Below are 72,089 nucleotides of genomic sequence, written 5' to 3' on the forward strand. Positions count from 1 at the left end.
AGAGAATGATCAGAATGTGATCATGCTTAAATGTAGCAGATTTAAAGTGAGCTGATTCGACACATTTTAGTGAAGAAACATCATTTTAGTGGTATTGTATGCGTAAGAAACGAAGAAAAAAGAATTGCTAGAGGTAAATTGTTTTACTTTATCAAATGGTGGGTTCTGGAACCATTTCTCAAAGCCTTTTTTCAATGACAAATGACAATATCACTGACAAATCTGCTGATAACCAATCAGAAGCTTATAACAAAACTGTCATTTGTCACTGATGACTAGTTTTGTGAAACGGGATCCCTGGTCTTAATTTATGAAAGTCTTTTTGACTCGTTACATCCATGGTGAAAGTTATAGTTATGATGGCAATGTTAAGAAATAATGATGATGAAATTATGGATGATGAAGAAGCGAAAAAATAAATCCAAAGCTGTACCGGAACAGACGATCACTAACGAAAGGGCTTCAAATTGATTTGCTAAGAACAAAGCTGATAGTCGGGGTAAATCATCCATCTAAATATTATCTTGGTCGTATTTGTGGGATCCCAGTATACATGTACATGGTAACGCACCTCTCATTTATCTCTATGTACATTGCTGAACACATAACCTGTTGCATCTGTTCATAACCAGGACATCGACCCTGTCTTCAATACAGAATAGAGGTTAATATCCCCCTCTGGCACCAAACATACAATTTGTACATATTATGTTGTTGCTTATTTCTGTTTGTTTTTCTCAAGGGTGGATTAATTTCCTGTCACTCAGTCCAAATTCATTGTCAAACAAATATTTTCATATTTGCCAGCTACCAGTGACTTGCTTCAAATTTGTTTGGTAAAAATTTCTTTTAGAAAATGGAGAAACAGTAATGCAATGTTACAATTGATGATGGTAATGACTGTTCAAGTCGTATAATCCACAAAATGACAGTAAGGCCATGTTCATCTTTTGGTTAATTTCTAAGAAAGAGAATAATGAAACAATTCACATGTACAGTTAACAACTAAATTACCGGTAGTCGTCTGTATTTACTGGGTGTAAGCCAAAAATGTGTTAACACAATTAAATTAGTCATACCCCTTGTAAATTTGATGTTTTATCCTGTTTTCTGGTAACTTGAAAATGATAGGTGGACTTTAGCCTTTGTTGAATACCTGTAGATGTAAGCTTTGATATGTCACATTCTCAAGAAACATTAATCAGGATGAATCAATTTTTTCACATACTTTGTAAAACTATAAAACTTGTTAATTCTATGATTAATTTAGTTGTTAAATGTATGTTCCACTTTTTGAATGATTTTACAGTAAGGTAGCTGAGAAATTCATTTATTTGTTTTTGTTTTTTAAGGGTGGGGGGGGGGGGGGGTCAATTGGAATAATGTGTCTGTAACATGAATAGATGTGAATTTGAATATGCACAACTACTTTCCATTTTAATATCTGTTGTCATTTTTTATGTTTCACATAATCAGTTTTGTGTTCTTGAGATACTGTTGAAAACGCTTTGTTCGCCATAACCCAAATCTTCACATACCTGAGACCTGTTTTTAATGTTTGTATCAAACAATACTATCAACACTGATGTGTTATTACTATTGTTTGATATTAAGTGGAATATAGAATCCCCAACCCAAATTGATAATTAGAATGACAAATTTCTTGCCTTTCCACTACTGATTTTCCACATCAATACACAGCTTGCTCCAAAGTTTAATTTGTTTGAATACGAGAATGTTGATATATTGGGATCTTCAGTATATATCATTAGAGGGATAATATGCATTGTGGTTCTAAAAGGATCCAAATGGAAATTGGAATTTAAAAAAAAGAATTATTGAGAATATTCAAGACGTTAAACGTCCTTCAGGTTTGATGGTTGCAGGTTATGAATGTCGCAGACTTTCTTATTTTGTTTTTTGTTTCAATGTTTTGTTGATATGAATGACTTTCTTCACTTGGAGTGTAACGCCTATATAATAACCCTGATGTATGATAAGATTGTGCAAGAAATTGAAATACTACGAGATGTGAGCTTTATGAATATTTTATGTGAAATTCTGAATAGTGTAAAACTTTGGTGAATTGTCGAGGATGGCTTTTTCACGGCAAGACACTTCGCAAATTTCAAGCGTTAAGTGTTGTCCATGGTGATTTAACTGTTTCGCAGCAAGATATTTTCGCAAATCCAAACCACAAACAAAAATAAATTCTTAACATGTGGTGGATTTAAATTATAGTGTTGATCATCCCCAATTTATATTCATTTTGTCAAAGGGCTAAGAAGTTGCTTGGCAATGGAGAAAATGGAGATAGGACTATTGCACCCCTAGTATAGGGAATGTTCAAGGAAAGTTGAATGACATCAGTCTTGGAGGAGTCACTTTGCTCCCATAAATGTTTTTTCTTTTCTTTTCTAAAGTCAATTGATGCACTCGATTTGTTTCCAATTTTCCGCTAAATTCCCCTGCCTCACAAATCTATTTCCAATTATGTGTTCAAATTGATATAGTTGTGTCTGTAGGCCAGTAAACAGTGTCATAGATTAGCTCCTATATTGTTCCTATATTAGTATCATCAATCTTTTGTCATGTTGCTTATTGTTGCAATGTTGGTAAAACCTTGGACAAGATAAACAAACTATGGCTGATTACAACAAGAAAGAATTAGACCAGCATCTTAAAGTCTCATCAATTTTTTGACTTGTTGCTTGTTGTAATTTTGGACAAACCTTTGACAATATCAACAAACTGGCTGATTTTTAAAGAACTGTACCAGTCTCTTATAACAATCTTGTTCTCTTAACCATTAATTGAGGGGGATATGTAATGATTATGTGTTCTCTATCTTTGTACAATACTGATATTAATGTTCATATTTGGGTTTCAATGATTAAAAAAAGAAAAGGAAGAAAAGTATAACGGTATTCAATGGATTTCTTGAAAGTTACGTGTGGTAGAAATGGCTAATAAAAGAGTTTTGCTCGGTGACTTAAAAGGCTCTGAAAAGGAAATCGATAGAACTGTGCAGCAAGTTATGGATCATGGGAAATATTTTACGAATAGGACAGGGCTTTTTTAACGATTGCTATGACGATGTTAAAAGGAGAGTGCTTTATGTGTACATTAGAAGTCTAGAAAAGAAATCTCCACATTTTTTCGTCTCATTCGTCAGGTCTCACAGTAATATGTACAGATGTAAAAAAAAAATGAATTGAATTGTATCGGCAACTGATACTGTGCAAGAAGATATATGTAAACAACCCTAGGGCATCATGGATGAATTATGTTTATATTGTTTTTGTTATTACTTTTTTTTTCCTGTATATTGTGCTCAATTTTGAGTTCATGCACATTGATCGGTACATCATAATTTTCATGGGGAAAATGTTGTTGTTGTTTTCTTTTCTTTTGTGATCGTCTTAATTGTGAATTTGCGTTTCTATCAGCACTAGAAATCTATTTTGATTTTTAATTCTTATATTTTCTCTTTCTCTTCATCTCTACAATCACATCTATGCATCCTAGAGGTTATAGATTGTGGTAATTTATGGATTGTATAAAAGAAATTCTTTTTACATATGTTTCGCGTTGTATATGTTCATTTATTTCTTTTTTGCAAGAAGTAAATGCCAGTAGATAATAAATTAAAAGAGAAAAGAAAACGTTGATTATTAATAATGTGTTTAAAAAAAGTTGAGACAATAAAATTGATACCTATGGCCAATTTTAGACTATGTGAGTGTATGTGTATTGATTTGGGAATAAAAAAATGTATTTATGAGGAAAACTTGCAATAGGTTGGGGGCAGAGAGAGAGAGAGAGAGAGAGACATACAGAGAGAGAGAAAGGGGAGTAAAGAGGGTTAGGGAGAAGATCGGAAGAGATGAGAATTTTTTTAAGATAAGGAGAGAAAGAAGAGAGTGTTTATTAATTAATTGTGCATACTGGCATATCAGATGAAGAAAATAGATCAATGGAGAAAAAAAATATTAGCGGAGAATTAGAGGGTGAGGGAGTAAATTCCCCATATTTACATGATTTTCTTTGCCTTTATTTTAGTATGCATACACTGTGTATGGCAATAAACAACAATTTCGTATCCCAGTGTTAAACCACGCCCACATCGTCTTTTCTTTGGCATTTGCGAGCTCGAGGAGATCCACTTTAGATTTTCAGGTGAGCGTTAGAACATGAAAGTATTACCTAATATGTTTTATGATAATGTTAATTTGAGGACGCTTGTGTGGTGTTTATCTACGCTTCATTACTTGTTTAAATTGTATAGAATTAGCTTACAGTGTACGTCAGTTAAAGTGCATTTTTTAATGATCGGTCCCACTCGTATATTTTTGTGTACTGCTCCTGGTATTGGTAATGCTAAATGAATTGCATTCCTGCAGATCTTTTGAGAGGGAACGTATTCACATACTAGCATCGGTCTTAATTGGCTGACCGGGAGAAATACATACATATTGTCATATTCCTTTTGATGTGCTTTTGGTTATCTTGTTAGAGAGGGGGCAAGAATATTTATTGACCAATCGATGATGATGTCTTTATTACTTTAAATATTATTCATTGATAAATGAAAAGTTCCACAAAGCCAAAGGTCAAAGCAGCAAATAGAAATCTTCTTCAGATGACATTAACAGCAATTAAAGATTATTTTTTTTCAGATAATCAACGTTTATTTTATTCAAAATGTTAATTTATTTGGTTTATTTCATCAGACTTTAGTAGTGTTTTATTTATTCCTTCGGCTTTTCGCTCTCTATTTTTCAGCAAAACTACAATCTTCACAATATGTCATCTGCATCTAGTATGAATTCCTTGACCGTTGCCACGGCAGCAATCTTTGGTAGTCTCGGGCTGCTATGGCTCTACAAGAAGCTGAGATCACAACAAAGGAGGGCGGGGCTTAAAGATAAAGTGGTACTCATCACGGGGGCAAGTTCCGGAGTAGGAGAGGGTGAGACACTTTTGATTAGCAATAGGGACTTTTAGATTTGCACAACGACAACATGGATTGCTACGATCGACGTCCTTTTGATGCACTGCCTTGAATGGACGTCCCTAAGTCCCTAACGACTAATGTACAACTCAAACTTGTCATTTTTCAAAGCTGAAGAGCGTAAGATTTTTTTTCTTCGGGGGGAGGGGGGTCCATGATATTTCATATTTTTCTAAGATAGCCGCCACACATAAAAATACTATTCAATGAGATACACATAATTTTTTCTCAAAATAGGAGGAGAGGAAGGGGGAAGGGGGAAGGGGGGGGGGGGGGGGTTCTGTCAAATAAAAATGTTATTGTATAATAAGACCTTTGATTAGTGGGGCACATATTGATTAATGATAGTGAATTGGTGATTCAGTATTTGTATTTAAAACAAATTGTACTGTACAACGTTATTGGAAATGGCCTTTGTACCCCAAGTTTTACAAGTATTAGCGGGGATTGGTCTAGGGTAGACCATATATGAGGAGAGGCAAATAAAGATTTAGAATCTCATTTTCAATTTGGAAACCCAAAATTTGTAGCAGACTAGCAGAGTAATAGGTGAAGAGTCCCTGAATCAGGAAAATAACAAATGTAGGTAAATGAAACCTGCCTCCATTGATCTAGGTTTTATTTTGAACTAGTAATGCAAGAGTCAATTCGTGACAAAGTCCCACATAGGTTTGATCTTGTGTTTTTTAACGTTATCGTTCTTTATCTTACTCTTGCTCTTCAGCATGTGCTAGAGCTTTCTACTGTCTTGGCTGTAAGGTGATTTTGTGTGCAAGGAGGGCTCCTGAACTCGAGAGGGTCAAGAAAGAATTGATGGCCCTGAAATTGGTAAGAAGGTTACCTAAAACAACTTATTTCTGATTACCAGATTTACTGGCACATACTTGTCCATAATCCTACATTTTGTCTGGCCATACTTTGCTCCAGTATTTTCTTGAGAGTTAATTCCTTATAAGGTTGTTCTTGGGCTGAGATACTGATGAGGGTAAGGTAAATTGTTGGTTCAAGGCCCTGTTTCATGAAACTTGTTATCACAGTAACTGTTATAAGCTACTGAAACTGTGGCATTTGATCAGCTGAGAGTAAATTTGTCATAAAAATTTAGCATATGTTATTGATGACAGTTGAATGAAATGGGGCACGGGTTGAAGGTGGTGATTTGACTAGTATTTGAAATTGAGTTATGAGGTAGTTTGGCCATAGTGTGAGTCGTGCAATCCAAATGTTCTCTGAAGATCCATGGCTTAAGATAATAAAAGAAGACAACAGCACTTCAATTTTTATGCCTCCGTTACGAAGTAGCCGGAGGCATTATGTTTTCGGGTTGTCCGTCCGTCCGTCTGTACGTACGTCTGTACGTACGTCTGTACGTACGTCTGTACGTACGTACGTACGTCCCGTTCTCGTGATCGCGTTATCTGAAGAACCGATTGATGGATTCCTGCCAAACTTTGGTCATGTATGTATCTTGCAGAGCCGATGAACTGATTAGATTTTGGGGTTACGATGTCAAAGGTCAAAGGTCACAGGGCTCATTATGTATGCAAAAACAGCTCGTGATCGCGTTATCTGAAGAACCGATTGATGGATTCCTGCCAAACTTTGGTCATGTATGTATCTTGCAGAGTCAAAGAACTGATTAGATTTTGGGGTCATGAGGTTAAAGGTCAAAGGTCACAGGGCTCATTATGTATGCAAAAACAGCTCGTGATCGCGTTATCTCAAGAACCGAGTAATGGATTGCTGCCAAACTTAGGTCATGTATGTTACTTGCAGAACCGATGAAGTGATTAGATTTTGGGGTCACGAGGTCAAAGGTCAAAGGCTACAGCGCACATTATGTATGCAAAAACAGCTCGTGATTGCGTTATCTCAAGAACCGATTGATGGATTGCTGCTAAACTTAGGTCATGTATGTTACTTGCAGAGCAGATGAACTGATTAGATTTTGGGGTCATGAGGTCAAAGGTCAAAGGCTACAGCGCACATTATGTATGCAAAAACAGCTCGTGATCGCGTTCTCAAGAACCGATTGATGGATTCCTGCCAAAATTAGGTCATGTATGTTACTTGCAGAGCCAATGAACTGAGTAGATTTTTGGTTCATAAGATCAAAGGTCAAAGGTCATGGGCTCATTATGTATGCAAAAATAGCTTGTGAACACATTCTCATTAGAACTGACAGATGGATTACTATTTAACTCAGGACATCTTGCAGAGCCAATGAACTGAGTAGATTTTAGGGTCATGAGGTCAAAGATCAAAGGGTCATATATGTATATGAGAAATTGCTTGTAATCACGATATTCTGAGAACCTGTTAATGGATTACAATTGAACTTGAATTCGAAAAATGTCTTCTGTTTTGGTTTGTAAAATTGCTCTATGACGGAGGCATCATTTTCGACTGCGCGCAGTCGAATTCCATCTAGTTTTCTTCTGTTTGTCTCATTTTACTGGTTGCACTTCATGCACAGACAGTATACACAGATGGGAATGATATAATTACATCATTATGTGATAACTTTCAGGGGCACTTCAAATCAGTTATTTACTTTTTATTGTTCACATTTTTAACAATAGCATACTAATCATTTCCATCATGATCTTTTTACCAGCTGTAAGCAATATTGTGACAAATGCGATGCCAGATGAAGTTTGCACATGATTGGTTTCAATCTAGAGCATGAATGGATGAATTTACGTATGAAATCATCACTGAGTTCACACAGTTCGTCTATTTGTGATCACAATTTAGGCTCCAGGGATACCAGCACACACACCCCATGTCATACCCTTAGACCTAGAAAGACTAGACGAGTTACCGGACAAAGCCAAAGAAGCTCTCGCGCTCCACGGTCACGTGGATATCCTTATCAACAACGGAGGCATGAGCGGTAGAGGGAGCGTCGCTGAGACCGTTCTCTCCGTCCATCAGAAGATCATGAATGTCAACCATTTTGGCTCGCTTGTCCTCACATCAGGTAAGCTGGTTGGTGTGGTTTGGACCTGGGGGGTGTTTCTCAAAACTTGTCATGAGCGACAAACAACAGTTTTTGTTAAAAGCTACTGAAATCCTTGCTTCTGATTGGTTATCAACAGAGTTGTCACTGATTTTTGTCATTGGTTATTGAAAGAAGGCTTTGTGAAACGGGTCCCAGGACGGACAAGTTTGGGTCCTTTGGGCATGGGAAGAAAAGATTATACATGAATGATAAATCATTAGCACACTTACAGGGCTGAACAAGAAGTGTTACTTTGAGATGTTAGGATCAAAAAAACTTTACAAGACAAAATTATGCAGTGACCATTTATTACCCTGGTTGGTACCCATGTTGATGAGGAGATTTTACTGTTGGTGTTATTTACCTATGTCTCCCATGATTAGTACATGTATTAGAACCAAGGATGCCATGTCCATATGGGAACAAGACAACAATAATTCTTAGAATACTTTCCCATATATCATTCCTTGAGAAATACAATTTGGTATTATCAGTATAGATATATACCATACTACTATTGTCCAAGTGTTGTTGAATTGGAAGTGATTAATATACCATGCCTTCAGTGATAACTTTTGTATTTGATTTCTTTCACTCTAGCCATTTTACCAAATATGATATCAAGAAGAAGTGGACACATACTTGCAGTCAGCAGTATCCAAGGCAGGATAGCTATTCCATTCAGGAGTGCCTGTGAGTATGCAATAAATATTCCATCCATTTGCTCTTTAATTTTATTGCAAAGGTATCACTAAGAGAAACGTTGGTTTTGAGTGGGAGAGGTTGTTTTAGGGCAAGTCCAATATAATCAACAATTTACATTATCAACTTCAAGTATGCATTGTGGAGTTCTAAAGCATATTTTGACATCAGATGTGTCATCTCATATCACATCATCATCGTCGTTATTGTCACCAGTATTAACACCGTCATCATTATCATCATTTTCATCATCATCATCATCGGTGCGCCCGATAGATTGTGGAATGCTTTTGCACAGTTTAGGTCCAAAGAATTAGAAGGCTCTGTCACTTCAAGTTGTGCAACTGAGAGTTTCTGTCATAAGAGCTGTGTCTGCTGATCTCAGGCTTATCCTTATTGTTGTTATCAACATTATATCATTTTGTTTCCAGATTCTTCACCATCATCACCATCATCAACAAATCACCATCAACATCATTATTATCACCCCCACCACAACTATCATTATCATCTAAATCATCATTATCCTAAATACTGTTGTAATCAACATTTTATAATTAATTACATCCAGATTCTGCTTCCAAGCATGCCATGCAGGCCTTCTTTGACTCTCTCAGGGCGGAGGTTGCAGAGCACAACATCCACGTCACCGTTCTCAGCCCTAGCTATATCAAGACCAACATCTCCTTGAGTGCACTCGATGGGGATGGATCTGTACATGCAAGTGAGTAATCCTGGACCCTGTTTCATAAAACTTGATATCAATAACAAGTTACAAGCTACTGTTATAAGCTACTGAAATCCTTGCTTCTGATTGGTTATCAGCAGATTTGTCACTGATTTTATTCATTTGTCATTGGAAAAAAGGCTTTGTGAAACGGGCCCCTGGACCCTGTTTCATGAACTTTGATATCAATAACAAGTCACAAGCTACTGTTATAAGCTACTGAAATCATGGCATCTGATTGGCTGAGAGCAAATTTGTCATAGAAATTTAGCAGTTGTTATAAATAACAAGTTTTGTGAAACGGACCCCAGGTTCCTTCTTGGAACCTGGGAAATTTCATGAATGAAATGGACCACTGACTTTAGTATACAAATGAGGCATACAAATGCTACAGTTGCAGGTATATGTTGTGTAGCTTATAAAGGGGAAAGCAACTCCAACATCAAATGAGTTGTAATGAAGGGAGCAAAATGAAAGGAACAGATAGGGAAAACGTGAAGAAAATTAGTTACCATGTTTTATTAACATGATTTATCAAACACATATTGGCACCTCTGAATTCTCTTGAGAGCAGATTTCTATACCTTCTGAACAAAATGTACATTGTCTTGAGAGATATTGTAGTTGGGAAAATGTGTGTGTGTGGGGGGGGGGGGGGGGGGGGTAGGGTTACTTTCTGAGAATAGTTGTCCTGGAGGTATTGTCCTAGGAACAATTTACCCAAGATGATAGTTGTCTGGGGGTAGTTCTTCTGAGGTTACATCTAGTTCTCCTCGGGGGATAGCGAGGTGTGAAGTTGCTCGGAGGTGATAATCCAGAGATATTTTTATAGAACTTATAGAACCCTCTTCTTCATTTGTTAGGATGATTAAAAGCCCATTGTCTTTATTAGGGTTTAAATGATTCAATGATTCAATATATAAATTATATTTTTCTTGAAATTAATAATGCATGGATATTTTTTGTAGAAATCATAGAATCCTTTTCTTAATTTGTTTGGATGCGTAAAAAAACACATTGTTAAATATTAGGGTTTAAATGATTCTATACATAAATTGTTTTTTTGATGAATATCTTCTTCTTCATTTTGCCCTTGCAGAAATGGATTCCACCACTGCCGGTGGCATGTCCACAGTCTATGTGGCCGACAAGGTAGTTGATGCGGTTGCTAAGCGACAAAGTGATGTAGTTTTAGGGCCCTTTACCCACGGTGCTGCGATCTACATCAGAGCTCTGGTCCCCAATCTCTACTTCTGGATCATGGCAGGGAGAGCAAGGAAAGGAACAAAAACGGAAGATTGATGGAGGATACAGAAAGGGACGTTATTTTTTAGATTTAAAATTGAAATTGTCCTTAATCGCCCTTGTTACGTTGTTAGTGAACAAAAATGTATGGGAAGCAAGATTTTATGGAGAGTTATTTTCCTCTAGTTACATGGTAATCGTGATTAACTATTTCATATATTATAGAGTTGTTTATAACACTGACAGAATGAAATTCCAACTGATAACAGATGCTTGTTTGCCTATTTTCCAAAACTAAATGTGTATCTGTCTTGAAATTTCAAGGTGTTTCTCTGTAATAGAAATTCTAGGAGACTTTGGTAAAAAAGTGGACTTCTTTCACAACCATGTCAAAATGTTCAATGGTATGCTCCATAGTGGACAAGCCAAGCACTAACAAAAGCAAGGTGGGGGGGGGGGGGGGCAGGGGTCACAAAAATGTCCCAAACTTGCAACATACTGAAATCAAATTATTGTTATTATCATTAGGCAGATGCTTGTTGTTTCACCACCCCTTTATGCAACCAAAATATTTGTTTGTATTACTTTAATTGATTAATTAATTTAATGATGCCTGGGGCATTTCAAGAGCTCTTGGGGGATTCAATTTTCTTACATGTACAGTGTATCTCCTGTGTGCCAATATAAAGGGTAATTTGTTGAATTTTTAACAAGATGCATACAGAACTAGAGCATTCTCCCAGTGTTTTATTTATTGATGAATAAATCGCATAATGTATTTGTAATTTGTACGATTTATATAATAACATGTATATAATAAATACGCAATTATATATAAACTGTTTAGACACCATTGTAATTATTAGTTGCATACTTAACATGCATTTTTATATTCATTAATAATAATTTACTGGTATGAGGGCTGAGGAAAGAAGTGTAGAGAAGAAAAAGTTGTGAGAGGGGTAAGGAGTGAAAGGGGGCAATAAGAGGGGGTGAAAGAAAGAAGAGAATGAATATTGAAAGAAAATGGAAGGGAGACTACCTTGGTCATAGAATGTGCAAGAGAAGAACATTTCAAGAGAGAAAGAATCTGTTTAAAGATGGATTGAGGGGGAAATGAGACCAAATATTGCTGATGTAGCGTAAACAACAAAATGAGATGAACATAGATAAATCAAAACACCCCAGGCATAAATTTCATTTCATTTTATTTCCAAGTTTCTTTCTGTACAAATGTAACAGATTCATATATTGTATTTCTTCACTTTAAAACCTATTACATGTATTTTTTTTCTTCGCCATTGCCATTAGATAGCATCACTCAAAAGTCGCGTTCATTAATACCTTTCTACAATTCTCATCAAAAAGAGAAAGAAAAATGTACAATTCTTGTCAATAAACAATACATCAATCCACTCATATTCAGTCTTCACTACCTGCAAGAATTTAGCAATCTTTACACTCGTTTACAGATACATGTATGTTCGCTTGAGAATAAACCTTCCAATCAATTTCATCTTGCAACAGATTTTGAGTACTTTTCAAAATTTCAGGAGTTACATCCACATTCAACCCCTGTGCATATATTCATAATCTGCGTGAAATATTCACAACTGTATCCAACTGGAATTTAAACCAGACCATCATCGACTTAAACAAGAGTCCTTGTTATCACTTTTTACTTCACTTAAACATAGGTCCAGTAAAGGGCTGCACATGATGAGCAGAATACCGATCACAATTTTTAAAATCTTGCACGTGCATTCACGTTGCCTACTAGATAGTCATATTTCATACACTGCAATTTGATGGTGGGTTACACCAATAGAGATATCTCATTACCACATATTGGTTCATTGTATCACACAAAGGATGGTACACTATAATCCCACTCATTAACACCACAAACAAAAACAGCTTGTTTAAAGAACAAGCTTTCCTTGATAAATGTTTACAATATCAGATAACATCTGCAGTTAATCCCCACATATGGAGGTCCTGAAGGTATGTGAGCGTGTTTTCGGTTTTCATAGACGTGTATCAATCAGATATGATTATTTACGTCTGGGGACCGACCTTAACCCTTTGCCTCTAGGAACCTGGGGGGTGTTTCACAAAGATCCTAAGTAGAACTTAACTCTAAGTTGGACTTAAAAATTATGGACAGCCATTGGAGTCTTTAAATGAAATATATTCAAAAGCAGAAATTCAAGTATTTTAGACTTTTTATTAATTCCACATCCAGAACATGAAATCTCCTTGATGATAGAAAATATGAATGATTTCAATTAACAATGAATGCCTTTCAAAATAACTTTTACAAAATATTTTCAAAGATGCTAATGGCTTTCCATATTTTTTAAGTCCAACTTAGAGATAAGTTCAACTTAGGATCTTTGTGAAACACCACCCAGGTGGTTCCTGTACTAAACCTATGGGAAGGAGAGAATTCAGTAGCCAATGGGTTAAACAACCTTTAAAGATACTTGTACAATACATGTGGGTACATGTATGTCACATCATAATATCATTGCTTTTGTTTACCTGCTGTCTCAATAGCCAAGGTCAAAGGTTATCTGACAATCTACAATAAAATATTCAATCCAATACTGTCAAACCAGAGATTTTTGCAACATGAAACTAGTATCAAGAAACTTGTCTATTTTGTGTAATGATAAATTCATTTTTAAAAATTTATACGAGACAGTTACAAATCACAAAATTTGCAAAGATTTCATGCATTAATTTTCTGGTTTTACAGTACATAGTCATAACTGCTTGTACCGGTACATACAATAGTATTTCTTGGTGACATCAAAGCACATGAGGCTCATCTGACATAGTAACAACCAATGTATACATGGTAGATTCCATCCATATGGCAATGCATGCTGCAGAAATAGATAATTACTTTGTAATCCGTTGTCTTGTCTGCAGAGTATTGTACATGTGCATTGAGAGATTTAATGTTGAATACACACAAGTAACTCTCAAAACCTACAGAACATTATTAAATATCAAGGATGTAGATACTGATTATGGAGCCGTGATGTAAGGCATACCCAATAAAATGTCATTTTTCAGGAATGTCCTAAGTTGATGTCAGGTCACAGATTCAACAGCATGCCAAAATGAACTAACAATGCATGTACAGACATTATACACGTACATGTAGCCTGTATTCCTGCGAAAGCAACAACTTGAAAAAATGTGTTTCCCTGACTCCTGGTTATCCATTAAAATATATTATCTGTAGATGAAATTACAGTCAAACCTGTCTATAGCGACCGCCCAAGGGAAACACAAAAAGTGGTCTTTAAAGACAGGCTCCTTTAGTACATGTTTCAATTAGAAACCGCTTTTGAGGGATACAAAAAATGTGGTCCTTGTAGACAGGTGGTCACTAAAGCAGATTTGAATGTATATCTCCTTATGCAGAATACAGTACTTGTGTGTAATGATGGTCTAATGTGTACTATGAAGAAATTGTGTGAGAAAAAAGATAGAGAGGCCACGCCTTGTTACATAATTCAATTCCAGTAAAGGGAAAATACTGATCAAAAGTTCAAAAACATCTACAAATTAGTGCAAGAAGCCTCTTCGAATTTTCCAATGCATCAGAAAAATGGTAGGTTACACATTAATTATGATAATTATCATTTTGATGAGTGTATTGTTGACTCAGCAATTTAAAGATAAAGTTGAGTTCTGGTCATGTGATTGCATTGTGAAAGAAACGGTGTGGAATCTATCAGAAAAGGTTGATCATCTAATATATAAGTATTTGTGTGTATTGCAAGGTTCTGGAATCATTAAAATGATAAGAAATTTTGCCAAATCTTAGCAAAGTTACAAGCACTGTACACAGAATGATGTATATGGGACTACACGAGCACATGGCGAAAAAAAAACTACCCCAGATTTTTACGATGTTTCATGTCATATTTAGAATATGAAGGCATTTGAAGAGCCATGCTTTTCAGGGAACATGTTTAATCTGATGTTCTTCCATTCTTGCATAATAACAATGTTAACGCTCACAAATTATTTTTTACCTCTTCCCAGAACTCAACCTTCTCTTTAATACAGACACAATAGTGAATAGATAGACATAATACTGAATGTTTGAAAACAGTGAGGGATATCTATTCCAAGATAATATTGGGAAAGCAAATAAACAATCAAATCTATTCCTGTAGCGTTTAAAGTTACGAAGCAAAAGCTGTATTGAAAAGCAAAGTTCAGAAAAGTTTTATTACTAACAGAATCAGCAAATTAGTCATTTAATAAAATTTGAGAGGGAACATTTCATAAATCTCAGTCTAAATGTACAAGTATATCTCAATCTATCTTGGCTCAGGTTTTCTTCCCATTTACATATCCATGGTAATCTTGGGGGTTCAGTTTGAGCTTTAAACCATCATGGATAATCCATATGGGATTACTGGGTGTTCGCAGGGGTGTTAGCAGAAACCCCTGGATACCCTTACAAATCTGCGGATCATATCTCAGACATGGATCATTTCAAATGACTCACTTTTCATCATCATAAAATTTTATATCTCTTGTAAGGGCACGTACATGTACGTGCACACTAGTAAAAGCCCCAATACACCTCGAAATTGGGCATATTGTTTTATATGAGAAAACTCGCTATGGTTTGATATCTTACTAAATTGCACACATGCTGGTATGTAATATATGTATCTCCTTACTCTCATAACAGAATAAGTGAAAGAATCCCCCCCCCAAAAAAAAGGAAGAAAATCAAGTACAATGTAGTAATATATCTTTGCTCTCATTAATAATGGCCTATGCACTGTGCAGCAGTAACTGGATAGCTAAATATAGGGTACGGACATGTACAGAAGACACTCTACATGTATGTAAATATAGTTGCTCAGATGGTATTGCTGTACTTCATCTTTTTGCTGGTACATGTTACAGATATACATGTAGACTGAACTGTACTTTTACCATCCAGTTGCATACTGTAAAGGCCAAAGAGTATCGAATGTATTAGCTATCTGGCTATGTATCTACAAAGTAAATACATAAATGTAGAAATCTGTGCATTACTGCATTCTATTCAAGTATATATTTTTTTTTTTACCAAGGGGCCTACTGGAGGGAAACTTTATTTCAGGTTTTCAACAACTCCTTAGGACCAAGGGAAATTACCTTGTTAAATCCTTGACATAATCAGGGCTCATGAATGACATAATTACACATACGAGGGATCTGCATCATTACTTTGTTATAACAAGAGTAAAGTTGTGCTCTTTATAGCAAGGCTCCACTGTATCTCACACATACCGGTATATATTAACCCACTAACTGACCCACTACCTGACCCACTACTAAACTACAGTGTCTTAAAGGTTACAAAGGAAACATTATTCTGCTATCTCTTGTAGGCTCTTCCTTCCTGAACACGTTAACATGGTCAGTGAAACAGGAGTGGGATCACCGCATCTCGCAGACCTAGACAACTAAGAGGCTGTTCACACCGGCAGAGATAGCGCGCGCTGGACCGCGCTATCTCTACGGTTTGGGAGGTACAACGTCGTTTCGGTCCGCCCAACAGCGAGCCACGGCAAGCCAAAACGGCGTGCCACTGGAGCACATCTTGGGGGTGGTCCACGAGAGATAGCGCGGTCTAGCGCGCGCTAGAAAAAAAGGGGTGCTACGATAGACCGCGCTATCTCATTGCGGTGTGAACAGCCTCTAACACTTCCTCTTCCCTTGTCTTTATTTACCTGGTTTATTTTTTAACACACTTGGTGAAAATTGAGTGCACTTGCCTTGCAATTTTAGGGCGAATGTTCTAAAAAATAAAGTTGAGTTCAGGACCCTGTTTCACACAACTTGTCATCAGTAACAATTGACAGTTTTTGTTATAAGCTACTGAAATCCTTGCTTCTGATTGGTTATCAGCAGATTTGTCACTATTTTTTGTTATTTGTCATTGAAAATAGGCTTTGTGAAACACGTCCCTGGTCATGCGATCGCGATGTAAAAGAATTTAAAGTGATTGGAAATTTTAATCATGTAACAGATAAGTATTGGTGTGTAATAACGTAGTGTCGGAAAGTGATCAAAGAGCAATTGTCATAGGAGCGTACATGTAAAAGAACCCATATGTCTGAGCCAATCCATCAAAAATTACTCATCCCTCATTGGAGATGACATTTCTAACCACATTCTGCTCCCTGCTCAGACTACGATTCATTACTCAATTTGATTTGGGGTGATTTTCAAAAGTACATTGCACTACGAGCAGGGCTCAAATAATCTTTTATCAAGCTACCATTATTTCACTGTTTTATAAAGCCATCTACAAACTACAAATTCATTCATGTGCTCCATCTAGCATCGGCATGTATAGCTCGTAAAATGCAAAGAACCCGCTTGAGTTGAAAGAAAAATGAAGAAATGGAAGACAAAATATCACCACTATCAACAAGCCTAAAGACCTCACATCTTAACAGAATTGTACTTGGTAAGTGCTATAAAAATATTAAAGGTATACATTATGCACACACAAACAATGATGGAAATCAAGTACATATACATGTATTGATGTATATGGCCCTTTTGATGATGTACTTCTTGAGAGTAACATTTTCCAGGAAAAATCAGACTATTAAAGATTGAAATTCAGCAATTAGTAGACATACGGTGAATGACTGCACAAATCAAGTTGGCTACATGAATATTTTAGAAACCTCAGATCTCATTTTGATACACATTACAGTACACTGGCTTCATTTCTCAGTTGAATATGAATACGTTAGCACTTGGCAATCAAAATGATGTACATATAGGCCCGATATAATCCTTTTCGAACTCTATCAAATATTCTCAGCAACAATGATGATTCACAGATGGTTAATCCACAATGGAGGTAATGGAGACTGAAAATGAATGATTTATGTACTACAACGATGGGCTTTCCACAAAGATCCTAAGTACATGTAGAACTTAACTCTAAGTTGGCCTTTAAAATTATGGAGAGCCATTTGTAGCCTTAGAGTAAATTCAAAAGCGAAACATCAAGTAGGCCTATATATAATTTTAGATTTTTTATAAATTCCATCAAGAACATGAAATCTCCTTGATAATAGAAAATATGAATGATTTGAATCAGCATTTATGCCTTTTAAAATAACTTTTACAAATATTTTCAAAGATGCTTACTGTTTTTCATAATTTTTAAGTCCAACTTAGAGAGAAGTCCAACTTAGAGATAAGTTCAAGTTACACTGTAGGATCTTTGTGAAAACACCCCCCCCCCCCAGGCCTCTCATAGGATGTCTCCTTGAATAAAACCTGATTGCAATACAAGTTTCAATTATTCATCATCCAAATTTTTAAACACACACCCTTTGAAATACATTTAACAAAACAACACATAAAATGACACACAAGTACAAGAGTAGTCAAACAGAGAATAAATTCCAGGCTCATCAAACAGTAAATCCATCCTCCTCCATCTTTGAACAGTTCATCTTTCTCTATATTCCTTCTTTAGCTCTACGTTCCTTCCTCTCATCCGGGCAATGGCAAGTCGACCTGATCATCATAACAGAACTCACTTTGACAGTTATTCCTTGCAAGCTCCTCTAACAAACAGTTCAGAACCTCCTCAGGCGATAGGAGTGAATGAAAATGCTAACAAAAGTGATTCTTCTGAACGTTGTGTTAGCGAATGCACCATTGGTAGACTTTGTACGCCAGTAGAGCTGCGGCTAGCCCGGCTACCAAGTTGTGAAGGGCTTTCCTGTATTTATCGTCTTTCCGAACCAGAACTACGGGTGTGGCCGTTGTCAGGGAATGAAGTGGAAGCCGTGACAGATTCCTTGTGTCGTACTCTACCTGATACTTGCAACATGGGTCCGACTGCCACGACACTCCGTATAGAAGAGCGCAGGCCACGCTTACAGTCCCCGTCGGGAAGGTGACAAAGTTTACTGCCTGATTAGGGAGCAGGGCTGGCGCGACGAGGCAAGCCATGCCAGAAAGGACGGATGTCTTATGCAAGCAGTTCCCTACTGTGATCCAACGAGCGGTCTCGTCTCCCAGGTGAGCGGGTTCTATAATGATGATACTGCGTTTGGCCTCGAGGGCCTGGTCCAGCTCAAATTCAAAGTGCTCCCTCGCACTGCCATTGTCGTAGATGTTGTGGATGATAGCACAATCCACGGGCTGCACGTCCCTGGAAGTAAAGTAAAGGCAAGTCAAAGCTGAATAAATAGACATCAGATATGACCTTGGCATAAGAATTACATTTGATGCAGAGCTACCAAGTATCACGCATTAGGTGTGACATCACGCATTTCGAGGGTCTGAAAATGCTCTTACGCACGACGCGCGCTAGATTTTGAAAAAACGCTATACCTTATACGTGTGTTATACTCTCGCACGCGCGCTTGTGCGCCGCAGGGAAAAAAATACACGGGGGCTCGGGGCGAATTAGCCCCCGAAATGCCCAAAAGGGCCCCCGAAAGTCTTAAAAGAGCCCCCAAATTTTGCATAGAGTTCAATGCAAAACAAATTAGAGAGTGTTATTTTCATGCAAGCAAGCTTGAAAAGTAGCCCCCGAAATTTTTAAAGTAATTTTTTCCCTGGTGCGCCGAATCATGAAAATATCACGCATTGCCGATCTTTAAACTTGGCGTCTCTGTTGATGTACCCTTAATAGTTCAGACCACCTGCAAATATTAATGGTGGCAAGTACTATTTTATGAATAATTTTGTCCAATCTGAAGGCAAGAGTAGGCTTTTTGTTGTCCAGAAATCCAAGTTCCAACCCCTCATACAAAAAATAAAAAATTAAGTTGGAGAAAAGGTCAATTCATATTCTAAATTAAAAAATAACATTGTTTGTAGTACTAGTATTATATTTTGTCTACTAGACCTTACCCCAAAAACCAGAAATGTGCTGTGAGACCGAACAAGTTCCTTGACATCTTACTTCATGGCACATTTTCGACCATCAATTATATATCTCTACAAATTTTGTACACAATGTCAATGTCAAATCAAAATCAGATTTCAAAATGAACTTCATAATTAATATTAATAATCATACTTTTCTTCTTCTTTCCTCTACCTACTTAGCTTGACCCGACTGATAACCACATTTAGTTTTAATTGTGATAATTCTTAAGGTACACTTACTCCTTAAAACAAAAACAAAAAAATTCATACAGACAGTACAAAAATGCACTATTTTTCTTGTTTTAAAGGCAGACTTTACTAACCGGCTCCTTTACTCTACTTCAGCAGAAGGGATTAGACCACACAGCGAGCCAGCGAGGTCACTGTGACCGGTGGCTATCTCATTAACTCAGCTCTGATTTAACATAAGAAAAAGAGGATCATGGGGGACCAACAGGCACCGATTGGGGAAGTTTTCTATATAGAGGGAGCAAGAAGCTACAAGTAGGACAGTGTGCCTTTAATTTAAGATCATGAAACTTCCATTTCACACAAGCGCCAGCGCCAATCATCATGATCATGCCAATGCCATTACAAGTACAACTCACACAAACAACTGACTGCAATTCGCTCTAGCAAGAGCAAAGCTTGCAAGGTCTTTCATTTCATATGCTCTTAAATCTCTATCATTACAAGTTAATCCAGCTACCTTAATGAAGGATGGAATTTTACAACAAAATAATGTCGCGTTACCAAAGAAATAATGAACAAGCATAAAGTAATTCGAAATATTTTTTACCTCTCGGTCTCCGCCATTGTGTATCAAAATGAGCTCAATATTTCAGCTGACGTTAATCGCACATTTACCATAGATGGCGCGCTAGTAAAAAACAGAGGTCGGCTACCCTGGAGATTCGAGAGAGAGGATAAAACTGCATCATTTTTGTTCCTGCGTGATCTCTTTCAGTCTCCCACTCCTTTTCTCAAACATAGTTACATTTTTATTCCCATCTTCTAGTCTTTTACTTTCTTATAGCTTTTCTTTCATTCTTCAGCTTTCCCGCCTCTATCCAATTCCTTGTTCTTTCTTTCCTCACTGCCCGTGGTAGCCAATTTGAATCCAGTATCTGGCATCCCTATAAAAAAAAATTAAAAAAAGAGAACTAATAAAATAATGAAATGCTTCATGTTTTTTTCTTTCTCGGACCTCCCTTCTCTGCGTGAATTTTCTAATTCTCCGCGGCTATGCCCAAAACTTGATTGAGGTACAGTACTGTAACAAATCAGGGTTTTAGTATTGGACGAAGGTTAAGCATTTTCTGTTGTACGAGCATGCGCTATAGCAATATGGTGCATCGTTGATTTAGCAATTACCAAACTGAAGGAAAATGAGCATAAATTACATATTTTGATCATGTTGGTGCAATTATCATGTTTCTTTTGGGGATATTACTTGTATAGTAGTGATCTAATCAGGAATAAGGGGTTATACTGAAGATTATATGTGAAGATTTTATGGTATTAGCAGAAATATTGTGTTGAAGTGTTGTTTTACTAACGAGGACATAATTGTTCTTTTATGCGTTTATGTATAGGGAAATTTTTAGTACGGGCAGGGTTGTGCATCTAGGGCTTTCCACTGCACTGTATCCGATACAGGCCAGCCTCACCGAGGCTGGCCTGATAGTTGGCCTGATAGTTGGCCTGATAGTTGGCCTGATAGTTGGCCTGATAGTTGGCCTGATAGTTGGCCTGATAGTTGGCCTGGCCTAAGTCTCTAAGCTAAGTCTCACATAGTTTGCACCGTACTTGTACTGAGTTTACCCAATTGTCGAATGGATCGCAATAAAGACTTTCAACCTACACATCATGATTGGTTTGATTTCTTGGAGCAGTGAAACCAAGGGACGAGAACCTGTGACAAGTGTTGACAAGGGAAATTGATTGTTCGAAGGATGCTCAATTGATTGATGCTGTGAACGAGACGTTTAGGTGACCGATTGTAGTCGATGGACGAATGATTGTTGAGATACGTGTGAGCAGTTAATAACTCCAGCCATTAAGCTACGGGCATATATTTTGTCCAAACGGACGGAGAGCGCCTGGCCGACACGGGGCATCCTGACAAATATTCCGTGTCAAGCCAAGGTGGCGAAATCGTGTCCGCCACACATGGTGTCAGAAGTGGGATAGCTGATGGTGTGGAGTGGTCGAGTTGACGGAGCTGGAGGACGACGGCAGTAGCACTGACGGAGCTGGGGGACCATGGGCAGTAAGTCTGACAGGCGTCACAAGCTGGTAGAGCTGACGGAGCTGGGGGACGACAGGCAGTAAGACTGACGGCGTCACAGCTGGTTGAGCTGGGGGACGACGGGCAGTAGGTCTGACGGCGTCACAGCTGGTTGAGCTGGTGGACGACGGGCAGTAGGTCTGACGGTGTCACAAGCTGGTAGAGCTGACGGAGCTGGGGGACGACGGGCAGAAGGCCTGACGGCGTCACAAGCTGGTAGAGCTGACGGAGCTGGGGGACGACGAAGGGCAGTAGGTCGTACGGCGTCACAGCTGGTCGAGCTGATAAAGCTTGGGGGCGACGTGCAGTGAGACTGCCGCGTCACAGCTGGTCGAGCTGAAGGAGCTTGGGGACAACGGGCAGTAAGACTGACTGCGTCACAGCTGGTCGAGCTGACGGAGCTTGGGGACGACGGGAGGTAGCATTGACGGTGTTGCAGCTGATCGAGCTGACGGAAGTGTAGAACGACAATGGAGAGAAAGAACAATGAGCCCAGGGATGCTGAGAAGGAAAGGAAACGAACTAACTTTTGAACAGTTGAACACTTTTGGAAAGAGCCATTTTGAACTGTCAGAAAAGACTTGGATTTTAGTTTTGATTTGTTTTGTTGTTGTTGCATAAGTTATAGATAAGTTAGCTTGGGGACCAAGCTTGGGAGGGAAGGGAATCGTGTAACAAATCAGGGTTTTAGTATTGGACGAAGGTTAAGCATTTTCTGTTGTACGAGCATGCGCTATAGCAATATGGTGCATCGTTGATTTAGCAATTACCAAACTGAAGGAAAATGAGCATAAATTACATATTTTGATCATGTTGGTGCAATTATCATGTTTCTTTTGGGGATATTACTTGTATAGTAGTGATCTAATCAGGAATAAGGGGTTATACTGAAGATTATATGTGAAGATTTTATGGTATTAGCAGAAATATTGTGTTGAAGTGTTGTTTTACTAACGAGGACATAATTGTTCTTTTATGCGTTTATGTATAGGGAAATTTTTAGTACGGGCAGGGTTGTGCATCTAGGGCTTTCCACTGCACTGTATCCGATACAGGCCAGCCTCACCGAGGCTGGCCTGATAGTTGGCCTGATAGTTGGCCTGATAGTTGGCCTGATAGTTGGCCTGATAGTTGGCCTGATAGTTGGCCTGATAGTTGGCCTGGCCTAAGTCTCTAAGCTAAGTCTCACATAGTTTGCACCGTACTTGTACTGAGTTTACCCAATTGTCGAATGGATCGCAATAAAGACTTTCAACCTACACATCATGATTGGTTTGATTTCTTGGAGCAGTGAAACCAAGGGACGAGAACCTGTGACAAGTGTTGACAAGGGAAATTGATTGTTCGAAGGATGCTCAATTGATTGATGCTGTGAACGAGACGTTTAGGTGACCGATTGTAGTCGATGGACGAATGATTGTTGAGATACGTGTGAGCAGTTAATAACTCCAGCCATTAAGCTACGGGCATATATTTTGTCCAAACGGACGGAGAGCGCCTGGCCGACACGGGGCATCCTGACAAATATTCCGTGTCAAGCCAAGGTGGCGAAATCGTGTCCGCCACAGTACGTATGCCAGCTAAACCAATACAAAAAACATCAATGAAAAGAACCTTTAATATCATGTTTATAGGAATTAAAGTGATGGATGAAAAATGTTGGCATTTGAGAATATGCCTTGGGAAATTATATACCGAACCAAATGCCGAGAGTATTTGATTGTTAATAATACAAAATATTAATATTAACTACGAAACTAAACGTGGCAGAAAACCGTGAAGAGGAGATAGTTGAGGAAGGCCTCAAGAAGAAGAAGAACAAGAACAAGAAATAGGAGGAGGAGGAGGAGGCGGATTGAGGAGGAGATAGGAGAATACCGATCGAAGCCAGAAGAAGAAGACAAATCTAAAGTACTGAAAGATGAGGCGGAGTAGGAAAAGGACAGAAGTAGAAGGAGGAGGAGGAGGAGGAGGCCGGAGGAGGATCGAGGAGGACGAGGAGGAGGACGGGAGGAGGAGGCCGGAGGAGGATCGAGGAGGAGGAGCGGAGGAGGAGGACGGGAGGAGGAGGTCTCGAGGAGGAGGAGCCGGAGGAGGAGGAGCCGCCCGTTAGAACGAGAGAGATAGAGAAAGAAAAACATAATGGGATCTAATAAAAAGCTCATAATATGAGAACATGAAGAAATTAGAAAAATAGGCCTATTATATAGCTCCGGGGGGGGGGGGGCGGGGTTGTGCTGCAATGGGACGCCTTTTCTTCAGGATATAGCTACCATACAAGGACATGGAATAAACAACCGAAAAGAAATTCAATAGGAAGGGGGAGAAAAATTCAATGAGTATGAAAAGGTAGAAAAAATAATAAGGATGCTGAGATAAACACCAAACCCAACCCACCACCACCACTTATCAATGCCACCCCCCCCCCCCCTCCAAGCTCGAGCTCAAAGTCTTTTATATTGTATACAGAGATACTTTATTGTACAATACTTCTGTAGTATATTAGATGTGTATGTTCATAGTACTACTACGTAGAAGGTCCATGGTATGTTCCTTGAAATCGTGTAAAAAAAAAAAAAGTGAATTCTTTGAAATGCTAAAGTATGGTGAATACGAGCTTATTGTAGACTTGAAGCTCAAATAGATATTGAATGCTGTAAAATTCACCATGAGTTTAACCTTTTAATAAGATTTAGTTGCATCCGTAGTTACTACTCATGTACTACGTGTTTAATGGGCCTGAATAACCCCTCTTTGTAATTGCACTTTCATGATTCCGCGAGCGAGCTTACGTGACGAAGACGAAGTGTTTTTCATTGTACTCTTTGGAGCTGCAGTTTTAAAACCTTTTCTATCCGGATCTCTGAAAACAAAAACCATCACAATGTCAGATTCTGGTGATTCAAACCGCAAATCTGGACATTTTGCCTGCTTGATTCTCGCTCGCGGTGGAAGCAAAGGCATAAAATTAAAGAACATCAAAGCGTTAGCTGGACAACCCCTCATCGCGTGGGTGCTTCGCGCCGCCATAGATTCGGGAGGTAAGTGCTCTAGCGCTCCGTAGGTACAGTAGGTGTGCCGATGACACGCCTCCAGCTCCAGTCTGATGGTCAGACTCACTCAGAGCTAGAGGCAGAGCCATACATTTAGTCGATACGTATTCTAGAAATGGTGACAACGCCCATGGCCATATAGTACTGTGGCTGTAACAACTTGCAACTGCATTGAAATAGCATATTCATTGTTTGTGTACACATCCACACACACTTTCAGGTTTAATCCTAGACTAAGTACAATGTGAATGTTGTCTTGTAAATGTAAAGTTGTATGCTGGAGGTGGAAACTGTATGGAAGTCACAGTGGTGATTGATTGGCACTGCATTCCATTCCATTGACAATAGACCATTTCAGTATTGTATTCAAATTCAATGCATAAATCGTTGAATTTCATTCAACTACGGTATTGGGAATAAATGCATTTTAATTTGCATTCTGACAATTGGAATAAAATTATTTGTAACAAGATTTGTGTGTTAAATTTGATTACATTATGAAAATGGCATATATTACAGACAATCATGATAATGTCAATGAAGCTCATGATTTGTGGAGTAAATGCATGAGTAGTGGACGTGGTGGTGTATTGTGGACGAGAATGCCACCTCACTCTCTTTGTGGATTACGAATATGTTATGAATATGATTCTTTATATAAGGTGATGTATAGTCTCCACTGTCTAAGCGTCATTTACTCCTATTAATGCACACAGTAGCAGTTTTAATATCACAGATAATCCAGTCTGCAGTGAAGAGAAAAACAAAAAAGGAGATGAAGAAGAAAAAGAGGATGAGAGGGAAAAGTAAGAAGAAAAAAAGAAGAAGAAGAAGGAGGAGGAGGAGGAGGAGGAGGAGGAGGAGGAGGAGGAGAAAATAATTAAACGAAATCAGTGTTAGTAGGATTGAATTAAATCTAACGATGAGATGACATGATAATAATGATGATGATGATGACGAAAAGGATGCTAAAAGCAAAAAGTACCATAGCAAATAAAATTAGTCTGAATGTTCAGAAATATATTTTTCTGAATGAGATCAATTTTATGGTAAATGATTTTCTATCACATCACTAGGCAGAAGGCTGAGAATCAAATTGCTTCAACAATATTGTAGTGCAAAATATGGACCAGTTTAAACAAAAATAGAAGTGGACATGATCATGTACATAAAGTAGATTTAATTGTCAATGTTCATGTACATGTATGTATTTTTATACACTTTTTATATGTGGAATACAGAATATTGAGATGCATTGCCCTATGTCATTGTCTGTGATATGGTATGATAGTGCAACGGCTTAGCAAGAAAATTGTGCACTTTTTGAGAAAAGCATGAAACTTCCAGCATAGTTTGCTTTCACCATAAGATTTATTTTCAGATGTGGAGGGAAGTCAGATTTGACCTCTGATAACCCTGAGAGGTCAAATCCAAAATGGCCGCTAGTCCGCATGGTCTAATGTACAAACACGCTTAACTTTTGAACCAAATACACCAGAAAAACGTTTAAGGTGTCATTTCCAACTAACTTGGGGATGCCAATTCATTTGGTAATACTTTTGAGATCACCTGAACTCAGGGATTTGCAATAAGGTCAAGTTCAAGGTCATACTAGGTCAAAAAAGTGATGTTTTCTTTTTTTTAAAATAAACTTTGCCTCTATTTTGACACTTAAGGGGTCATTATTTTATAAATTAATAAAAAGACCCGTGTGCAACCACTTTGACCATCCAGGGCAAAATTGTATATAGCTGCTTATCGGCTGGTTCTGTGCTTATGTATGAGTTTCTACTTCATAGCACTGCTAACCGTAAGCACATGAAAGTGGATTAACCTTACGCTGCTTACTGGACGAAAATGAATTTTGTAACAATGCACATTCATTGTGAACGCACAAGGTGGACGCCTTGTTTTCTTGCTAACCAAATTTGTCTGCTACAGTTATAGCACGAAAATTTGCAAAAAAGCTATTCCAAATACGACCTACATGTAAAACCTGTTCATTACCACAGCTATAGATATCCACATGTATTTAGCACTGTCCACAACTTATGTATATCCTAATGGTAACGATCAAAATCTAACAGTCTCCAGAACAAGAGCACAATATTCAGTGCATCCTTTCTTGCAATTTCTAGAAATGGATTCCCTATCTCTTTCAGTACTGTCAAAACTTCCCATCCTCAAGAATGCTAACTGCACTCCAGGTTGCTGGTCATGGTGATGTTGTCTAGTGTTAGCATAACCGTTATTTTGCTTTATGGCCTGTTCCTCAAACTCTGTAGGGATCCTTTAAATTACTTAGAACCAAATAAAACACAAAGTAACTTAAAGAACATCTTACCAGTATTACTGAGCAGTAATGGAAAGGAGCAGTTTTCCTGCCTTGAATTGAGATTTTTGCAGGATACTGCCTAGCTGCCAGGGCTCAAATTAATTGTTTGTCCACGGGGGCTCTTCCCCCCCCCCTCCCCCCAAAAAAGAGCCCCCGTGAGAAGGCTCAAGGGGGCTCTTTTATTACTGACGGGGGCTCTTTTTTTATACAAATATCCATTGAATTGGTACCTACACTGTATGATACTCCTCAATTATTTGCTATTTTTTCATTATCATTTCAATCAGCATTTTCCCTCTTAGAAATTTACAAGCTACATAGCTGTTACTGGCCTGTGTATATAATATATACGCATACAACACTGATCTTTAAACCCCCTAACCCCCCCCTCCCCCCCGTAGATCTGCCCATGTTACCATATCATTCAACGACATTTTGGTCTTCCTCTTCTCCTCAAAAGGGACTTTTCGATTTGCGTGGACGTGGACGTGTTACGTCCTTTTAAGCACTGGCAGTGCCTTAAAAGGAGGTCACACGTTGCAGTCCACGTTCTCATCGTGCAAATCTAAAAGTCCCTAATATTGATTTACTGGTCGAGGTTCATTATTTGCTGACAACGAAAAACTTCTCCAGGCCATGACCATGTTTCTGCCCTTGCGCGATCACCTCCAGCTCCAGCAGACATGGCGCGGCAGCGTGCAAACGCACCGCTACTAACGGCGCAGTAGGCCTATAACCACTGCTGACGGCGGCACTGCACTGCGAGCTGAATCGGTAATAATAGGCCTACTCATAAAACGAGAAATCTTGCATGCTAATCTTAGTTCCATTTCATTGGTTTAAGGTTTGAAAATTGAAACTCAATATTGTGTTAAAGTTATAACAGAAAAGATAATCTTTATTTTATAATTCCACCGGGGCGATTTTTAATTTTGCAATCGCCCCCGTGAGCAACCTGACGGGGGCGATTATGTAGCTCACGGGGGCGAATCGCCCACCGCCCCCATGTATTTTGAGCGCTGCTACATGTAGCTGCCCACTGACCATGCTATATGCAAATGGTCAGTTACAAGACAAATAATGGTTTGGTGCTATAATTAGTGAAATAAACTAACTGATTACGATGGAGACTATGCAGGGGAACCACTCCTAAAGAAATTTGAGAACATAAGGGGACAAAAAAATGGGAAAACTTTTTGTAAACATTCAAAACTTGCTATTTTTTAGTCAATTTTGACCTTGACCTTGACTTAATGCAAAAGCCCTGAGTTCTGGCGTACTAAAAAGTATTACCAATTGAATTGGCATCCCAAAGTTAGTGGGAAATGACACCTTAAACGTTTTGCTGGACTATTTGGTTCAAGAGTTAAGCGTGTTTGTACAATTATTAGACCGTGCTGCGGACTGGCGCCATTTCTTATTTGACCTCTCAGGTCATCAGAGGTCAAATCGAAATGTGAAATAAACTAACTGAAAGGGATTAAGGTGGGGGACTATGCAGGGGAACCACTCCTAAAGAAATTTGAGGACATAAGGGGACAAAAAAATGGGAAAACATTTTGTAACTATTCAAAACTTGCTATGTTTTAATCAATTTTGACCTTGTATTGACCTTGACCTAAATGCAGAGCCCCGAGTTCTGGCGATCTCAAAATTATTACCAAAATGAATTGGCATCCCCAGGTTAGTTGGAAATGACACCTTAAACATTTTTCTGGACTATTTGGTTCAAAAGTTAAGTGTGTTTGTACATTAGACCATGAGGAATAGCTGCCATTTTTTATTTGACCTCTCAGGGTCATCAGAGGTCAAATCAAAATGTGAAATAAACTCACTGAAAGGGATTAAGGTGCGTAAATTCCTAAAGAAATTTGAGAACATAAGAGAGAACAAATGACAAATAAATGGGAAAACTTTTTGTAACCATTCAAAACTTGCTATTTTTTAGTCAATTTTGACCATGACCTTGACCTAAATGCAAAACCCTAAGTTCAAGCGATCTCAAAAGTATTACCAAATGAATTGGCATCCCCAAGTTAGTTGGAAATGACACCTTAAACATTTTTCTGGACTATTTGGTTCAAAAGTTAAGTGTGTTTGTACATTAGACCATGAGGAATAGCTGCCATTTTGGATTTTACCTCTCAGGGTCATCAGATGTCAAATCTGACTTCCCTCCACATCTGAAAATAAATCTTATGGTCTAAACTAACTACGCTAGAAGTTTCATGCTTTTCTCAAAAAGTGCACAATTTTCATTATATTAGGAGCTTATCCGCTGTACTATGATATTGAAGCCCTAAAAAGTTTTACCATACTCATATTTTCCAATAGACTGTAATGTTATAAAAATGTTAGGAAGACAAAAAATGAAATTTCGATTCGATCGGCTTGTAAAAGTCATGGGATTCCTGACTGACCTAAAGGTTTATAATTATGATTGCAGCATCAGCTAAACCCAGGATTTTGTTTAGAATCTGAGGCAAAGATACCCAATCCCTTTAAATATTGATTGAAATAACAGCCTACGTACTGTATGCAATATACATATGGTTATTGATCATGCTGACAACGAAACTTCCACAAATTCAAGTTGTGGACTCAGCTGTGTTAAATTCATGCTTGTGTATTATCCTTAAAACAGGATTTTCAGCGAACAATACCGTTATCTCTGTCAGTATCTTAACCTTGTGAATTTCTTAATAGTCCTATACATTTACATGACATACATGTATGTACTACAATTTCATTTCATTTCATTTCATTTCATTTCACTTAGATCTTTCCTCAGGAATGTTATTGCTACAATTGTTTAAACTATTAAAAACATGTAATATATATATATATATATATATATCATGTACATGTACATGTACGTTTAACCCAGGGGAGTCTTATCAGTATTAATACTGTCTTCCCCTAAGGCTAAGGGCCCTTCTCCAATCGTATTATTAAGTAATAAGTAAAAGTGCATTATTCCTTTGTAGTTCAGGATATTTCTTTCATATTTGGGTCTGTAATTTGTATACAACATTATGGGCAAATAGTCTTTACCCATAAACAAAAATCAGTTCATGTTGAGCCTAAATGTACATGTATTGCCTACATTGTACATTACTTTTTTTATCAATCTGTTGCTAAGAACTAGACAATATTTATGTGTTATCATATCTTATTTTTGACATGACATAACTGCATTTTTTCATGAGATCAATGTGTGCAAAATCATAACAAATATTTTGTTTGGTTTTTGTTTGTGGGAGCTCTATGGGGATTTCCCATTGCAAAAAGCATTCCTTGCAAAATTGTTATTGTACATGTATGTTCAGTTGATTATTCTTTAAAGTGAATCTCTTTTGTGTTTTCCATACCCTTCTGCTGCCCCTGCCCCAGGGAGTGGAGAATGTTTATACATTGTGTGCAGGTAAGCCTGAATCCGATGACCGGGGTAATAATAAACATCTGTAAAGCGCTTTGAGAGGGCCTGCGGTCCTGAAAAGCGCTATATAAGATGGAACTATATTGTATTATTATTATTAACTGAACTCTTTTAACAAATCCATGTATCTTTGAAATAATAATTTGGCAATTGGTTTTGATGTTTCCTTCAGAATTTGACAGCGTCTGGGTGTCAACAGATCATGCTGACATTGCCAGGATATCCAAGGAATGGGGTGCCCAGGTACACATGAGAAGCCCCCATACTGCCCGGGACCAAGCCACCTCCATCGAGGCTATGCAAGAGTTTCTCAAGGAACATCCAGGTATTGAAGATTGTCCATGAAAGCTCTTGTTTAAATGTAATCTTGAGGAAAAAGAAAACAAACGAACAAAAACATGTTAATAAAGAAACAAAATAAAAAGACTAAGTGAAAAGAAAACCCCAATTACTTTAAATCATTCATGTTCGATGCAAATGCACAGTCGTCTAATATTAGGAAGGTACATGTAGGTAGGTATATAGGGAGGGAGGCAGGGTGGGGGAGCAGACCTGCCGACCAGTACAATTTAGTCATATTTCGTACATTTTTTAGAAGCACATCCCACAGTACAATTTTCCTCAGAAAAATAATATTTTCCAAAAACAAAAACAAAACAATTTTATTTTTTGTAATTTAAAAAAAAAAGTATTTTATGTGTGTGCGTGTGCCATTTTGAATGGCAAAATGCCCATTCTGTCCTGTAAAGTATCCTCCAAGCATCTCACATTGGCAATTTGTTGATGTTTATTGGTTCATCGAACACACCAGTCGTGAGGAAATCATGCATATTCAACCAATGATCCATAACAAATTTCTTCCTATATGTAGGAAGTTCTGTAAGAGGTATTGATCCGCGTAACAGGCTGTGTTTATTTTTAAGAATTTAACTTTTGTCAGTAAAAATACAACTTTTGAATATAAAGAAAACAGTTTTTGAACTCCAGAGGTTGGCAGGTATGGGGGGGGGGAGGGGGGAGGGGGGGAGGAAGGAAGGGAGGAAGGGGGGGGGAGGGGGGGGGGAGGGAGGGAGGGAGGGAGGAAGGGAGGGAGGGAGGGAGGGAGGGAGGGAGGGAGGGAGGGAGGGAAAATTATTTTTGGCCTTTAATGATAACCTGCCTTTTTGCTCCCTGACATCATTGTTCATGATGCCACATTGGGCTATGCACATACAGGCAGTTTAGTCCTCTCTATTTTCCAGAGCTTCTTTGAAGATTCCCAGAGCTGAATTGCACACCACTCCCTCGACCCTTTCCCTTGCCTACCTTATGTCCCACCGCGGCACTAATGTCCTGGTGGAAGACATTGATCTACATTTGCCACTCTCCACCCAGGTGTTGAATGGGTACCCGGTAGGATGCGAAAGTTAATGTGCTTAGATTAGCAAGTGTGCACTTGTAAAATGACGCCTGGCTGGAATGCTCCCCAGGGAGAAGAAAATGTGCATACATTGTGTGCAGGAAAGCCTGAATCCGATGACCGGGGTAATAATGTATATATCTGTAAAGCGCTTTGAGAGGGCTTTCGGTCCTGAAAAGCGCTAAGAACTAGCTAATATTACTATATTATGATGATTCTTATTTTGCTTTATTTCACTGACCAGAGGTCAAGTTTGTAGCCAACGTCCAGTGCACATCTCCTTGCCTACATCCATCCCACCTCCAGAGGACCTGTCACATGATCAGAAACCTGGGCTACGACTCGGTGTTTGCCGTCAACAGGAGGCACCTCTTCCGATGGACCGAGACCCCTATAGACCAAGGTGGGCAAAACAAATATCTATGTGAAAATTTGCATCGGGAAGATATGAAATGGAAATGAAAATGAAAATGAAATTTAAACTTTCACAGTTGAGTGGTTTCTATGTTGACTGGAAATGTCCAAGCGCAAGTGTGCTGTGGTAAGTCATTTTCTATTTCCTTCTTCTTCTTCTTCATCTTCGTTTTATTATTATTATCATTTTCCTTATAATTATTAGTAGTATCATTATTTTTATTATTATTGTAATTATATTGTTATAACTATTGTCATAATTATTATTATTATTATTGTTATTACTCTTGGTATTATCATTATTATTATTATTATCACTAGCATAATTATTATTGTCGTTATTATTATTACTATTGCAGCTGTGAGTACAAAGGCTGAGAACCTCGACCCTGCTAAGAGGCCACGCAGGCAGGACTGGGCCGGCGAGCTGTATGAGAATGGATCCTTCTACTTTGCAACAAGAGAACTCTTGATGGCTGGACTCTTCCAGGGTGGAAAGTAGGTGAAGTCTAGAATATTATAGATATATCGACTGCTATGAGAGGTCTGGCTGTTTTTATAGGCTCAAGGGGATGTTGCATCCTGCCATATCTCGAGGTGCGCCAGCAGTCAATATGTCTTTTATATACCAAATTGACACAGAAATCTACCACAAATTCTTACTTTGTCCTTTTCTTGAGTTAAGATCGTTAAAACATCACAGAAAATCTGAGACACTGTCTGTTAATCTTCGCTGGAAAGATGACTGAAAGGGAATCGCAGACAAAAAGCACTTTATGGTATCAGTGCTCACACAAAGTAAGTTTTAACACATAAACCAATAGAGATCTCATCAAAATTTTACTATTTTCCCGGTACTATTTTCACTCATGAACTACATGTATTAACCGTTACGGGCATGGCTAAAATCACAACTCCAATTTGGACCAATCAGATGGCTAGATTTGTAAAGAGAGGTATATAATTCACAACTTTTACCGAAATTACACACCCCCTACCGCCAACATCATCATTTACCTTTGGTTACCTTCAAATCCTTTCCTTGACTTTTTTGAAATACATATTATGGATAGGCTTTGACTGTGTGTACTTTGGATTTCAGTAATGCTAATTTTCATGGAATTGGGAGAAATTTTATCATCCTGATGCTGTAAAAAAATTATGATGAAGAGCCACAGATATGCAGGTTACACTCGAAAGCTCTCCATTTCCACCCACGAACCAATCAGAGATGGTGTGCTTCAGCTCTGAAAGCCATCACCTATGAACAGTGCCGCATTTCAAGGAACATGTTCTGCCAAGTAGTCATTTAACACCTGGGTAGAGAGAGACAATCGTATATAAAATGCCTTGCCTAAGAACATGTACTGCATGGATAGAGATTTGAAACTTATTTTAAAGGGTCAAGTGAATGAATCACTCTCACACAATACTCTTACAATGAATTTCAATGTATGACTGCTTTATATGCTTGAGGAAGTTCAAAGAAAAATAGTTCTGGTCATCCGGTTGCATTGTGAAAGAAAGTGTGTGGAAGTTATTGGAAAAGGTTGATAATGTAACCCATAAGTATTGGCATATACTGCAAGGTTTACAAATCGTGGAAGTGATATATGAAATTGGCCCAGTCTTGCTAAGTCTTACATGCTCTGTACTCAGAAATATGTATAATGGGACTACACAAAAATGTGGCAGGAAATTGTGGTCCACAGCTGTTACTGTTACTTGTCTTATTTCAAATATGAGGGCATTTGAAGAGCTATCCTTTCCTGGAGACATTTTTGTATACACACGATTCCACACTAACATAAAAGGTTGAAAAAGCCCACAAATTGATTTTCACCATTCCCAGAACTCATCCTTTTCTTGATTAACTTTGTGTTTATTCTAGAGTTGGCTATTGTGAGATGCAGCCTGAGTACAGCGTGGACATCGATACCGACATCGACTGGCCCATCGCAGAGCAGCGAGTGATTAAGTTTGGCTACTTTGGCAAGACCAAGCCCCAGGGTGTCAAGCTGGTGGTCTTCGCAGCAGACGGCGTCCTCATCGACAACCAAATCAATTTTACTGCAACAGGTAATGTATAATAGCTTAAAGCCCATCTGTACTAGTTTACAGGATGGATTAGACCACCCTGCAAGGTCACTGACAGGTGGTTATCTCATCAAATCAGCTGTCACTTAACATAAGAAAAAGAGGATCTTGGGGGACCAATGGTCACCTATTAGGCATTGTTTGCTATATAGAGGGCACAAGTAGCTATAAGTAGTGCAGTGAGGCTTTAATAGCCACATTTGAGGCAATCCCACCCTTGTAATGAGTTCATTTGTATGAAAGCAGAAGGAAAAAAAAGAAGAAAGTGTTGAATAAATCGGACCAGTAATAAGAAAGTTATGAAGGTTTGAAATATGAAATAAGTAAATCTGTGTGAATCTCAAATTGGCAATTGACTTTTATCTGCAGACTGTGACTAAGACCTGGGTCTCAAGGGGAAATCCCTTGGAATTTTGTAATCGATTGTAATTATGTGTATCTAGTAGATCACAAATATGAACAATTACCGTAGATCCTAGAGAGATGACAAAATAATGTATTTGGTTACAGCAAAAATTATAAATGACCAACATTTCCTTAATCTGCATATGGCCATTTTATCTAAAAGAATGATAATGGATTGATGCTGTTGATAATGGACCAGTTCATAGTTAGCTTTGGTACAAATGACCCCCTAATACCCATGGATCTTTTACACATGGAGTGGTCCCCCTTTGTGTATTTTAGATTAATCATTGCCAAATTCTTGGATGTTCTTCATTAAAAGCTTTTGTTTGCCCTCTTGAGAAGAATACTTTCACTTGTAATCCATAGAATGTACCGTCGGTACATATATGAATAACGATTACCTAACTTTCTTGAGCATGTATCCAGTCTTCATCTCTTCCCATGCTCAGATCGTACAGTATCTACTAACTGGTTAATTGTCTTTGAGGTGTTCACACTTGTACAAGCATTGCTTTTTAGTGGACCCCTCTGGTCCAATATGTATTTCTACATTTGTTGTAAATGTTTTTAATTAATTTGTAATGTTTTGTTGGAAGCATAAATAAATTGAAATTGAAATTGAAATTGACTTAATTATAATGCCCTGACTGGAAGTCCTCTGACCATTGTCCATCAAGTAGATTACAATGCCACTAATTCACATTTCTCTTTTATAATTTTTTTTTTTTTAGGAGAAGAGTTCCGTTCTTTTAGCCTGAGCGACTCCATCGGTATCAAACATCTGAGAGAGAAAGGCGTAGAAGTCAGGGTCATTGCTGGTATGTAAATACGAGGGATAACATATTGTGACCCGTGATTGGATTGGATTGGATTTTATGTTTTGTATTAAACAAACAGTTATAACAGAAAGGCATACTAAGGGTTAAAAAAATAATGATGATAATAATGATAAAAGTTACATTTGTATAATGCAGTCTAAAAAAGAAAACAATTCTATTTTCTTTTGACCTCACTCCTTTGCAATCTGTCGGTAGATAGGACACTGATCTTTTATGGAAGAGGCAAAATATCAAAAGCAATCATGAAAATGCTGTAAATATTCATGCTTTCTCGCAGTAAAATCATACAAGTTTTTCCATGGAGACCTTAAATTATTTCCCCATATTATTCATCATTAACCCTATTTAGCCCGGGCTATTTTGAAACTGCATAGCCCGGGGGGGGCTTTTAAGGCCCCCCCCCCCCTATGATCTCGGCTGTGAAACGAACGATCGCCACAAAAATTTGCATACATGTCAAGTGAAGTGTATAGAATACTATGGTAATTTCAATTTTTTGAAAAATTCACTCATTTGCATATTTATGGTAATTTATGCAAATAAGGTCATCAAATTCACATGTTTGCCCATAAATCAGACATTATTCATATTTAAGCATTTTTTTCTCACTACATATATTTGTTAGACCATTTGAAATAATAAAACAATACAAAAAATTGAAAAACCAGGGTTATTCCATATGTTATCTATTGTTTTGATAATTTCTTATGTATTTCTTTGTTTTTTTAACTTATGTATTTTATTGTTTTTGTTGTTTTATTTCATTTCCAACTATAATTCAACTATTTTGACCCCGAAATAAACATCTTAACTATAAACAAGACCAAATAACCAATGTTTTATCTCTTTATTTGAAAACTGTGATTTCCATATGTTTTGTACACAAATCACAAAAATGAGCGATGTTCGAGCTGACATGCAAAGACAAAGTGACACGTGACTTTGTAATGGTAGGTCCGATTTTCGAAAAATTTCTTTCAAAAGATGCGCCAGACCTGAAAGAAAAAAGTCACAAAATTTCAGTGCAAGGTTTTCTTGCGTTAAAAAATTATCGCGAAAAATGTCCAGGGGGGGGGCTTCTAAAGCCCCCCCCCCCCCCGGGGGCTAAATAGGGTTAAGTGCCCCCTCCATTTCCACTTCAGTATGTATTTGAAATTTTGTAACAAAACCACCATCAAGGGGCATAGCATCAAGTATGACTGCGGGGCCACGAAGCACCGATGCAGCTAGTATACATGTATACATACTATGTACCATTGGTATTTTTGCCGAGATTCCAATTTTGTTTATTGCCAATATTTACCATCACCTTGTGTCTCTATTCCAGAGTGTGGCAGTGTGCATACTTTGTTGAGCAAACTGAACTTTGGACTTGTAGGAAATACACTTTGGTTCTGTTTACTCAATATTAGCACCTCTAGGTTTTGTTTCTCCCCCGTTTGTGTATTGATTTTCTTGATTTTGGATATCTAAACTAAAATTTAGACAGGTTTGTTAAATACATGTAGTTTATCCATGGCTGTGAAATGTTGTAAATTGTCTCAATTTGTCATATTCTCCAACTCCCCCCTTGTCGAAATTCAGCAAGAATGCTGATAAACAAAACAGACCAACATGTAAAATACATGGTTGCATCACAAAATTATTAGAAAATATGAGATATAGTACATGTATATACTAATAACTGCAACTGTACTTGGCAATAAGAGTTAAAGTCTTTTCACAAATGATGATAGCACTGTCTTGCAATTACCAGTCATATAATTAACACAAAGCTTATGTACTGTTTCGTGTTAGAAACACCTGTGCGTGAGCAATGAATTACATTTTGAAGCCATGTACCGGTACAGTGGTACTAATGTTTTAATTTGGCCAGCTGTTGTACAAAATGAGTTTTAAAAAATCCAGGTGAAAGTTTGAATATCTAATATATCCTTTGACCAGACATTAATCTACTTTTGTCACTCTCCACCCAGGTGTTTAATGGGTACCCGGTAGGATGCGAACGTTATTAAATGTGGTTGGATTGGTATGTGCGCGCGTGTAAAATGGCGCCTGGCTGGAATACTACCCAAACAAATATCTGCATTAAAACTTTAAACTTGAATCTTGTACAAAGGTGAAATATTTCTGTAAATTTTGCACCCATTCTCGATCTTTCAGATGAGGAGAACGCTGTCACCACCAAATTGGCAGCTCGGCTTGGTATCGCCATGGCTACAGAAAGCAAGAACAAGGTGGATCTGCTGAATGAGTGGAGAAAAGGACTTGATTTAGATTGGAGTCAGGTCGCATATATGGGTACGTCTTAAAGGCATCGTTTAACAATGTGACATCTGAGATTCATGACCCTACGTGTTATCAGTGTCTGTGATATGGTGTAATATTGAAGCCCTAAAAAAATTGCGCTTCAAAATGATCATGAAGTGCCTCAAAAAGTGAAAATCTTTGAGTAACTGGTTTTACCGTACTCATTTTCCCTAATAGACTGCAGTGTTAGAAAAACCATTAGTAAAACAAAAAATTAAATTTTGATTTCCAATCGTAAACATCTTGATAATCAGACAGGGTATCGGCTTGTAAAAGTCATAGGATTCCTGACTGACCTAAAGGTTTATAATTATCATTGCAGCATGAGTTAAATCCGGGATTTTGTTTCAGAATCTGAGGCAATTTACCAGGCTATAAGTATGCTTTTGTACTTTTGTCTGGGCGAATTTGCCCTTGGTATTTTTTTCTTCTGAAATCCCAACATATTATTTATAAGCAACAAAACCTGCAAAGCACTGTGAATGAAAATATATCTCTATGTTGTTGAGGGTTCCAAAGGTCATGGAAAAACCTGGAAAGCCATGAAAAATGAAGAAGAAAAAAAAGAATCTCCCAAAGTCAGGGAAAGTCATAGAAATTTCAAGGGGAGGCAGAGGCTATCACAAACATGTTATGATATATATAGCACTGCTTTGTATTCGTATACTGCTTGGATGCTGCATCCACTTCCAAAATGGAACTCATCTGGCCTTTACGAATTCGAGGATACGGCGCCACTGACACGGTTCCAGGATACCACTGCAAATTTGCAAATTTTGTCAGCAGGCTGCCCCTCATTCTGTTTTGTGTGATAATTCTTGTGAGTTTGTATTGTGCTCTTCGTATACCGGTATTTTGCAGACCAATTATTGTGCGAAATCGTGGATATTTTGATATTTTACGAGGACAAAAATCTCACTGTGAATCATTTACACCTATCGGAAGATTACCTTCCATTGCGCCGCTACGTCAGGCGTGCTTCTTTGTTTAGACTCGCTTGATATATAGGCCTCCTAACCATGGACGTACGTACTCTCAATAGTCATTCTCTGCATTGCTGCCATTAAAAGAACAGAAGGTAAAAGATTCACTATCCCATACTTGAGTGATTCTGAATGGAACGTTCACAACCTAGCTGTGAAAGATCGCACCGCTCCCCTTCATTATGATCTTGGCTCCAACATTGTTAGCCCTAAAGTGGCAGCAAACTCTTTTGTCGATATCGTGACTGAATATTTTCAGGAGCAAAATGAATTTCTCGAAAATCAAACCAACCAGATGTATATTGAACACGAACCCAAAACGCTTACTCAGGCTAGGAAACGGAAAAACCTACTACGAAAAAAAGCATTCAGCAAAGATGAGACCAAAGAGGACCAGGAAGCATTTAAACTTGCAATAAAAACAATATCGCACTTAAAGAAAAAAACAAAGGAACACAGGGACAAAAAATCTAGAGCCCACTTGGAGAAAAGATTTTGGGATAACTTCTATGATTTCTTGAAGAAAGTATGTAATGGCTCGTTACATGAAAATTTACCTCGGCCAACGTTTTCTCAGATGGAAGCAGACGAATATTTTTGTACAGCGTCCCCAATGTTATTGATCTTACGTCGTTGTCCTGGTTCCCGTACGTTAACGTGAATTCAGAAAATTACCAAAGCTTCGATATGAACTCGTTCAAACCCAAGGATGTTAAGAATGTTCTGAAACGGAAAAAAGCAAGATCAGCACCCGGTGATGATGGTCTGATGTATGGTATGCTAAAACACTTGTACTGTACCCACCACTTCCTGGCAACATTATATAATAAGATTTTGGAAAGTGGTGATCCCCCCGAAATGTGGTCCGAATCAAAAGTTGCCTTAATTTTCAAATCTGGTGAAACAACAAAACCAGAAAATTTTCGGATGATATCTTTGACGTGTTGCATTGGTAAAATATTTAATCAGATCTTATCGGAGAGAATGTCAACCTATCTCACAGCCAATGAATTCATAGATAAACGGGTCCAGAAGGCATTCATTAACGGAGTGAACGGCTGTATAGAACACAACCAAGTCGTTCATGAAATTCTGAAACATGCTCGATGTAAACAAATAACATTGCACATCACATTCTTCGACCTGGCTGACGCGTTTGGCAGCGTGAGTCATCAGCTGATCTCTACGTCATTAAGCCGTTACGCAATACCACAACCAGTAGCCCGTTACATTGATGTTCTCTACTCAAGACTGAATGGCAGAGTATGCGGTCCGGGGTGGCAATCGGAACGCTTTGCTTTCAGGAAAGGGGTTTTTCAGGGAGACCCTCTATCCCCAATTGTATTTCTCATGTGCTTCAACCCAATTATTGAATATCTTGAAACCCAGAAGCAGCAATATGGTTACGATTTCGCCGGCCAAAAATTAATAACTACTCCGTATGCCGACGACTTCAACCTGATAACTGGAAATAAAAGGTATCATCAAAAACTTGTTCAAGAAGTAGATAAACTTCTCAGTAGTATGGGCTTAACAGTCTAAGCTAAGAAGTGTCGTTCCTTATCAATTTCAGGCGGTAAACCAACAGTTATTGATTTTTCCTTAGCTAGGGAACAAATTGCATCTGTACAAAATAATCCTATTAAATTTCTAGGATCTCACATTACTCTCAAGATGAAGACTTCAGAAACATATGATTTCATCCGTGATAAGGTTGATAGTACCCTCACGAATATAGATAGTGTAAACATAAAAAACGAGTATAAGCTAAGAATCCTTAATGATTATGCTCTCTCCTCTATGAGATTAACTGTACATGACCTTCATGCAACTCACCTTGGACAACTAGATACACTTCTAGACAAATACATTAAAAAGTGGATGGGCATCCCTCGGTGTGGTGCCAATATTGCTGTAGTTCATGCCCCAGGGGGGCTTAATATTCTCACTATCTCTGAACTCTACCAAACATGTCATTGCCTTGCCTACAGTAGATCGAAAGTTAAAGGCGACGAAATGGTAGTTCATGCCCTAGATCAACAACTGGCCAGAGAGGAAAACTGGACCAGAAAGTCATCTACAATCCAGGTTGCACACCAAATTCATCAAACCAGTTTACAAACGAATTGGAAAGATACTAAAAAATCAGTCAAAACGAACCTGAAAGAGGAAAGCAGGAAAAAGTGGAAAAATGAAATAGAACCTCTCCTAGTCCAGGGTGAATTCATGAAGGTACTAGAAATAGAAAACTGTGACTTGTCGTGGAAGTCCATCATCTTCAATCTACCACAAGGAGTTATGAAATTTGCAATAAATGCAGCGATTGATAGTCTGCCGAGTAATAAAAACTTGTATAGATGGGGTAAGCGAATAAAGGTACTTTGCATCACGTATTGAATAATTGTCAGGAAATGTTAACTAGATACACGTGGCGTCATAATAACATTGTACATAATCTGCTAAAGAGCATTAAACAGAACGGCCTTGATAGTGATCACCAAGTGTATGCTGACGTGGAAGGGGAGACAATCAGTGGAGGGATGGTTCCCCCAACCATTGTTCCAACACAACAAAGACCTGATTTATGTTTCATTCATTTTAGAAAAAAGGAAATACTAGTATTTGAGTTGACAATTCCATTTGAAACCAACATTCAACAGGCCCACCAAAGAAAGCTCGACAGGTACGCCGGACTAATACATGATATCTCAGAAGCCGGCTGGACTCCCAAATTACTGTGTGTAGAGATAGGTTCCCGAGGTTTGATAACTCCTGACAACAAGAAAAGACTTATAGATATGTTGAAAACATGTAAATGCAAAGTAAGGTATCCACAACTGAGAAATGAAATCTTGAAAACCGTACTGTTTGGGTCGTATGTTATATTTTACAGCCGGTCGGAACGCACCTGGCAATCACAACATTACTTGGGAGTGTAAGTGGTTTAACTACTTGGTATGACTTGCAATAGCGAGACCTCTTTCTCTCCCTCTTCCTCTTTCTCTCTCTCTCTCTTTCTTTCCCTCTCTCTTTCTTTCTCTCTCTTGCCCTCACCTCTCTCTTTCTCTCTCTCTCTCTCTCTCTCTCTCTCTCTATCTCCCCCTCTCTCTATGGGGATAGGTTCTCGTGGTGTGATTACGCATGCTAATATATTGACAGATATGATGACGGTACCTAAATGTAAGGTGTGTCATAATTATGTAATTGGGAAAACTAATATTTCAAAAGTATATTCTGTGTGCTTATATTGTTTTTTACAGCCAATCTGAACTCACTTGGAATCACTACAACAGTTGGAGGTGTAATTACTTTAAATTAGGATACGTATGTAACTTGTTATAACGGGACCTCCCTCTCTATCTCTCCCTCTCTCTCTCTCTCCTTCTCTCTCCTTCTCTCTCCTTCTCTCTATATCTATCTCTTTCGCTCTCTCTCCCTCTTCAACTCTGTCTCTCTCTCTCTTTCTATGGAGATAGGTTCCCGTGGTTGATTACTCATTAAGAAGAGATGTATTAATGTATTATGAGGCATTGCTAACTAATAACATATAATTATTTTTGTTTTTGTTATTTTTTTAGGAATTATTAATGTTTTCATTTAAAACACTGACGTTATGATGTTCTCTTTTCTGTTTTGTTATTGTGTATTGTAATTGTTTAACCCTGCATGAGATGCATCTAATGTAATACAAATCTCTGTCCTGGGTTTTATGTCACATCTTTATTATTATGTTATATGTATACTTTCTTGAATAAAGATGAATAAACAACAACAAAGCAACAAAACCTGCAAAGCACTGTCAATGAAAATATATCTCTATGTTGTTGAGGGTTCCAAAGTTCATGGAAAAACCTGGAAAGCTATGAAAAATGAAGAAGAAAAAAAAGAATCTCCCAAAGTCAGGGAAAGTCATAGAAATTTCAAGGGGAGGCAGAGGCTATCACAAACATGTTATGATATATAGAGCACTGCTTTGTATTCGTATGCTGCTTGGATGCTGCATCCACTTCCAAAATGGAACTCATCTGGCCATTTAGAAGGGTAAAAAATGGGTCATGGAATGTCATGGAAAGTCATGCTCAAATTTCCATGGGAACCCTGATATACCATCTCAAAGTGCTGGCTGACATTTCAAAAGACCTTTTTACAAAAAAACAAAAAACAAATAAACAACCGTTGTTCTATTACCAGGTCAAGATACTCCGGACCTTGATTGCATGAAGACGGTCGGGATCGGAGGAGCGCCCGTCGACGCCCAGAACGAGATCACCACCACGGCCAAGTTTGTGGCCAAGAGCAAGGGAGGTAAGGGAGCAGTCCGGGAGTTCTGTGATCACCTGCTACTGGTGATGGAGAAGGCCAAATCTGCAGCGGAAGACAGGAAGATATAGGGTTGTACGACACTTGCTTTGGCGAAAGGTGCTCCACGGTTGATTCCAGTGGGAGCACAGTGGTGTATTGGTTAAGGTTCTTGACTCACGTACATGTACAGAAGGTCCTGGGTTCAATGCTTTCATAATGCTTATATTATTGGAGAAGGTATTTAGCCCAGATCCTTCCCTTATTTTCAGGCGTAATAACCTATTGCCTACTGGAACCTGGTGACCCCTGTATTAAACGTATGGCTATGATTGAATTATGTAGTCATCAGGTTAACTCGGTACATGGCATTGCTGGGGTAATAAAAATCACAGGGCCCTCAGAAAGAGCAATATTCATTCCAGGGTGGCTACCTTGGTAAAGAAGACAAAAATAAAAATTGAATGAATTACGATATTAACCAAAATCCCAAATTCTGACCATGTCCCCACCAATATACCTAACCCCAACCCTAAACATAACATATAACTTGATTATAACCCTAACCTTAACCCTACACCTAACATATAACCCTACACCTAACATATAACCCTAACCTTAAGCCTGTGTTTCTGATGGAGTTGAGCAGTTGTCGCCGCAGCAAATGTCAGATCACTCAAATTAAACATGAAATGATAACCTGGAGGTTTAAAGCCTTGGTGCCCAATGTTCCTGTAAACGTAGGAGTCTTTGACAGTGTACAAGAGGGAAGTTCTAGGCCCTGCTCTAGGACAGTTATTATCAAAAAAGAACTCACAGTGATTGATGGTACATTGTAGCTAATGAAATTACTGAAATCATTGCACCTGATTGGCTTAGAGAGATTTTGTTTCAAAACTTGATAGCAAGTTGAGATCTTTTTCTTGTGCATTGCCATGAAAACCAACTTTAACACCTGATTTGAATATTCCTAATTAGAAAATCATTCTAGATTTAGATGTAAGCTGTAAACAAGATGTAGTCACATGAAACCTCTAACAATATTTTATGGTGAACGGTACACTTCAATATTCAGAAAATGAGAATTATTGGCTTACTTAGCGTAAGATATCTCGTCTTTCCTATACATTGTAGAGGAGAACTAAATTGTGACTTTAATTTTGTGAATGTTTGGGGCATGTCAGCTCATTCCTAAGTTCGATGTATGGTACTAATTAATAAAGTGTATTGGTTTTACACGTTTATCACCAAAATGGTGGTGAAATAAGATATTAAAGTATATAATTTAAAAAACCAAGCAATTCTCTTCAAAATCACAGATTTTCTTCTTAGTTTTGCAGAAATTCAACATTAGCTTTAAACCTTACTTGCCTTTTTTGCTGCTAGTATTCGTTGTTTTCCATTTTATATACTTGTACATGTAGAATATTTGGGTGCCTGAAAAATGGCAACAAAATAAGTTGATAGTGCTTTATAGTGTGGGTGTGTAGTTGTTGTTTTTGTTTGCGCCAAATGTGCAATTTGTAACAGGAAATGAAAAAGGTTAGTGATGCCAAATGGAAAGAATTTTTTTTTTTTTTTTTGATGTTGGCAAAGGAAGGATCTTACTTAAGGTTTCTTTAGTTCTTTCTCTTTGGGCACTACTCGAAATATATATATATATATATGTATTTACTTTAAGACATTTTAAAGGAAATTAACAGTGCCTAATCATAGTTCAGCCAGTGATTCACATACATCGTTAATTTCCACAGTAGTCCATCTTATGGTTGAGGAGAAATTTCAATCTACCTGTCTGTGACAGATATGACACAAGATGGACAAAGCTTGTTTAGTCACTCTTAAAAATGTGATAAGTCTGTGATGTTGGAAGTTCAATGAATCTAGTTTAGGCACTAAAAAATGTATAATCATACTCTAAATCTAGATCCATGTTGTTAACTATTTGGATTATACATTCCGTAGTAATAGCGTAAAATGTTGTGTAACAGACGTTATATATCCGAGTATCTTTGCTTTAACATGTTTAATGATGCTATTATAGAAAGCTCTTTTCTGTAATATTTTCCTGTTTTAAAATGGAATGACAGTAGTTGAACATATAGTAAACCTAGTACAGTGTATATTGAACTTTTTGGTTGACAAATTAGCTCCTTGAAATAATGTTAATACTTCAATAGTTGAATATTCCGTCTCAAAATTAAGTCCTGAGAAAATATTATATATGAAAGTGTGACCGTAGCGTTCAGTATTTATCTTGCTTTCAAAACTAGGTTAGATTCTTGTACTAGTTTTCAGTTTTCTTCCTACATAATGATGTCTTTTATACTTAAATAAATCTATGAGTAGTAAATACCTATTAAGGTATGGCATGAATGTGTTGTTTTTATTAATGTATTTGAGCACCTTTAACACACACATTTTGAGTGAAGATGGAATGTTGTTTGATGATGCTAGTCAGAGAGAGGAAGAGGGAGAATAGGGAGAGAGACAGACAGGGATAGAGAGTCTTATCACAATAATGGTTAAGTGATTTTACAGCTCCTTTAGTACTACGAGCACTCGTAGCTCAAGCAACCTGACTTTCATGTCCTTACTGACACCCAGAAACACTCCTAAAGTTTTTCCCGACTAAAGAGAATTTTAAATCCTTCTCTGTCTTGAAAACTACAAACTTTTGGAGTATTTGTAGGATTGTGTTGGTTTGTGATGATGAAAGCAGGTTATCTTAGAGTGAGGATGTAAGGCGGGAAGGGAGCTGGCGAATCACGTGATACAGACGGTTCTGAATACAAAATGGCAACCATGACGAAATCGATTAGATTTCCTCATCATTTTGTTTCCGAACATAATCGAAATGGAGAAAGTAAAGTTGGCTGGGGCTGGCAACATTGAAAAGAATGAATTAATGTGCAATGTGCTAAAGAAAGACAATGAATTATGACTTTATGTGAAATCAAATAAAAATGATAAAAATAAAATATTTAACAAAAACTAATAAGATCGTTTTGATCGAGTTTCCTTTTTGGTAATTTGTTTATCAAGCATTACTTCGATGCTGTATCGATGCTGTAAGATGTAAAATTAGAAGAGGGTTGTTGAAAAGAAAGACAAGAGAGAGAGAGTGAGAGTGAGAGAGAGAGAGAGAGAGAGAAAGAGAGAGAGAGAGAGAGATCATCCCCATGTGTCAGTGCCCTCCCAACAGCTTGGTCCGCGAAAGGCCACTGAAGCCACCATAATTATGAAGGGCCAGTAGGGCCCCCTTCTCCCCAATCACTCCCTACCCCCCCCCCTCTCTCTCTCTCTCTTTCTTTCTCTCTCTCTCCCCCCCCCTCTTTCTCTCTCCCCCCCCTCTCTCTCTCTCCTCCCCCCGTCTTTAACCTGACATCATAAAACCTTATATGCCATTATCTGTATTTATTTATTTCTTTGATATGTGATTTTGCATTCAGTAAAATGTTGCCTATATACTGCCCAGCTTGTCCAAATAACAACAACAAAATAATTTTCCATTGCAATTGCTTTACCCTAGATTTAATGCAGAGAATAGAATTTCCTCTGAATCGCTTTTATTTGTATAGCAAAATAACTGATGATAATAAATAACGGAAGTCTTTGCAATTGTGATCATACATGTACACTGTAGGTGGATGGACGACTCTTTGATGTACACTTCACTATAAAACTGAATAATCAATATGTTCATGCATTAAATGAAATACAAACCGAGTGAACAAAGAGTTCTTAAAACAAACAATCTCCATGTACAAGATTTATTGATAATTCCCCACCGATAAGATTAGGTGAAATAATCAAAATCCATTTAATTACAGCTAGTAAACCTATAAGGTCTTTTAACCGTAACATAATGATCGGGTCAGCTCCCCAGAAAGAATAAAATATACTGATGAAAATGAAGATAAAGAGTAGTACAAACAGTGACACAAAATATCATTAGAATAAGGGAAATGAACGCCGATGTTAATTACATATACTTAGAGAAAGAAAATCCCTTGTACCAAACACATGTGGTAATCGATATTGGACTCTGAAAGAAATGATCTTTATCAGGGCTCCAACGAAAGATACAATGATGGCTCGAATTGGCATCTAAATGCATATATTTACTCGGTTGCATGAATATATTTACATCTTTATTCATTCATATTACTGCACAACATATATATATATATATATATATATATATATATATATATATATATATATATATATATATATATAGACATGTACATTAATATTCATACATATTGGAGGAGGCCAGCTCCTATTAAAGAACGGTCCGTGGTCTGTTCATCATATGACCAATGAAAATAACCGTTGGCATTTAATCTAATCACAGGACAAAATAAATAGCTTAAATATGAATTTCATATAACATAAACATTGTACACAAGGGATAGCACAATAATTTTGAGGCTTTCAGTGGTTTGGCAAGACAAACGTTTTATATTGCACAAGCTGTTTTCCAAATTAACTACATATTCCACTGATGCAAAATGAAAGACAGATAATGATAATGCATAGTTTATATAGGTCTGAATTTTAAATTTGAATTGAATTTGAATAATTATATTCATTTCACATGCTCGAATGTATACAGAAAACAATGTGACAAATGGAGAATATTACATCTTGATACAATATTATTTATAAACAATGGTTTAGTTACATTATTGGCAATTAAACAAATTTGACAGTTTGAACATTATTGAAGGTAAGACTATTTCTATGAGACATGTGAAAATGAGGGGCTTATTGAAAAGCCTAATGGTAAGCCATTCTTAAAATCTAAGTACGTCTTAATATAAGTTGGTTAAGTTATCATTTATAATCATCAATAAAGTATGAAGCTGTGTAGATTTTATTAAGTGTTTAAAAAGAGGAATGATGAAGGCAATGTACAAGGGTAAATGAAGATAAATGCATTTAAGTAAGGTCCATTCTATTCTATTCTATTTCCGAGCATAGAATTCTTCGTATTAAATTGGTGGAGGTGAACATTCAAGACTCAATCTAGCCGGATGGTGTCTTCATCTGAAAGATAGAGAGCGTAAGAAAGAAAGAAACAAAGAGAACATTCAAGTTAAAACCACGGTGATTCCTCTGTTTGTTAACAAGTACTGTAACCATGGTGATATAATTCATTGTATGTACTTTTCAGGACCGCAGGCTCTCTCAAAGCGCCTTACAGATATATATTATTACCCCGGTCATCAGATTCAGGCTTACTCGCACACAATGTATGCAAATTCTCCACTCCCTGGGGAGCATTCCAGCCAGGCGTCATTTGTTTACAAGCGCACACTTGTCATCTAACCACATTAGCTTTCGCATCCTACCGGGTACCCATTTAACACCTGGGTGGAGAGTGGCAAATGTAGACCAATGTCTTGCCAAAGGACTTTAGTGCCGTGGCGGGACTTGAACCGCGGACTTTGTGATCCACAGTCCGGTGACATATCCACTCAACCACGACACCTCTACTTTAAATGATAAAGTTACACAAAGGTAAAAAGAGTTATAATTTAGGAGAGATTGACACACGAATATCAGAAAAGTTACATTACTTTTGCTGATTCAAAGCTAGGAAAGCTCATCTGCACAATCCCGTGTTAAAAAAAAGAAAAAAGAAACTACATTGTGATTTGAAAAATGTTAAAAAGTACTTAATAGTACTCAATAGAAATTTCGTAGGTGCTGTGATCATAATATTTCCTAATTCCTTTTTGACGATGATGAATTAATTTTTAAGAGGTTGCCAATCAAAATCTCATTTTTTTTCTTTTGGGGCGCCCTGAATATATATTCATCATAGATTGTGTTTAATGTCAGAATAGTCTACACAACCGGATAAGAATACTCTATCGTTTCAAATGTCTATATTATGAAAAGTTCAGTAGGACCCAATTTTGAATTCTAAAACATGCAGAATGATGATTAAAAACATGCTTTACTGATTCCAACCCCCCCCCCCCAAAGTTTAAGTTGAATTAATTTAGAATTTATAAAAAAAATATGGCAGCCAAGTGCTTACTCATGTCATGGTGCCTCCCTGTCCGTCTTGTTTCGCCTCTTCCTTGGGGTGAGCTTTGATCCTCATCTCTCCCACCTTGGTCTGTGTTCGCTTCTTCATTTCTAGTGTCAAAAATTCAATATAATGATATGTATAAGAACCGGTGGCTGTGGGAGGTTTTTTTTTTTAGGGTGGGGGGGGGGGGGGGGGTGGGGTGGGGTGGGCTCAAGTACCCCCAAATTCTTCAAGCCTCCCAAATTTCGCGAGACATGTATTAAATGAATACAAGTTCCTCCCTCCCCCAAAGCGCCCAAATTATATATTCTTCTAGAACCGCTCCTACTATTAAGTTTGGATGCATACACAAGTTCTTTTTGAGATAGTAATCTTACAAGGTACAAAACAGGACGGTGTTGATTTTTTGTTAAGGCCGGGTATGAAAAGGCAATATATATATATATATAGAGAGAGAGAGAGAGAGAGAGAGAGTATGAGACAGAAGAGAATGAAAGAAAGTGAGAGAGAGAGAGAGAGAGAGATACATAAATAGAGAAAGAGAGGTGGATGGAGTAGGGGAAAGGGGAGGCAGTAGCCAAGCGAGGATTAAATGAAATGCAAAAAAAATGAATCATTAGTAGCAGTAATCAATTATAAAAAAGCAACCACAGTAATAATGACGATGATGATAATGAAAATGATGGTAACGATGATAGTAATAATGAGAGGATATAATGAAGATATTCCTATTTAGAGCATAATCATGATTTCACGTTTCTATCTGTCTTTTGTTTTGTCAACGGCTATCAGTGCACAACATGCAAGCCCAATACCCATGCAGTTACTACACCCGGTCGAAATAATGTTGCACAGCCAGCTTAATATCTTGCCAAACGACGTTTAATAGTGAAGTGGGAGATAATAAAATATAATAAGATAATATCATTAAAAGATTAACTAATCCACAGATGCATGATAAAATGGATATACTTAAAGACAAACTAAAATATCAATGATTGTGTCAAACATAATATAGTATTAATGACTGCTTTGAGAGAAATAGTCGTTTTTATACGCTCAAGGGAAGGTTAGAATTGTGCTATTTCCCGAGGCGTGCCGATGGCAATAGCCCAATTATAACCTTCCCGAGAGCGTATAAAAACAAATATTTCTCGAATATTAAAGCAGTCGTTAATACTTTTGTACGCCGAAAACAAAAGAGTCAACTTATGACACCACCTTGGCCTTTCTCTAGTTTATCTGCACGGTTGTTTTTTATGAGTGTATCTTTGAGAGTAGACTAAATCTAGATTCTAGTCCTACAAGATATTTTTACAATTTTGAGGGTGGGCCAGCCCTGTGGGGAATACGGAGAAGAACCTGTGCTTCCATATGACACCTCACTTATTGAGTATCTCCTTCAGAATCACGAGCAATATCAGTTTGCAATGCAATGCCAGTGCGCAATGCCAATGAATAGGAATGTGTGCAATCTAAATTCCGTGCAATCTCTACGCGGGAAGGATTTTAGCACTACTAGTACTAGACCTACTTACTAGAATCTAGGCCTAGACTTTTGAAGAAAAAAATATGGACAATTTAACGTACCCTTTTTGGTGCTCTGTCTAGCATGTCCCTGCTGTCAGCAAGTCTTGCATTTGATCATCATCAAGAAGTTGAAATCTTGGGAGAGTTTATTCAGCCATTTTTGCCTTCGGTTTGAAATTACCGACCAATTCTTCGCACAAGTACGGTATCCTCGATCGCTCAAACCAGTTTTTAACATGTGAACCTATGGGTTTTTCAGCAAGACTGAACTATTTTCCCGGTAACCATGGTAACTGGGATTTTAGAACTATTATTTAGAACTAATACATGGGTTTGGAATTTTACCGGGAATTTTACAGGAATAGTTAAAGTTTATGAATGCAATTTTGACCAATCAGATGGCTGGATTTCTTAAATGAGGTATATAATTAATGCTACTTACCCGGGTTCTATAAGTACGCTGTTGTCAGTTTCATATGAATCTGTGTTAACAACAAAAATACAAATATAAAGATTTAGACACTTCGTCTGACACTATGCTGTTTATACAGAAAGAATTATTTTAAATTTCTTAATTATATATAGATATGACGTGTGGATGGACCGCTGAAATAAGTTTCAACTATTACAATTATTACTTTTTGGGTGAATGCACAGAATATTTTTATCATTATACATACCGTTGTACGGTTGTACTGCTTTTAATCTCATTGTAGGTGAAAATGCAATGTGGAATTCACATTTCTAAGGCTTGGCTTTCATACACACCTTCAGATGTGAGATAAAATGGCGAGGTTATCCAGGGGCTTAATGGTTGTTCCCACCCAGGCGCGTACGCAGGGGGGTGGTTTTGGGGTTAAACCCCCCCCCCCCCCCCATTCGAGTTTTTTTTATGTGTATGTTTTTTGTATGTTATTTTGGAAAACCCTCCCCTTTTGATTTTTTTTTTAAATTTAAATTTTTTTTTAAAAATAAATTAAAAAAAAAAAAATAATAATAATAATAAAAAAATTAAAAAATTGGTGACCTAAATTAAAAAAAAAAAAAAAAAAAAAAAAAATTCCCATGGCTGACCTAAAGAAGCTGACCTTACCCCCCCCCCCCCCCAACTGGACAAAATGTCAATTTTTCAAATTTCGAGACCCCCCCCCCCCAACAAAAAAAGTGTCCTCTTATCCCCCCCCCCCCCCCCCTCCCCCGCTTATTCAGCGGCTGGCTGAGTCGTTGCGAAATTTTGGGCCCGATTTGAAAACCCTCCCCTTGAAAAAATCCTGCGTACGCCACTGTTCCCACCCCATCCCCATTCAGTGTTATTTAGGGTACGTGTATGCTTGTTCCCTCCCTTTAAAAGCACCCCCTATCTCAGGACTGCCAACATTTCTGAACCCCCCCCCCCCTTTCGCGGGCTTTTCGCTGGCTTTTCCTCAATGTACCCCTATCTATGATACTCAAGATATTTTATGACCCCCTTTTCAAATTTCTCAGGAGTCCAAAGAGAGAGAGAGAAAAAAAAATCACCCCCTTTTAAAAGAAATCTACTGGTGAAAAGTCAAATACACCCCCCTTTTTTAAAATACAATTCTCGGGTCGGACTTTGTCGCGCGAAAAGTATACCCCTTTACCGGAGATTTTGGGAACACGAATGCGGTCCTTCCGACCAGATACACCAGATGTCTCCAAATGACCAATTGCACAGAGTTGTTGTAGTTGTTTTTGTTGTAGTTGTAGTTGTTGTAGTTTGGTTGACCACATATTCCGATGGAGATTTTCTTTGAAGAAACGACCCTGTAATAATAAAAAGAATTAAAAAAAGAACGCAATAGTCACATTTGGAGCTGAAGAGATATACAACATTAGTAATGTCTATAAAATAATAATCAATTATGGACATGATAAAAAAAAGGAGCGCCAGAAGTGTCAACTGTAACAGGCGCGAGGCTATACAAATAAGAATGCAAAGTCATTGTCATTATCAGGAAAGAGGGAATGATGTATTACGGGAGAGAGAGAGAGAGAGAGAGAGAGAAGGCGAGAGAGAGAGAGAGAGAGAGGGCGAGAGAGAGAGAGAGAGAAAAAAAAAGATAGAGAGAGGAAATGACAGAGAGAGAGAAAGAGAAAGAGAAAGATGGGGTGGGGGTGATGCTATAGTCATAAAGGTGAATAATAGGTCTGCTGACTGATGACATGGTGTTGTAATATATTTGGTTTTTAAAGGTCTTTTATCTTTCGGCAGTTGTCTTGAAATATGGAACTTCTTTATACTTTTCTTCATTTATTCTTTCTTGTATAATTTGTTTTTCAATGATTTCAGTGGTTATAATGCATTACATTTATCTGGAGCGCGTCATTCGAACAAATGGGAAACTTGTCATTGACATTAATTCTTAAAGATTATAATCGCCGCAAGAGTAATGTTTTCATATTTCTGAGGTAGAAGCTAGACTAACAATATCATAACAAAAATTCATCATGCGATGCTGCTGGAATATTCTTGTTTAGATCGTAACCTTTTATTCACAACTTTTCTACCATTCTGTTCAGACGTCATTTCCTTTAAATACCAGAGAGAAACAATGTGACAATTTTTAAAGCAACTTGATCTAAGGAGCGACGGTCTAATTGAAAACAAAGTGTAACAGTCTTCAGATTATCTTCAGATTTTATTTTAGGAAGTTTTCTTAAAATCAAGGCTTTGAAGACCCTACTTGATGAGCTGTGTAAGGCGTTCTTCCGCCCCAAACCCCCTTCCCCGGGTCGCCGACAACACCTTTTTTGTTATTGACGGACCGTGGGAGAAATAAACAATGTTTATTATTATTATTATTATTATTATTTATTTGGCATTTCAAACATACTATACAAGGAACAATAGAATGGCACATAGAATACAAAGTATGAAAGAATAAAATTGGCTTCCCCTGCTGCACCTCCCGAAGTTGCGGGGAAGAAAAAAAGGAATGTAAAATTCCTATAACCCGTAAGCCTTTTCTTCCGACTCCAGGAAATGCATCAGGGGATGCCTAAAATATTATACATAATCATAATTATAAAAATAAAAAAACACGTATTAATCATTTATTTGTTACTTTACCTTTGAGAAAGAAGCAAGAAGAGAAATCTCATGGTAGAAATCATCATGTACCCTTAGTTTACTAGAGTCCTTCATCGTCAGGTCGGTGAGAAAAGTCAGACGACATAGAAACTTGGCTAAGGCACGCGATGCCGTTGGATCATTTTTCTCCAGGTTGCAGTCTATGCAGAGCTTTTCAATCTGTTCAGAAATTAGAGATAATAACAACTCGTAAAACTGCCTATACGAATATCTGGGTTTAAAAATAGCACATGATATACGTTGGAACCTCCACTGCCAGCAAATCTGCCACAAAGCCATGCAATCGCACACTGGGATTTCTTAGGAGGACTTTATTATCACCGGCCTGCTCCGAAGAAATAACGAACATCGCCTAGCTACCAAGCCGTTGTGCGACCACAGATGGAATACGGTGCTGAGGTCTGGAACCATCACACAACCATCTGCACTGGAGATCTTGAGAGTGTACAGAAAGCCACCAATCGTTTCATCCATCGAGACTACCAGAAGAGCATGCTTCATTGCAGCTAAATTTGGATCCATGCACTGCACTCTCGCCGTCTTTTTGCACGAGCAACCATGCCTTTCAAAGTCTATCCCAATATTCCACTCCCACATGCCATTACTCCAGCCTCTTTCATACCCAGACTATATATTCCACCCCCTCAAACTCACATACCATATGCTACTGTAGATACATTTAAATACTCTTTCTATTCACGTACCATGACAAAATGAAATACAAATGTAGCTGTTAACACACCCTCACTAGCTACTTTCCAGGAGGCTGCCATCCCTACTGTCACAAAGTCATGCTTGCAGCCTACTGCTGGATTTCAACCCCTGTAAACTAAGCAGCCAAACATGTAATTACTTGCACTTCTCACTTTTTTTAAATTTTGTTTATACTGTATATAGTCTATATGTCTCACTGTCGGTCAATGAGTGCACGTGAACCCAGGCGCGTACGCAGGGGGGGGGGGGTTAAACCCCCCTTGAGTTTTTTTGATGTGTATGTTTTTTTTTTGAACCCCCCCTTTTGATTTTTTTTTTTATATAAAAAAATAATTTAAACAAAAAATCCTTATAGATGACCTTACCCCCCCCCCCAACGGAACGGAATGTCAATGGGTCAAAATTTCAAATTTCGGGACAAAAAAATATAAAAAAATGTCCTCTTACCTCCCCCCCCCCCCCCCCCCCCCCCCCCCCCGCTTATTCAGCGGCTGGCTGAGTCGTTGCGAAATTTTTGGTCCGATTTTAACCCCCCCCTTCAAAAAATCCTACTAGTACTAGAACTACTACTAATACTACTACTACTACTACTACTGCTGCTGCTGCTGCTGCTGCTGCTGCTAATACTACTGATATTAATATTAGTTACTAATACTTACATATAATAATGACAATGTGTTTCGTCAATGTTTTAAATGTTACATCACAATTAAGGCAAGGAAAGAAATTACTCTTTCTAAATCAAATTTTTGTTAAACTTCTGTAGGAAAGCTATAAACATTCGCTGGAGAAGAATCAGGAGTGTTTAATTTTTCTTTACTGTATTCCACAACCCCTTTGAATATATAGAGAGGCTTGATTTCCTATTTAATGTTACCGTCATTCATTTATCGCCCCCACACACCTATCAGGCAAGGATATTTTTAAACTCATAATTGAATACCAATTTTAATTTCTGTTGTTATGCTAAGCCGAATAAATAGTTTCAGGGGGTCATATTTGATTGGATAAGAACGATTTAAAATGAACATAATCACTGGTATGCATACGTATATTTGGTTTTCGAAAAAAGTTAATTATTAATTTATCGGCCCATGTAAATTATATACAATGAATACGTGTCTACGTCATTACATATCATCTTCAACTTCTCAATTCTTTTAATTTCTATTAATAGGAGTTTATTCTCTTCTTCTTCAAAGGTAATTTTCAAGGTTTCTCACTTATTATCAAAGTAGGCCTACATATTGCCATTAATTCGTAGATATATTAAATCGAAAGATGATAGTTTTTAGTACCCGAGCAAGAAAGATCAGAAGTTTAACATAGGACAGTTTAAGATATGATTATCATTGTCGAGCATGTGTGGAGCGCTTTGTAACTGCAAGGAAAAGGCGCTATATCAAATATCTTTTGGATTGGATTGGATAATCAATACATGTAGAGATATAAGACCGCAAAGACTCAGAAATACATTGGATTCTTATGTCCTATGTTGAACTTCTGATCTTTCTTGTTCAGGTGCTAGCAAATATCATCTTTCGATTTGATCTACGTACGTATCACTGGCTAGACTTATTTTGATAAAAAGTGAGAAACTTTAAAAATGACCTTTGAGAAAGAAGCAAGAAGAGCAAGTTCGTGGTAGAATTCATCGTGTAGACGCGTTGGCCCGTAATTCGTATCCTTGAGCCCAGTCGTCAGGTCGATGAGACAAGGCTGAAGACAGAGAAACCTGGCTAGGTCACGTGATGCTGATTGATCATTCCTCGCTAGAGAATAAACTCCTATGGATAGCTTTTGAACCTGTTGAAAAGTGGTAAATGAAGATGGCAACGTTACTGTAAGTAATAATAATTTTAATCATGATAATGATACTACTCCTTTTCCTACTACTAGCTATTACTGCTACAAATAAGTGCACTGCGTTTCTTCAATTATGTAAATGTTACAATACAAGGCAAGGACAAACATTACCCCTTTTATATCAAAAATTTGTTTAACTTTCTGTAGGAATACTACAAACCTTTATAAACATTCGCTGGAGAAGAATTAGGACGTTTCATTTGTCTTCACTGTAAACCACACCAATCCATTGGATATATAGACAGGCTTGGTCACCTGTTTATTATTACTGTGATTCATCCCCTCTCGAATCCATTAGGCAAAGATGTTTTTTACCTCAAAATTGAATACCAATTTTAATTTCTGTTGTAATGCTAAGCATAACAAATAGTTTCAGGGGGTCATAATGAAGAACGAGTTAAAATTGAAATAATCACTGGTATGCATACGTATATTTGATTTTCGAAAACAGATAATTATTAATTTATCGGCCCATGTAAATATATACAATGAATACGTGTCTACGTCAGTACATATCATCTTCAACTTCTCAATTCTTTTCGGCAAGTTAGAAAGAAGTAATGAATAATATAAAATATGATTATCATAATAAATACAGATATCCAAGAGATATAAAACCGCAAAGACTCAGAAATCAATTTAGATTCTTATGTCCTATGTTAAACTTCTGTAATTTCTTGTTCGGGTACTAGAAAATATCATCTTTCGATTTTATCTATCCATGTATCAGTGGCAAGATTTACTTTGATAAAAAGTGACAAACTTTAGAAATGACCTTTGAGGAAGAAGCAAGAAGAGCAAGTTCGTGGTAGAATTCATCGTGTAGACGCGTTGGCCCGTAGGCCGTATCCTTGAGCCCAATCGTCAGGTCGATGAGACAAGGCTGAAGACAGAGAAACCTGGCTAGGTCACGTGATGCTGATAGATCATTCCTCTCAAGATAAAGAGCTTTTATGGATAATTTTTGAACCTGTTGAAAAGTGATAAATGCAGATGGTAATGTTACTGTAAATTGTAATAATTTTAATTATAATAATGATACTACACCTACTACTACTACTTCTACTACTACTACTACTATTACTACTACTGCTAATACTACTACTACTACAAATAATTGCAATACGTTTCTTCGATTAAATAAATGTTACATTACAACGCAAGGACAAAAATTACCCCTTTCTAAATCAAATGTTTGTTTAACGTTCTGTAGGAATAGTACAAACCTTTACACACATGCGCTGGAGATGAATTAGGACTGTTTCATTTTTCTTTACTCAGCAATCAATTAAGATTCTTATGTCCTATGTCAAACTTCCGTAATATCTTTGTTCGGGTACTAGAAAATATCATCTTTCGATTTTATCTACCCACGTATCAGTGGCAAGATTTACTTTGATAAAAAGTGACAAACTTTAGAAATGACCTTTGAAGAAGAAGCAAGAAGAGCAAGTTCGTGGTAGAATTCATCGTGTAGACGCGTTGGCCCGTAGGCCGTATCCTTGAGCCCAATCGTCAGGTCGATGAGACAAGGCTGAAGACAGAGAAACCTGGCTAGGTCACGTGATGCTGATGGATCATTCCTGTCTAGAGTACGCACTCCTATGTATAACTTTTGAATCTGTTGAAAAGTGATAAATGAAGATTGTAACGATACTCTTAATAATAATATTTTTAATTAGGATAATGACACTACTCCTTTTCCAACTACTTCTACTAGCTGCTACTACTACACATAATTGCAATAAGTTTTTTCCAATTAAGTAAATGTTACAATACAAGGCAAGGACAAAAATTACCCCTTTCTAAATCAAAAGTTTGTTTAACCTTCTATAGGAATACTACAAACCTTTAAAAACATGCGCTGGAGATGAATTAGGACTGTTTCATTTTTCTTTACTGAACTCCGATCCATTCGGGGATATAGACAGGCTTCATTACCTATTTAATGTTACCGTCATTCATATATCCCCCCTCAAATCTATCAGGCAAAGATGTTTTTAACTTCGAAATTGAATACCAATTTTAATTTCTGTTGTAATGGTAAGCCAAAAAAATATTTCAGTGGGTCATACAATATGATTGGTTAAGAACGATGAAATGAAAATAATCACTGGTGTATGCATACGTATATTTGGTTTTCGAAAGAAGTTTAATTATTAGTTTATCAGCCCATGTAAATATATACAATGAATACGTGTTTACGTCATTACATATCATCTTCAACTTCTCAATTCATTTAGGCAAGTAAGAAAGAAGTACATAAAATATGATTATCATAATCAATACATATATCCAAGAGATATAAGACCGCAAAGACTCAGAAATCAATTTAGATTCTTATGTCCTATGTTAAACGTCTGTAATTTCTTGTTTGGTTACTAGAAAATATCATCTTTCGATTTTATCTATGTACGTATCAATAGCAAGATTTACTTTGATAAAAAGTGACAAACTTTAGAAATGACCTTTGAGGAAGAAGCAAGAAGAGCAAGTTCGTGGTAGAATTCATCGTGTAGACGCGTTGGCCCGTAGGCCGTATCGTTGAGCCCAATCGTCAGGTCGATGAGACAAGGCTGAAGACAGAGAAACCTGGCTAGGTCACGTGATGCTGATAGATCATTCCTCTCAAGTAAAAGAGCTTTTATGGATAATTTTTGAACCTTTTGAAAAGTGATAAATGCAGATGGTAATGTTATTGTTAATAATAATATTTTTAATTATGATAAGGATACTACTCCTACTACTACTACTACTACTACTACTACTAATTACTACTACTAATACAAATAATAATTGCAATACCGTTCTTCGATTAAGTAAATGTTACAATACAACTCAAGGACAAAAATTACCCCTTTCTAAATCAAATGTTTGTTTAACGTTCTGTAGGAATAGTACAAACCTTTACACACATGCGCTGGAGATGAATTAGGACTGTTTCAATTTTCTTTACTCAGCAATCAATTAAGATTCTTATGTCCTATGTCAAACTTCCGTAATATCTTTGTTCGGGTACTAGAAAATATCATCTTTCGATTTTATCTATCCACGTATCAGTGGTAAGATTTACTTTGATAAAAAGTGACAAACTTTAGAAATGACCTTTGAGGAAGAAGCAAGAAGAGCAAGTTCGTGGTAGAATTCATCGTGTAGACGCGTTGGCCCGTAGGCCGTATCGTTGAGCCCAATCGTCAGGTCGATGAGACAAGGCTGAAGACAGAGAAACCTGGCTAGGTCACGTGATGCTGATGGATCATTCCTGTCTAGAGTACGCACTCCTATGTATAACTCTTGAATCTGTTGAAAAGTGATAAATGAAGATTGTAACGATACACTTAATAATAATATTTTTAATTAGGATAATGACACTACTCCTTTTCCAACTACTTCTACTAGCTACTACTACTACAAATAATTGCAATAAGTTTTTTCCAATTAAGTAAATGTTACAATACAAGGCAAGGACAAAAATCACCCCTTTCTGAATCAAATGTTTGTTTAACCTTCTATAGGAATACTACAAACCTTTACAAACATGCGCTGGAGATGAATTAGGACTGTTTCATTTTTCTTTACTGAACTCCGACCCATTCGGGGATATAGACAGGCTTCATTACCTATTTAATGTTACCGTGATTCATATATCCCCCTCGAATCTATATCACGCAAAGATGTTTTTATCTTCGAAATTGAATACCAATTTTAATTTCTGTTGTAATGTTAAGCCTATCAAATATTTTCAGATGGTCATATATGATTGGCTAAGAACGATTTTAATTTTTTTTTTAAATCACTGGTGTATGCATACGTATATTTGGTTTTAGAAAGAAATGTAATTGTTAATTTATCAGCCCATGTAAATATACAGGGCGTATCATAATAAAGGATATTGAAGTTTAATGACGATTTATATAAAACCTACTGATTTCATAATCAAGCATTTTATGTCTGTTGTAAAGGACAGAATGTCCTCTTGTTAATGACACCCGATCATACTACTACTGTCACAGTTGACTGAATAACAAAGCATTGCTGTCCACCATGTGAAAGTTGCACTGTGCCAAGTTTGATAACATTTCCTTCTTAGACACATAATCCACTCATTGTTCAGCATTTCAATATGTCTGGGCTGACACAAGCACTAATCTTTAGAATTTATCTGTGAATGCTAACTTGTCACAGTGCACCTTTCACATGGTGGACAGCAATGCTTTGTTATTCAGTCAACTGTGACAGTAGTAGTATGATCGGGGTGTCATTAACAAGAGGACATTCTGTCCTTTACAACAGACATAAAATGCTTGATTATGAAATCAGTAGTTTTCATATAAATCGTCATTAAACTTCAATATCCTTTATTATGATACGCCCTGTATACAAAGAATAAGTGTCTACGTCATTACATATCACCTTCAACTTCTCAATTCTTTTAGGCAAGTAAGAAAAAAGTAATGAATAATATAAAATATGATTATCATAACCAATACATAAATCCAAGAGATATAAGACCGCAAAGACTCAGCAATCAAATTAGATTCTTATGTCCAATGTTAAACTTTTGATCTTTCTTGTTTGATTACTAGAAAATATCACCTTTCGATTTGATCTATCTACGTATCAATGGCATGATTTATTTTGATAAAAAGTGAGGAACCTAAACAATTACCTTTGAGGAAGAAGCAAAAAGAGCAAGTTCGTGGTAGAATTCATCGTGTAGAAGCGTTGGCTCGTAATTCGGATCGTTGAGCCATATCATCAGGTCAATGAGACAAGGCTGAAGACAGAGAAACCTGGCTAGGTCACGTGATGCTGATGGATCATTCCTTTCAAGATAAAGAGCTTTTATGGATACTTTTTGAACCTGTTGAAAAGTGATAAATGCAGATGGTAATGTTACTGTAAATTGTAATAATTTTAATTATGACAATGATACTACTCCATCCCTACTACTACTACTACTAGTTATTACTACGACAAGTAATTGCAATACGTTTCTTCAATTTTACAAGGCAAGGACAAAAATTACCTCTTTCTAAATCAAATGTTTGTTTAACCTTCAATAGGAATACTACAAACCTTTACAAACACGCGCTGGAGAAGAATCAGGACTGTTTAATTTCCCTTTACTGTACTCCGATCCATTTGGGTATATAGACAGGCTTGATCTTTATTACTTATTTAATGTTACCCCGTTTCATATATACCCTTTTCGAATCTATCAGACAATAATGTTTTTCACCTCGAAATTGAATACCAATTTTGATTTCTGTTGTAATGCTAAGCCTAACAAATATATTCAGGGAGTCATATATGATTGGTTAAGAACGATTTAAAACAAAATAATCACTGGTGTATGCATACGAATACTTGGTTTTCGAAAGAAATTTAATTATTAATTTATCAGCCAATGTAAATATATACAATGAATACGTGTCTACGTCAGTACATATCATCTTCAACTTCTCAATTCTTTTTGGCAAGTTAGAAAGAATTAATGAATAATATAAAAAATGATTATCATAATCAATACATATATCCAAGAGATATAAGACCGCAAAGACTCAGCAATCAAATTAGATTCTTATGTCCTATGTTAAACTTTTAATCTTTCTTGTTTGATTAATAGAAAATATCACCTTTCGATTTGATCTATCTACCTATCACTGGCATAATTTATTTTGATAAAGAGTGAAGAACCTTAAAAATAACCTTTGAGGAAGAAGCAAAAAGAGCAAGTTCGTGGTAGAATTTATCGTGTAGAAGCGTTGGCCCGTAATTCGGATCGTTGAGCCATATCATCAGGTCAATGAGACAAGGCTGAAGACAGAGAAACCTGGCTAGGTCACGTGATGCTGATAGATCATTCTTCTCAAGATAAAGAGCTTTTATGGATATTTTTTGAACCTGTTGAAAAGTGATAAATGCAGATGGTAATGTTGCTGTAAATTGTAATAATTTTAATTATGACAATGATACTACTCCATCCCTACTACTACTACTACTAGTTATTACTACGACAAGTAATTGCAATACGTTTCTTCAATTTTACAAGGCAAGGACAAAAATTACCTCTTTCTAAATCAAATGTTTGTTTAACCTTCTATAGGAATACTACAAACCTTTACAAACATGCGCTGGAGGTGAATTAGGACTGTTTAATTTTCCTTTACTGTACTCCGATCCATTTGGGTATAAAGACAGGCCTGATCTTTATTAGTTATTTAATGTTACCCCGTTTCATATATACCCCCTTTCGAATCTATCAGACAATAATGTTTTTCACCTCGAAATTAAATACCAATTTTAATTTCTGTTGTTATGTTAAGCCGAACAAATAGTTTCAGGGGGTCATATTTGATTGGATAAGAACGATTTAAAACAAAATAATCACTGGTGTATGCATACGAATACTTGGTTTTCGAAAGAAATTTAATTATTAATTTATCAGCCCATGTCAATATATACAAAGAATAAGTGTCTACGTCATTACATATCACCTTCAACTTCTCAATTCTTTTAGGCAAGTAAGAAAGAAGTAATGAATAATATGAAATATGATTATCATAAACAATACATATATCCAAGAGATATAAGACCACAAAGACTCAGAAATCAATTTTGATTCTTATGTCCTATATTAAACTTTTGATCTCTCTTGTTTGATTACTAGAAAATATCATCTTTCGATTTGATCTATCTACGTATAAAATATCAATTTACTTTGATAAAAAGTGACAAGCCTTAGAAATTACATTTGAGGAAGAAGCAAGACGAGCAAGTTCGTGGTAGAATTCATCATGTAGAAGCGTTGGCTCGTAATACGTATCGTTGAGCCCAATCGTCAGGTCAATGAGACAAGGCTGAAGACAAAGAAACCTGGCTAGGTCACGTGATGCTGATGGATCAATGCTATCTAGAGTACAACCTCCTATGTATAACTTTTGAACCTGTTGAAAATTGATAAATAAAGATGGTAATGATACAGATAATAATAATAATTATATACCTCACTTAAGTAATCCAGCAATCTGATTGGTCGAAATTGCATTCATAAACTTTAACTGTTCCCGAAAATTCCCAGTAACCATGGTTAAAACAGTTCTAAAATCCCAATAACCATGGTTAACGGGAAAATAGTTAAGTCTCCATGGTTACCCCCATAGGTTTACATGTTAAAAAATGGTCTGAGCGATCGAGGATACCGTACGTGTGCGAAGAATTGGTCGGTAATTTCAATACAATTGAATCTCGATCGATCTTACCGACAATTTTATCTTGCATTGTTGACATGAAGACGAAAATAAACTTCCAAAAACAAAAAAACAACATCTGCCGATAGATCTTGATCTAAGTTCGTGCGTATATGCATTGCAAAAGTAAAAGAAGGGCCCGTTTAATGGAGCAGCGGCGAAGCATCCACCACGCGAAGCCGTTTTCAATCCATTTTAATGTATATATTAGAAAAAACTGCTATCTATGGTGACAGAGCGCGACTGGTGACTGGCCGAGCGGTTTAAGGCGCTGAGTTTAGTTACATCACCTTTTGAACGCAAGAGATCGAATCCCATCCCATCCCATCACAAAGTTTTTTTTTTTTTTTTTTTTTTTATTTTTTATTTTTTAGTCTGTTTTTTTTTCGGCATATAAAAGTATTAATGACTGCTTTAATATTCGAGAAATAGTTGTTTTTATACGCTCTCGGGAAGGTTACAATTGGGCTATTGCCCTCGGCACGCCTCGGGTAATAGCACAATTCTAACCTTCCCTTGAGCGTATAAAAACAACTATTTCTCTGAAAGCAGTCATTAATACTATACTTTAATGAGGATAATGATACTGTACTGCTTCTCCAATCACTATTCCCTTGTTTTGCTTGTTGTATAAATACGCTAATGCTATGGTCACATTACCCAAAAGTAGCCTGCTCGGCGGCCGAGCGGCGAGTTTTTAGCCAATTTTGCCCGGCCACCGAGCGGCGGCCGCCCAGGCACCGCTCGTTTTTAGGGCATCGCTCGGCCGCCGCTGAAGTTTTAGCGCAGAGTTAAAATTTGGGCGGCGCCTGCTCACTTTTCACTCGCCGCCCAAAATACGCTCGGTGCCTGGGCGGTCGCCGCCCGGCGATGGGCGATGGGCGATGCCTAAATTCCAGCAGCGACCGAGCAGGCTACTGATCGGTCGGTCGCTGCTCAGATTTGTGACCATAGCTTTAGCGCGGAGTTAAAATTCGGGCGGCGCCTGCTCACTTTCACTCGCCGACCAGACTACGCTCGGCGACCGCGCGGTCGCCGCTCGGGCGCTGACCTAATCGAGCGTTCACCGCCGAGCGATTTATGTCAAAAATCGAAGCCCCTAGGTCAAAGGCTGTCGAGCAGTCGCCGCCCGGTCGCCGCTGGGAGATCAGTGGGTCACTGGACGGCGAGTCCAAAATCGGTCGGCAGCCTTTGACCTAGCGGCTTCGATTTTTGACCTAAATCGCTCGGCGGCGAACGCTCGATTAGTTCGGTGCCCGGGCGGCGAACGGCCAGGCACCGGGCGTATTTTGGAGCCCCGCCGGTCACTGGCCGGCCGCCAGGCAAATTCTTTAAAATCATCCGGTGGCTGGTGGGAGACCGCCCGGCAATCGGAGGGTCACCGGTCGGTCACTGCCGGGACACCGTGACCGCGCGAAAAAGCTCCGCGATTTCGCCGAGTTTTGACCTAAAATCGACCGGCGACCGACGGAAAAGCGACAGGTCACCGCCCAGGCATCGCTGGGGCTCTACAGCCTGCTCGACTTCTCCAAAAATCGCCGGGCGATGCCTAAATTCCAGCAGCGACCGAGCAGGCTACTGATCGGTCGGTCGCTGCTCTGATTTGTGACCATAGCTTAAGGGGCATGATTTTGATTTAAACATTTATTTTGTTTCTTAATTTTTGTAACAACAGAATGTCTTATTTTAAAGGCATCGTTTAACCAGGGACTTGTTGTTAAATCTGTGATGCATGGTCCTACGTGCTATCAGTGTCTGTAATATGTTGTAATACTGAAGCCCTAAACAAATTGTGCTTCAAAATGATCATGAAGTGCCTCCACAAAGTAAAAAATCTTTGAGTGACCGGTTTTACTATACTCATTCGCCCCAGTAGACTGTAGTGTTATGAAAATCGTTAGGAAAACGCAAAATTTGATTTCGATTTCCAATCATAAATATCTTGATAATCAGATAGGCGATCGGCTTGTAAAAGTCATGGGGTTCCCGACTGACCTAAAGGTTTATAATTATCATTGCAGCATGAGCTAAATCCAGGATTTTGTTCCAGCATCTGAGACAAAGTTACCCAATCCCTTTAAGCCATGTTCTACCTCAACCTAATAATTATTAGCTATGTTATGTTAGGGAAGTTGTGCTTCAAACATTATTTGATTATGCACTGTTTTTAGTATATATTCTATCTTGATGTAACCCACTTAATTCATATATCTAAAAACAATTATTTTACATGGTGAATATATAAAAACAAACAAACTACTAGCTACTACTACTATAAATAATTGCATTACGTTTCTTCAATTAAGTAAATGTTACAATACAAGGACAACAAAATTATCCCTTTCTAAATCAAATGTTTGTTTAACTTTCTGTAGGAAAACTACAAATCTTTAAAAACATGCGCTGGAAAAGAATTAGGACTGACTAATTTTTCTTTACTGTACTCCGATCCCTTTGGGTATATAAACAGGCTTGGTTACCTATATAATGTTACCTGATTCGTTTACCCCCCTCGAACCTATCAGGCAAGAATGTTTTTTTACCTCAAAATCAAATACCAATTTTAATCTCCTGTCGTAATACTATCCTTACAAATATTTTCAGGAGCTGATTTATGAATGCTTTTAAGATCGATTCACAAAGGAAATCATCACAGTACACGCATAATGCCAGATTCTTTAAATAAATGTAAATATTACAGTACGAGACATAGAAAATATTCACCCCTTTCTAAATCAAGTTAAATTTTTTGTTTTTTGTAGGAATACTCAAAAACATTAATAACATGTGCTGGAAAAGATTTTAGGACTGTCCACAAATATATAAATTCAACTGTACGCAAATCCCTAAGGGTATGTACACAAGCTCGATTAAATATGTATTGTACTTTTGATTAGTTTATCCCTCCTCCCTCCCATCCTCGAGTCTATCATGCATGGAGGTTTCTCATTTCGAAATTAAATTTCATTTTCCATTACCACCTGAAGAAAGGAGCTTATTCATGTTGAAATAAAAAAAGTTATTTCATTTCTGAAATAATGTTCATAACACATTATGCTCTGGAGGATCATTATGATTGTAAAACAGCAATTTTGAAAGATCACCAGCATATGGACACATACAACCATCTATTTCAAGTGGGGGTAATTCATTCTTCACCCCCACACAAAGACAGTTTTATTCAATATGAACTGCCTGCCAACCTATCAAATATATCTCGCCATTCTAAATCTTTAATTTTATTTAACTCAAGAAGTTGTACTAAAGCCTGCCATATCCTTTGAACGCTCCCGCAGGATAAAAATACATGTTTATACGTTTCTGTTTCCTGTTTACAAAACGAACATAAATTAGCGCCAACAAAACCAAATTTATGAAGATGCTCATTAGTATATATGGTTCCATGCAATAATCTGAATTGAAATTCTCGTTTGTTTTCTAATGAGTATAGTAATTCTTGGTCTAACAAATATTTATTAGGTGGTCTGTCGTAGACAGATCACCTATTGATTTCGGCAGAATTTTCTTTCTTCTTTATTTATTTATTTATTTATTTATTCTTTACTTTTATTTCTCCCCCTTTTTTGTTCCTAGGATAACTCATGATCGGTTGTGTTAATTTCTTTCAATTTTGACACAGTCATAGGTCATTGTCATGAGACGTGACAGGAACATTTTCAAGGTCATTAAGTCTTCATGACGTCATCCAGGCGCCATTTTGTGAAATCACATTATCCTTCATATCTTCATGACGCGTCATCAAAGGTCATTCTTATTCATATCACATATACTTCAGGTCAAGGGTCAACAGGTCATGTCATCAAAGGTCAAATAAAGGTCATGACCTGCGCGTAAGTGCGCGTCAAAATTTTTAAATTTTCAAAATCACTTAACTATTAAACAAGAGTACGAATCAGGTCAGTTTAAAGGTATTACAAAGTTTTGGGAAATTTTGAAAAATGGGTGAATGTGATTCTTTACCAATTTGATAAATTTGGATGCCCCTGTGGATGTATGAAAAACACCAGATATTTTAGCCCCTAAAACACTTCTGCTTTCGAGAAAAATTGAATATAAAGATTTACCGGTGCTCCCGGTAAATGTTGATAAATTTCAAATAGCTCCTACGGCCGTACAATGGTAGCTGCGACCGTGAAAATCTCAGAGTATTTAGTTATGTTATATAATTTCCGAACGAGAATAGCTAATTGGTCGATTTTAGTCAATAAACATTGTTTTATAGGTTAATTATTATCTTGAACTTGAGAGGGAGCTATTCAACATAATGTGTTTATTATTTACAATTTCATAACTTTAGAGTCGATTTCGACCGCGACAACGATCACTGAATATTGTAGGAACGTATATGCTTCCAACATGTTCATCTGAACCAAATTCATGACCCCATACCAAAACTTTGTATTACCTTTAAGCATTTCGAGAAAAAACGCGCACACGCGCATGCGCGCGCGTTTTCGCGCGTCATGACATTTTGCAATGTAGAATCGCCGAATTTTCTCCGTCATCATATTTGGTACATTTTTCCAAGCATTTTGATACCTTGTTTACCTGTTTGTGAACATTAATAACAGAATGAGCGTCCGTTTAAGATACATGTACTTGCGTGTGAACTCTTGTAATACATAGCATATATGGGCAAAAACATGCCAATACAAAATCCATTGTAGCTCTTTAAGATGCCCGTTGACCCCTAAATTCATTTTAATATTTGGATAGAGTATGAATTGTAGATATGATTTCATGTCTCATTTGACCCTCAATATACTCATGACGTCATCATAATGGCCTCTGAACTCAAAATTTCTATTTGCTTATTATGACGTCAGCATATTCTTAGAACATTGATTGTATCTCTGTAAATATTGCTCGATTTTCCTCCGAATTTGGATATGTTCTAGCTGAGACAATTCTCTACGAGCAAAGTCGTCACAATTTTTCATTTTGACAAAGGCATCATGGCGTATTTTTTGCGATTAAAGGAGGCATGTCAATTTTGTACATTTTGCGTGTATTCTCTTTGGGACATGACTTTTTCTCAAAACTGGATTATACATTCCCGTCTTTCGCGAGCAATATCATCATGATCATCATCATTATGATCCTCATTGTTTATATGTCTATATAATTTCTCCCATTATCAAATCTATCATAAGAAGTGAAGACAGACCACCTAATTCGTCCCCATAACGAATTAAATTTCTAGTTTTAATCGTTTCTCTACAAAATCATACTTATTTTGCCCATCCCTTACCTGCAAATCATACGTTTGCTGTAGTACTCTTATAGAATAATCATAAATTGTTCTTGAACCCACATCTAAAAACTGATTTTTTTTTAATATTTTTTTTTACCTGAAATACAAAAATAAGTATTATAGCTTAAAACATCAACCTCGAAGAATTGTATTGACCCTGAATCTTCTTTCCATAGCCTGGGTATCGCATCATAAATATCAATAATCATAAGCAAATTATTACCTTTCATACCAAGGTTCACAAAATATTAAACAGACTTAACATGAGCTTTCTCAATCAAGTGATTCACTTGAAAAATCCCTTTTTCAAACAAGTATCTTTCAAATGTAGTTTTTCCATTTATACATATATTCCTATTATTAAAAATAATTGGATTTATATAACCGTCCGAATATCTTAAATTATTTGTCTCTTGCCATGCTTGCAACATTTCCATATAGTACGGTGGAATATCTAAAAAGGAACATAATCTTTTTTTATATCATAATCACATAAAAAAATCAATCTAATGACCCACAAACTGTAAGCAATAATGAAAAAACTATTTCCATCCCAATTTTTTTTCTCCATATAAAAGACGTTTTATCCATATTATGCGGTGTATATTAACGTACATTTCAAAATTAATCATTTTTAATCCTCCAAATTAAAGTCATAATCCTGATACATGATTGCCCGTTTAATACAATCATTCCCCCTCAATATAAATTCAAATTAATTTTTGCAACTTGTTTGTATACCCAATGAGGGACAATAAAGAGAGATGAAATATAATTTAAATTTGAAAGCGCACAAGTTTTTAACAAAATGTATTTTTCCATAATAGTTAAATCTCTTTGTTTCCACCATAATAGCAATTTTTTTAAATTTTACTTAAAATTTCTTTATAATTCAAATCATCTTTTAATCTTTGATCTAATGAATAACTAACCCCTAAAATGTGTATTTCCTTAACCAAATTTCCAAATAAAGGACCTTCAGGTTTGTTTTTATCCTCACCCATCCATCTAAAATGTGTCTTTGTTTTATTCACTTTGAGACCACTAATTTGTTCAAATGATTCAACAATATATTGTAACCTTCTAACCGAATCAATATCCTTAACAAATATTGTCACATCGTCTGCATATAACACTTGTCTCATTTCAAATTTTCCGAATGTAATCCCTTCAATACCGTTGTCCCTCCTTTTTGCATGTGCCAAAACTTCGATGGCAACCAAAAATAAATAGGGCGACAACGGATCCCCTTGCCTTACTCCCCTTTCTATTTCAAAATACCCCGTGGAGTGACAACCGTTCATAACACAACTACTTATCCCCTTATACAAGAGTTTTACCCAAGAATCTCCCAAACCGAACAATTTCAATAATTGAAATAAATATCTATGAGATACAGAGTCGAAAGCTATCTCAAAATCAACTGCACATACAAACCCTTTCTCTTGTTGCCCGTAATGCGTAGAATAAAATAACATATCATCTATCAATCTTACAGCTTCCCCAATTTATCTTTACCTTTTATATATCCAACTTGATCATGATGAATTATTTCATTTAAAACCTCTTTCATCCTCTTTGCTAGAACCTTAGATACAATTTTATAATCTACATTTAAAAGCGTGATGGGTCGATAAATTTTAATATGGAGAGTATTTTTCGATTCTTCCTCAATTAAGGTAATAACTCCTTGTTTTTGAGATGCTGTTAATTTACCCCTTTCATATATTTCATTCAATACTTCTACTAACAAATCGCCCAAAGCTGGCCGAAAAATGCAATAAAATTCAACTGTCAACCCGTCATTTCAATTTAATTTCTTTTAAGACCTTCAAACATTCATCGTTAGTTAATGTTCCCTCACATATTTCCCTTTTGTGTTCATTTAACTTTAAAATATCATCAAAAAAGAAAGGATCGTTTTGATTTGTATCAGTCCTCAAAGAATATAAATATTTATAAAATAGTTTAATTTCCTTTAAAATTTCCTCCTTATCTCTAGTAGTTTCCCCATTTTCTCTATACACCTCCCTAATTACGCTTTTTCTTTTATTCGATTTAAACAACTGTTCAAAATACTGCGTATTATTTTCTCCATCTTCAAACCAAGCTGCTCTAGATTTTATTTTAATGCCCTGTCGAGAAAAATCATACAGTTTATTTAATTTATCCCTTTTCTCCTCAATACAATTCAACAATATATTTAGTGGGTCCCACTACTAGTTTGCTTTCTAAATTTGTTTCACTAACATTTCTATTTGAACCCTCCTTACTTTTGCCTTTTCCCTCGAGTATGTTATAATAAATCTTCTCATTTTCATCTTTAAAAAATCCCAAAATACCAGTTTATTCAAATCTGTAATGACCATTCATTTGTTAAATCGTCTATTTCCTTATTCATCCCTTCAACAAAATCTTTAACCATACATGAACTACAGTTAAATTTCCAATATAATTTCCCCCAAACAAACTTATCAACCAAATGATTAAATCTAGCCTACGGCCAGAATAATCTGGCGTAATTGATATCAAAATCTCACACGTACCGACCACTTTTTCAATACTACGAGGTATGAACCAATAATCTAATCGACTTTTGTCGAAAAGTAAATTGCTTTACATTCGGATTTCTTTTTCTCCATATATCTTCTAAATCGTATTTATTTAAAAATTCCTGAATCAAATCAATAATCCGAGATTTCACAGGTGTTTTTGACCCCACATAATCTAACTTTCCATCCAATATGCACGCACACACACACACACACACACACACGCATACACCTGAA

At 37.1% G+C, this 72,089-nt stretch overlaps 3 protein-coding genes and 1 long non-coding RNA gene across 4 annotated transcripts; 2 read left to right on the plus strand and 2 right to left on the minus strand.

Moving 5' to 3' along the window:
* The first annotated feature begins 4,095 nt into the window (after window positions 1-4,095).
* Window positions 4,096-11,232, plus strand: LOC757095 (dehydrogenase/reductase SDR family protein 7-like). Its single transcript, XM_030984736.1, has 7 exons — window positions 4,096-4,179; window positions 4,786-4,972; window positions 5,739-5,842; window positions 7,772-7,997; window positions 8,619-8,711; window positions 9,292-9,444; window positions 10,547-11,232. The coding sequence occupies exons 2-7, from the start codon at window positions 4,807-4,809 to the stop codon at window positions 10,747-10,749; spliced, it is 945 nt and encodes a 314-aa protein (XP_030840596.1). The 5' UTR covers window positions 4,096-4,179; window positions 4,786-4,806; the 3' UTR covers window positions 10,750-11,232.
* Window positions 11,233-18,226: 6,994 nt separating this feature from the next.
* LOC115923638 (transmembrane protein 11-B, mitochondrial-like) lies at window positions 18,227-20,529 on the minus strand. Its single transcript, XM_030984737.1, has 2 exons — window positions 20,435-20,529; window positions 18,227-18,910 (listed from the first exon to the last, which is right to left on the minus strand). Exons 1-2 carry the CDS (start codon window positions 20,449-20,451, stop codon window positions 18,397-18,399), a joined length of 531 nt encoding a protein of 176 aa, XP_030840597.1. The 5' UTR covers window positions 20,452-20,529; the 3' UTR covers window positions 18,227-18,396.
* Window positions 20,530-24,690: 4,161 nt separating this feature from the next.
* LOC115923639 (N-acylneuraminate cytidylyltransferase-like) lies at window positions 24,691-45,864 on the plus strand. Its single transcript, XM_030984738.1, has 8 exons — window positions 24,691-24,966; window positions 30,925-31,077; window positions 32,396-32,554; window positions 32,925-33,063; window positions 34,457-34,644; window positions 35,802-35,888; window positions 38,073-38,210; window positions 43,394-45,864. The coding sequence occupies exons 1-8, from the start codon at window positions 24,696-24,698 to the stop codon at window positions 43,591-43,593; spliced, it is 1,335 nt and encodes a 444-aa protein (XP_030840598.1). The 5' UTR covers window positions 24,691-24,695; the 3' UTR covers window positions 43,594-45,864.
* Window positions 45,865-58,212: 12,348 nt separating this feature from the next.
* On the minus strand, window positions 58,213-60,056 carry LOC105440554. Its single transcript, XR_004064028.1, has 3 exons — window positions 59,878-60,056; window positions 59,241-59,435; window positions 58,213-58,393 (listed from the first exon to the last, which is right to left on the minus strand). It is a non-coding gene; the product is annotated as an uncharacterized LOC105440554 (long non-coding RNA).
* Window positions 60,057-72,089: the final 12,033 nt, after the last annotated feature.

The sequence above is a fragment of the Strongylocentrotus purpuratus genome, unplaced genomic scaffold (genome assembly GCF_000002235.5).
Source record: "Strongylocentrotus purpuratus isolate Spur 01 unplaced genomic scaffold, Spur_5.0 spur5_scaffold_14, whole genome shotgun sequence".
In the NCBI taxonomy this organism is placed as follows: Eukaryota; Metazoa; Echinodermata; class Echinoidea; order Camarodonta; family Strongylocentrotidae; genus Strongylocentrotus; species Strongylocentrotus purpuratus.

Bases quoted from the DNA above. Each gene is read 5' to 3' on its own strand.
- LOC757095 (XM_030984736.1), top strand. From the start codon at position 4,807: ATGTCATCTGCATCTAGTATGAATTCCTTGACCGTTGCCACGGCAGCA. The intron at 7,998-8,618 runs GTAAGCTGGTTG...CTTTCACTCTAG, and splicing joins CTCGCTTGTCCTCACATCAG to CCATTTTACCAAATATGATA. The intron at 8,712-9,291 runs GTGAGTATGCAA...AATTACATCCAG, and splicing joins TATTCCATTCAGGAGTGCCT to ATTCTGCTTCCAAGCATGCC.
- LOC115923639 (XM_030984738.1), top strand. From the start codon at position 24,696: ATGATTCCGCGAGCGAGCTTACGTGACGAAGACGAAGTGTTTTTCATT. The intron at 35,889-38,072 runs GTATGTAAATAC...TCGATCTTTCAG, and splicing joins AGAAGTCAGGGTCATTGCTG to ATGAGGAGAACGCTGTCACC. The intron at 38,211-43,393 runs GTACGTCTTAAA...TTCTATTACCAG, and splicing joins GAGTCAGGTCGCATATATGG to GTCAAGATACTCCGGACCTT.